Below are 72,089 nucleotides of genomic sequence, written 5' to 3'. Positions count from 1 at the left end.
GCCGATCATGCCTCGACCAGTCGGGCTACAGGGCCGGACATAGAGGTGGAAGCTAACGCGGGGCAGACGCCGGATGTTCCTCCTACAGAGGATGCAGACAGACTATCCGCTATGAATTCCAAAGTGGAGAGCGCCATGAATCACAGGCGTCACCGGGCCGTACTCCGTGACGCTTGTTTCTCACCAGAGGCATTTGATGCCTTCAATTCCGGAGACGCGTATATCTGTGCTGCTCAAAATGTTCTAGCTAGAGCCACGGATCAGTGTGTAAGGGATATACAGGTAAGTAAATCTGATGATTATATGTATTAGTAGCCCCTGAGACTTGAAACAGTTGACACAACTGATTTAAGGATCATTTATTTGAGTAGGTTCTTACGGAGACGAATTCCCAATTATCTCAAGAGCTGGAAGAGTGCAAGGCCCAGCTAGGGGCCGCTGTTGCCGCATTGAGGGAGTCCGAGAAGGGTCCCTCTGGTAACACCTGTTTCCCTTGCAAAGAAGACAGGTACCAGGTTGTATGCGGCATGTATGCAAATCTAACAATAGATGTTGCAGGTGACCCCGGAGTGAGTCCGGAGGCCGTAGTGGTGAATGCGGCACGTGCTGATCGATAGCTAAATGCTAGTGAGCGCGTGCTTACACGAGTCAGGAAGGAGAAAAACAATCTCCAAGACGCCAATACCCGACTGGGCGAGGAACTGAAAGATGTCTGGGCCCAGCTGGCGGACTCCGTAAAGGAGAATGAGCGGCTTCGGCGTGGCATTTTTAGTAAGTGCTTGAACAAACTTTTAAAGGAGTTCGGCGATGAAGCCGACTAACAGAGTTGTGTCTGCAGGTATGCTGACAGGTCATCCCGCAGAAGAGATGCCCGGGTCTTCGGGTGATCTTCTAACAGAGCTCTCACAACTGCACGAGCAAGTTCGGCAGGTGATGCAGGGTATTGCCCAAGCCTTGTGGCCGTCCGCATCCCTACCAAGGGGCATGGGAGAGCTTGTAGAGAAGTTCAAGGGAGCATGGCGGCGCTTCCGATTATGGAAGATATCAACTTGCTGACAAGGTGCGAGGGAAGCCTGGGCTATGGTGAAGACGCGATACACCAAAGCGGACCCAAACCACATGGCCGAGGTCGGACTTGTGGGGCCTGATGGGAAGGAGATCCCTGTCAGTTTAGTGTATGATCAAGTAGAATTAGCCGCAAAGTATTCACAACAGGATTGTAGGCTAGACAGCCTGTTGGATGGTATAGAAGAAGAGTTGAATCAGTCTTAGTGACTGTGTACTTCTAGTGACATATGTTATGTCCCTAGCCGGATTGTAAATCATTTGTCATGGCGGACCTTTTCGCTTTGACCTCTGGACCCGATAGTTCGGAGTGTATCCGAATACCTGCTCGATTATATAAAAACCGGGTGGAAACCAGGCGTAGGGGTCATAAGTGCTTGAAAAGACAAGTACCCATCTAGCTATGTTATATTACATGGGTAGTGTCGGTGTCAAAACCGGCGGATCTCGGGTAGGGGGTCCCGAACAGTGCGTCTAAGGCGGATGGTAACAGGAGGCAGGGAACACGATGTTTTACCCAGGTTCGGGCCCTCTTGATGGAGGTAAAACCCTACGTCCTACTTGATTAATATTGATGATATGGGTAGTACAAGAGTAGATCTACCACGAGATCGGAGAGGCTAAACCCTAGAAGCTAGCCTATGGTATGATTGTATGTTATTGTGTCCTACGGACTAAAACCCTCCGGTTTATATAGACATCGGGGGGCTAGGGTTACACAAGGTCGGTTACAAAGGAGGAGATATACATATCCATATTGCCTAGCTTGCCTTCCACGCCAAGTAGAGTCCTATCCGGACACGGGACAAAGTCTTCAATCTTGTATCTTCATAGTCCAACAGTCCGGCCAAGGGATATAGTCTGGCTGTCCTGAGACCCCCTAATCCAGGACTCCCTCAGTAGCCCCTGAACCAGGCTTCAATGACGATGAGTCCGGCGCGCAGTGTTGTCTTCGGCATTGCAAGGCGGGTTCCTCCTCCGAACACATCACAGAAGAGTTTGAATACCAGGATAGTGTCCGACCCTGCAAAATAAATTCCACATACCACCGTAGAGAGAATAATATTTCCACAAATCTTAATCTGCTGACACGCTTTGGCAACATGACATCAGGCCAGGGCTTGGCGATTTATTCGAACCGCTTTTCTTCAACCAGCTCCACACATAACGCGAGGCGGTTTCTTGACACATCTTGTCAAAGCAGAAATCATGTTCCCCTAATTACGAGATTCTCATCAATACGGTCGTGGGTAACCCAACCGTGCCTAGGACTCCTAGATTTTAGGCAAGTCCCAAACGGCCACTAGGAGGACGCTTGATATTCACCCTCTTTATAAAGGGACAAGGCTTTTACTTTTTCCCCTCCCGTGCTCAATCGAATCCTTCCCCCGCCTCGAGTTCTAACACCCAAAGCCCAGGTCAGGCGCTTCGGACCTTCAATCATGTCCGGATCTAGTCTTCAAGGCCGGTGGATGCCCTCCTCCGTTACGGAAGAGGATATCAAGAAGTTGAGGGAGGCCAGATACCTGACCGTCGAGGTTTCGCATCGGCTGCCTGCCCGAGGGCAGGTCCTCCCTACTCCCGAACCCAACGAGAATGTTGTGTTCGTCTCCCACTTCCTCCGAGGTCTAGGCCTCACTCTGGATCCCTTCGTTAGGGGTTTGATGTTCTATTACGGGCTAGATTTCCATGATCTAGCCACGGATTCCTTTCTCCATATCTCGGCATTTATTGTCGTATGTGAGGCCTTCCTCCGCATTACCCCTCACTTCGGCCTGTGGCTGAAGACCTTTGACGTGAAGCCAAAGACGGTCGAGGAGCAGCATGTAGCGTGCGGAGGCGCATTAATAAGCAAGATCGCTGGAGCTCCATGGCCAAAGGGTTCCTTTCCAGAGGTGTCCGGATTATGGCAACGGGAGTGGTTTTACATCACAGCTCCCAGAAGTGCCAAGTGGGTGGCTGCCCCCGCTTTTCGCTCGGGCCCTCCACCACAACTGATGTCATGGATTAGCAGAGGGCTGAGCTGGGGTCCAGCCAAGGACGTGCCTATATTGCAGAGCCGTATTCAAGATCTCTTCGAAGGAGATTTCAGTCTTGTTATGGTGGTGCAAGTCATGCTGGTTCGTCGAGTCTAGCCTTGCAAACGCCGGCCCCTCCGCATGTGGGAGTTCAACCCAGAAGGACCGCGCACTATTCAGAATTTCCTTGGCCTGACGCACGAGGAGATGTATAAATCATTCTTCGGACCCAAAATAGAGTGTCCGGATACTACCGAGGACGTGGGCCTGAGCAGCAACCGCACCGTCGACCAAGTAAGTAATCCTCTAGCCGAACACACTGTCTTTCATTTATCATGACGTCATTCTGAGAAATCGCTCTTTGAACAGGACTAGCTAACAAAGGCGAAGATGATTCGGTGTTCGGCCCCCCTTCCTGAGGGTTTGGACAATCCGGTACTGGAAAAGATGCTCGAGCTAGCACCTTTCTCGGAGCCCTCAAAGGATGATAAAAGAGGGAATAATGAGGGCGAAAGCGGGCCTCCACCGCTACCTATTCCGACCGAGGGAACGAGCGCCTCCGTGAGGGAGGATAACCAAGGGGAGGAATCTGACATTCTCTCACCCAGGGGAAGGAAGAGGACTACCTCTGAACATCCGGAAACCAAGGTTTCCAAACGGGAGAAGAAATTTCCACCAGAGGGTCCTGCCTTGGAGGGTGCTCTTTCCGCACAAAGTCCGCGCGGGGATCAGCCCTCTAACGAGTTGTAAGTAATAAAAAAGTACTTTAATAGTGAAGATATACTACCTTACCTCTAAGGAAAATAACCGAAGCATTTATCTTGCAGTTCGGATCTTAGCCCTTCTCAGCAGAGCTCGTCTTCGGCGGATCTTCTTCCGGAGATGATGGAGAGCGAAACGCCTCCCCCGGACTCCTCCGCTCAAGAAGCGGGCGACCTTGAAGTGTCGTCACGGAGGGCCTCGCCGGATCAGGTGAGGCCAGAAGATATTCCTATGGTCACCCAATGTCCCCAGTATCCGGCTCTTGAAGAGAGCAACCGAAAGAATCCGGCACCGTCTGGTATGCGGTTGGACGCACTGAGGGATCTGCTAGAGTGAGCAACTATCTCAGAAGAACACCGTACATTGATGGGTACGGTGATTGAAAGGATTTCGTCCGCCGAAAGCGGGTTGCATGAAGCCTTTATGAGTCTACTGACGGGTTTTGAGGTACGTGAAATGATATACATTTGTGATAGTACCGCACATTTTTAGGTGTGCCCTGTGTAGATAGTAGCCCCTGAGACTCTGGTTGTCACCGAGAACGGCGGCAAACAGAGGATCGTAGTCCCAGGTAATAACCATACCGCATTTATGTGCAGGTGGTGGAAGCTCCGGTGGCTAGCCGGACTAATGAGTTTGCCGAACTAAAGCGGCAACTGGATGCGGCGGATGCCGACATCGAGCTTGTTAACAAGAGGCTTGATGAGGCACAGGGTAAGTGATGTTTTCTGGTGAATGTCACATAGTAAGAGCAGCGTGATGCCAATATCTTTAATATGTGTTGACTGCAGATGGAGCTGCCACCGTGGAGACCCTTCGGGCGGAACTTGCCCGAGCCAAAGAACAAGCAAGGAGTAGTAATGCGGCTACTTTGAAGGTGGCCGACGAGTTAAGAGCCGAAAAGGCCGCGCATTGCGAGAGCAAAGAAAAAATGGCCAAGATGGCTGTAAAGTTAAAAGACACTGCCGACCGTTGCCAGTTCCTTGAAGAAGAAAACCGAGCGAAGGCGATGAACCTTGAAAAGGTCGCGATGACGACCAAAGACACCCGCTCTGCTATGAGGGCAAAGAAGGAAGAGCTGCGTGAAGCTGGTGATATTGTGGCTGGGAAGCCCTTTTGCTGCGGAGGAAGTTTGGAGATCCGCGGTATGCCCCTCTGGATCGGCTGTGGAGTTCGGCAGACGCATATCTGGATTTGACGGCGAGTGCTGTCGATGCGGCCGAATACTTCCAAGATCAAACAGATCGTGAAATGGACAAGCTATTCTGGTCGCAGTTTAACGTTCCAGAGCGTCCGCTTTCACTAACTGATCATATTGCCGAATGGGCCGAACTCAATAGATTGTCCGGACTCGCCATGAGGTCCGTCGTAGATCATCTGTGGCCGGAAAAGCCGAAGCCGAACAGCTATTTCGGCCTAGTGCATCAGTTCCTTGGTGCGGTGCCGCGCATTAATGCGATGAAGAGGTCGGCATGCATAGAAGGTTCACGGATGGCCCTTGCCCGTGTCAAGACATACTGGGCGGAGATGGATGCCACCACTGTTGCGGCGCAAGGTTCGGCCATAGGCTGAGTGGCTGCCGAGCACTATTTTGAAGAAGTTCTTAAGGGTGCTCGTTTGATAGAGGCCCAGTGCTCGAAGAATATTATGTTTGAGAGACATGTATTCCCATTGTAAAAACAATGTTTTTATTAAATTTATCAAGGCTGTATTTATACTTTTTCTTGAAAGTAATATGATGCCTCCTATGCAGCCGTTTATGTATAACCTGAAAGATTGCAGTCGTCGGCTTCAGCCCCCATGCATATAATGCGGGGGTGTTCGCAGAAGACGCGTATTCACACTTAATCCAATGTCTTGGTCCTAATAAGGAGGTGATGGCGCAACGAACTAGGCAACCGGACTATAATGCTTTAACACTTTCACTTAGCCATAGGAGTTTGACAGTGGGGCTACTATATAGCCCCTGGTGGCTCCGCACTCATCCGAATTCGGGGTGCGTCCATGCCTGGCCGGGAAATGGCCCTTCGTTAGGCGGAGGAATTCTAACATTCTGATAGGTCATCGAGTGGTTGACCAGTCTCACGCTATATCATGACAGTCACTTTTCGGCTTTCTCCACTAAGGTGCTCGTCCGGATGAGCCGGGGCACAATCGCAGTGGTTCTCCTGGTGCCGCCTTAGCCGATAGAGCAGAACATAAGGCAGCAAAACACAGGAGCCGGGCAAACCCAACATTTGATCAAAGACATGATTCGGAGCTGATGCATATAAGGCCAAACTCGTGACGCCGAACACTCCCTAAGGTATTCGGTCTTTATGGTATAAACCGGGCCTAAACAGTGCCCTTTGTAAGAAGCCCCTAGTGTCCAGGTACGTGCATTATTCTGACGTGGCCACATGCCAAGACGTCAGCATTCTTCTCAATAGTATTGAGAATCCGAGGGATGTGTATCAACAAGAGATAGCAAGAAAGGTTTATGCAGGGTCTTAATCTAAAAGGAATCCTTTGAACGGGTCCCTGCTGCACGTCTACGCCTGTGTCTCCGTTGTGCCGTATCCTGGACGGGTGTAGCATGATGGTCATCTGTAAAAGAGAGGAACTTAGGTGAAAAGTTGTCGTGCAAAAAGGTAGGTTTAAAGAAACCATGTACAATTCAAGATGAGTAAAAATTGCCACTTGTCTGCGCGTGTTGAGCCCCTTGTATTTGTAATAGGGGTGTGGCCATCAAACCTGTGTGAATTACATATAGATGAGTCGGACTTGTCTAACCGTGTCCGTAGTTTTAATGACCACATCGTCTACATATGCCTCCACTATCTTGCCGATCTGCTTTTCCAGACTTGTTTGAATCATGCGCTGATATGTCGCGCCGGCGTTTTTGAGCCTGAAGGGCATTGTGTTAAAACAGAAGGGGCCGTATGGAGTGATAAATGTTGTTGCGGCTTGATCAGACTCCGCCATCTTAATCTGGTGGTAACCGGAGTATGCATCGAGGAAGCACAATGATTCGTGTCCTGCAGTAGCGTCGATGATTTGATCGATGCGAGGGAGGGGTAAGGGATCCTTTGGGCAAGCCTTAGTAAGGTCTTTGAAGTCGATGCATAGGCGCCAGGATTTGTCCTTCTTTGGTACCATCACCAGGTTTGCTAGCCAGTCCGGATGTTTTATATCTCTAATGAATCCGGCCTCCAGTAGCTTGGCTAGCTCCTCTCCCATGGCTTGTCGCTTAGGTTCAGAGAAACGCCGAAGAGTCTGCTTGACCGGCTTGAATCCTTTTAGAACATTAAGGCTATGCTCGGCCAATCTGCATGGGATTCCTGGCATGTCTGAAGGATGCCAGGTGAATATGTCCCAGTTCTCACGCAGAAACTCCCGTAGTGCGGCGTCTACAACAGGGTTTAACTGTGTCCCGATGGATCTTGTTTTTGTGTGATCCATTGGATGGACTTGGAATTTGACTATTTCATCCGCTGGTTTGAGGAGTTATTCCCAATGCGTCGGGCCCGATGACTCTCTTCTGTGACAACACTGGAGCTATTGCCCTTGCCAAGGAGCCCAGGTTTCACAAGAAGACCAGGCATATCAAGCGTTGCTTCAACTCCATTCGTGAAAATGTTCTAGATGGAGACATAGAGATTTGTAAAGTGCATACGGACTTGAATGTCGCAGATCCGTTGACTAAACCTCTTCCACGAGCAAAACATGATCAACACCAGAACTCTATGGGTGTTCGATTCATCATAATGTAACTGGATTATTGACTCTAGTGCAAGTGGGATACTATTGGAAATATGCCCTAGAGGCAATAATAAAATGGTTATTATTATATTTCCTTGTTCATGATAATTGTCTATTGTTCATGCTATAATTGTGTTATCCGGAAATCGTAATACATGCGTGAATACATAGACCACACCATGTCCCTAGTGAGCCTCTAGTTGACTAGTTCATTGATCAATAGATGGTTATGGTTTCCTGACCATGGACATTGGATGTCATTGATAACAGGATCACATCATTGGGAGAATGATGTGATGGACAAGACCCAATCCTAAGGGTAGCACAAGATCGTGTAGTTCGTCTGCTAAAGCTTTTCTAATGTCAAGTATCATTTCCTTAGACCATGAGATTGTGCAACTCCCGGATACCGTAAGAATGCTTTGGGTGTGCCAAACGTCACAACGTAACTGGGTGGCTATAAAGGCACACTACAGGTATCTCCGAAAGTGTCTGTTGAGTTGGCACAAATCGAGACTGGGATTTGTCACTCCGTGTGACGGAGAGGTATCTCTGGGCCCACTCGGTAAGACATCATCATAATGAGCTCAATGTGACCAAGGAGTTGATCACGGGATGATGTGTTACGGAACGAGTAAAGAGACTTGCCGGTAACGAGATTGAACAACGTATAGGGATACCGACGATCGAATCTCGGGCAAGTATCATACCGGTAGATAAAGGGAATTGTATACGGGATTGTTTGAATCCCCGACATCGTGGTTCATCTGATGAGATCATCGTGGAACATGTGGGAACCAACATGGGTATCCAGATCCCGATGTTGGTTATTGATCGGAGAGATGTCTCGGTCATGTCTGCATGATTCCCGAACCCGTAGGGTCTACACACTTAAGGTTCGGTGACGCTAGAGTTGTTATGGGAAATAGTATGTAGTTATCGAATGTTGTTCGGAGTCTCGGATGAGATCCCGGACGTCACGAGGAGTTCCGGAATGGTCCGGAGGTGAAGATTTATATATGGGAAGTCATCATACGGTCACCGGAACTGTTCGGGGGTTTATCGGTATTGTACCGGGACCACCGAAGGGGTTCCGGGGGTCCACCGGGAGGGTCCACCTGCCCCGGAGGGCCCTATGGGCTGTATGTGGAAGGGAACTAGCCCCTAGGTGGGCTGGGCGCCATCCCCCCTAGGGCCCATGCGCGTAGGGTTGGGGGCCTAAAGGGGGCGCCCCCCTTGCCTTGGGGGGCAAGCCCCCTCCCCTTGGCCGCCGCCCCCTCTAGATCTCATCTAGAGGGGCCGGCCCCCCTTTCCCCTTCGCCCTAGAAATAGAGGGGTGGAGGGAGGGCAGCCGTACCACATCCAAGGCGCAGCCCTCCCCCTCTCCAACACCCCCTCCTCCTCCGTAGTGCTTGGCGAAGCCCTGCCGGAGAACTGCGAGCTCCACCACCACGCCGTCGTGCTGCCGGAGTTCTTCCCCAACTACTCCTTCCCCCTTGCTAGATCAAGAAGGAGGAGACGTCCCCAGGCTGTACGTGTGTTGAACGCGGAGGCGCCGTTGTTCGGCGCTTAGATAGGAATCAACCGCGATCTGAATCGCTACGAGTACGACTCCTTCATCCGCGTTCTTGTAACGCTTCCGTCTCGCGATCTTCAAGGGTATGAAGATGCACTCCCCTCTCTCTCGTTGCTAGTCTCTCCATAGATTGATCTTGGTGATGCGTAGAAATTTTTTTAATTTCTGCAACGATCCACGCCCTCTTGTCCGTCCCAGACCACGCCAGACCTCCCCTGTGCCACGCTGCCGGCGTCCACGACCGGGGCAGTGGGATGTAATTGGGATTGGCTGTCGGCGTCCACCACCGGACTAGAGGACCCGATTGTTTTTTTTCCAGGGGTCCTTTTGCAAAATAAAACTGTAGCGGGATGCAATTGACTATTTTTTTGCCACGTCACCCCTTCTGGCGGGACTCACCGTCATAATCGTGCTCAAAACGTCCTAAGCCGGCGACTAGTGTTTTTTGTAAAAAAATTATGAAAAAAATTAGTGCTTTTTGGCACAATTCCGTAAATATGTGGTTCCTGCAAACCTTACCTGAAGTGTCGATGTTTTTTCTATTGACTCGTCGGTCCGAGGTGTAAGGAACATGGCCCATCTAGCAGCCAACAGGTGTATTCCGGTCGAAGATGACAGACAAATGGCGCTGAACGGATGAAATCGTGCATTAAGTTGACCTAAAATGCATTTTTTATGAGCAAGACTAAGCAGGCACGAAAACTAGGGGCAAAATCCATGAATGTTGAACCGAGGGCATGGATGCAACTAGGGATAGCACCCGCCGGGTTTGGGGTACAGCTAGAGTTACCCTATACCCTTACCCATCCTCCTTGAGCTTACCCATTATCCGTACCCATACTCGTTAACAGGTACAATTTTTCCCCATACTCATCACCCAACAAGGTAAATGGGTACCCACAGGTAAAAATACCTGTGTGCACACATCAACTTGAGCAAGAAATAGTCATAGTCGACAAGATATCATTGACCTCTTTCGTTTCATTTCTAGCCAAACTTTAGAAATTATCTTCTGTTTGTGTATTCGTTGACCTCTTCCACCTCCTCCTGTACATCTTAATCATGGGAAAGAACAACATGATCTCCATCTTCATCCATTGGGGCATATGTATCATTGGCATATTCACAAGGAACATGCACTTGGCTGCTGAGCTTGTACTACTGCAAAAGGAGCATAAATAACAAAATAGAAATCACATTCATATATAGAGTCTACTGAATATAATACTTGATTCTTAATGAGCACTGAAATTACCATGCTCATATATACATAATGCACTACGTACTAAAATCTTGGACTTATATAACATCTCTACATATCGAATATCTTCTATATATAGAAAAATCATATTCATCACAATAGCTATATACTGTATACATCATGTATAAGCAGAAATCAATGCTTATATGCACGAATGCAACTATTTTTTTTAAATAATACAATTATTTTATTAAATTTTAGAAATATTACGTATAATTATTATTTTCAAAAATAATAACCAGTTGGCCTACTGCTGGCCGATTGGACCCCAGTCGGCCCACTGCTGGCCAATTGGCGCCCAGTCTGCTTCCTCTAGGCCGACAGGTGCATGCATCCATTTATCTGTTGAATAAGTATTTGAAAAATGTTGCAGAAGTACTGGAAAAAATGTTGACCATGCATATAAAAAATTTAATGAAGCATTTGAAAAAAATATTGAACAAATATTTGAAAATTGTTGAAAAATATTTGAAACTATTGAATAGGTATTTGAAAAATGTCGAAGAAGTATTTAAAAAAATGTTGATCATGTATATAAAAATGTTAATCAAGCATTTGCAAAAAATGTTAAACAAGTATTTGAAAAAATATTGATCATGTATATAAAAATGTTGAACAAGTATTTGTAAAAATGTTGATCATGTACGTAAAAATATTGATCAATATAAAAATATTGATCATGTATATTATGCACATGTTAAACATTTTTTCAAATACTTGTTCAATTTTTTAAAATACTTGTTTAACATTTTTTCAAATACCTTTTCAACATTTTTATATACATGATCAACATTTTTACAAATACTTGTTCAATATTTCTATATAAATGATCAATATTTTTTAAAATACGTGTTCAACATTTTTTCAAATACTCGTTTAACATTTTTTACAAATGCTTGATTAACATTTTTATATGCATGATCAACATTTTTTAAATACTTCTTCAACATTTTTCAAATACCTATTCAACAGATAAATGGGTGCATGCACCTGTCGGCCTAGAGGAAGCGGACTGGGCGCTGGGGCCAATCGGCCAGCAGTGGGCCGACTGGATCCAATCGGCCGGCAATGGGCCGACTGGGGCCCAATCGGCCAGCAGTAGGCTGACTTGGTATTATTTTTAAAAAGTATAATTACGGCGTAATATTTATGAAATTTAATAAAAATGTTGTATTATTTAAAAAAATAGCCACGAATGCATCACCTCATCCATATAAAAAAAACTACAAGATCAATGCTCCATCCATCGACGAGATCGGGGTTGTCGTGCCATGCTCCTGGCCGTGGTGGAGCCGTGGTGGTCGCCGCCCTCTGTCTAAATCCGCATGAGTGTGAGCTGCATCTGTTTCTCCCGGTCACCATCCTCACGCAAGGTGTGGTCCTCACCGGCAAGGTCCATGGCGTCCGAGCAACTGGAGGCGCTAGCAACGGCGAGGCAGTGAGTAGCTGGAGGCGGTGACTAGCAATGGACGAGGTGGTGAGGAGACGAGATGAGACGAGGAGATGAGGATATCTATCTAATTATCTAAATATGGGATGTGATCATGTATTCATTATTCATCATCACCTAATCACGTTAATCCAGGAGATAAGGAGAGATTTATGGGATTTCTTCTGCCATTACATGTTTCCTTTCCATGTTACCATGTACCTACTGCCAACGTGGGCTACTCAGGGCATGTACAATGGTTGATAAGACAGTCTTATCTTAAGTCTTGCATGTAATTTAGAGATGACAAAAAGGTATGTCTACAATGGGTTATATCTTAGCCTTATCTTCAATAACTAGCAATTCCTTAAAACATGGTGAGACAAATTGTGCTAAGAGATCATCTCTTGTCTTATCTTAAATAAGAGAAGACAAGCCTTTTCTTATGAGTTCTCTCTCCTCCACCTCATCATTTATCCTATGTGGCACTTCTAAGATAGCACCATTGTACATGTGTAATCAATGGCTACGAGATTAGACTCATTTTGTGGGAAATTAAATTAGATAACTGAATAGTGAGGGCACGCTTAACATATTTTAGGTGGGTCTATGGGTACATGGGTATGGGTTATGATATCCCATACCCGTACCCACTATACCCGATGGGTTTAATATTTTTCCATTTATATGCCCATGGGTAATCTTTTATCCCATACTCTTGCCCTAATAGGGGTTTTACCCGTCGGGTCGTTGGTAATCGGTACACATTGCCATCTCTAGATAGATATCGTGCCTTGGTCTAGCTGGCACATGGTTCCAATACTGACTCAGAGTGGTTTTGACTGGTCATTGCCCACATGGATCTCTCTCTCTATCTCTCTCCCTCCCTCCCTTTCTCTCTCTCTCTCTCTCTCTCTTGAAGGCATTCCATCGAACAGTTGTCACGTGCCTGCATCGCCTCCTCCTTGTAACCTATGTGCCATGGTGGCAAACAGTACCGACAAGCGGCATCACTACCCCAACTAGCCCCGAAGCCCTGAGAAGCCTGGCCCAATTCAGGACGAGGCCCAAGCAAAATGCAAAAGCGTGTGTGAGGAGCAATCCCAAGGTCACCGACAATAAGTGGCATCTGCATTATATTGATCATTTTGACCCAAGGCTGAGGTTGTATGACATTCATGAGTCATTTTGGGTTCAGTTGGCCACGTTGAATTTATTATCACCAACCACGACATATTTTGTCGGTTGCAGTATGTCTATAGGAAAGTTTTGGGCTAAAATGGAGATGTACATTTTGGCATATATCATCATCAGCTTGTTTTCTTTTCTTTGCCATGGTTTCCAATAAGTAAACATCCTTTGCAATAAAATAGAAGATACTGTGGTGGTGTTGATCCAGACTTCGTGGCTGATACCGAGCTAGGTGTGAAAGGAGACCCCTTTTACCCATCCTACCGTGGTGGGTACATCGTGATGTGGGCAGCTGCTGATGGCTTGGACATGGATGCTCGGGTGGCGGCCCCGGGTGTCAGTCCACGTGGTTAGCTCTCCGGCGGGCAACCATGTGGCGGTGGTGACTCTCTGTCTTGGTCGTGCGGGCGACAGGACGGGTGAGGTGGGTGGCTCGGGCGCCATCTCTGTCTTCTCAGTGGTGGTGCTCCGATCTAGATCTGGGGATCAGACCTCACCATGCTAGTCCTGGACACCTTGTGGTGACATGGGTGAGTTGCCGACGATGTCGACACTTGCGGGCGCCGCTATCTTCCTGAGGACGTTGTCGGTGTTCTTCTCCCCGTGTCAGGTCTTAGGGTGAAAACTCTGTTCGTTGCGGGCGCGGCAGTGGCGACGCTTGGCGCTGTTTTCCCTCCTGAGGGCGTTGTCGTGGAGCTTAATTAGGTGTGCTAGGTGTTGGGGAACGTAGTAATTTCAAAAAAATTCCTACGCACACACAAGATCATGGTGATGCATAGCAACGAGAGGGGAGAGTGTGTCCACGTACCCTTGTAGACCGAAAGCGGAAGCGTTAGTGTAGGATCGAAAGTATGTCTAGAGGGGGGTGATTAGACTACTTGACCAAATAAAAATTTAACCTTTTCCCAATTTTAGTTCTTGGCAGATTTTAGCTATTTTAGGACAAGTCAAGCAATCATCACACAATTCAAGCAAGCATGCAAAGAGTATATTGGCAGCGGAAAGTAAAGCATGCAACTTGTAAGAATATAAAGGGAAGGGTTTGGAGAATTCAAACGCTATTGGAGACACGGATGTTTTTCCCGTGGTTCGGATAGGTGGTGCTATCCTACATCCACGTTGATGGAGACTTCAACCCACGAAGGGTAACGGTTGCGCGAGTCCACACAGGGCTCCACCCAAGGGCAACGGTTGCGCGAGTCCACGAAGGGCTCCACCCACGAAGGGTCCACGAAGAAGCAACCACCCACAAAGGGTCCACGAAGAAGCAACCTTGTCTATCCCACCATGGCCATCGCCCACAAAGGACTTGCCTCACTAGCGGTAGATCTTCACGAAGTAGGCGATCTCCTTGCCCTTACAAACTCCTTGGTTCAACTCCACAATCTTGACGGAGGCTCCCAAGTGACACCTAGCCAATCTAGGAGACACCACTCTCCAAGAAGTAACAAATGGTGTGTAGGTAATGAACTCCTTGCTCTTTTGCTTCAAATGATAGTCTCCTCAACACTCAACTCTCTCTCATAGGATTTGGATTTGGTGGAAAGAAGATTTGAGTGGAAAGCAACTTGGGAAGGCTAGAGATCAAGATTCATATGGTAGGAATGGAATGTCTTGGTCTCAACACATGAGTAGGTGGTTCTCTCTCAGAACATATGAGTTGGAATGATGTGTGTGTTCTGATGGCTCTCTCACTAAATGAGAAGGAGGTGGAGGGGTATATATAGCCTCCACACAAAATCCAACCGTTACACAGTTTTCCAATCTCGGTGGGACCGAATCAATAAACTCGGTCGGACCGAAAATGTAAACCTAGTGACCGTTAGTGATTTCGGTGGGACTGACATGCAACTCGGTAGGACCGATTCGGTTAGGGTTTGGGCATAACGTAATCTCGGTGAGACCGATTACACAAACTCGGTGAGACCGAATTTGGTAATTAGCTAACCAGAGAGTTGGTCAGGCAAACTCGGTGGGACCGATTTGCTCTTTCGGTGAGACCGAGTGGAACTCGGTGAGACCGAAAAGTTACAAAGGGGAAACACTGAGTTTACATTACAATCTCGGTGGGACCGATTCGCTCTTTCGGTGGGACCGAAAAGTTACGAAAGGGAAACAGAGAGTTTGCAACCCCATCTCGGTGGGACCGAGATCCTTATCGGTAGAACCGAATTGCTAGGGTTTGGCAGTGGCTAATGACAAGTGAAACTCGGTGGCGCCGGATAGGAAGAATCGGTAGGACCGAGTTTGGCTTAGAGTTTAGGTCATATGTGGATATGGGAAAGTAGTTGAGGGTTTTGGAGCATATCACTAAGCACATGAAGCAAGAGGCTCATTAAGCAACACCTCATCCCTCCTTAATAGTATTGGCTTTTCCTAAAGACTCAATGTGATCTTGGATCACTAAAATATGAAATGAAGAGTCTTGAGCTGTTGAGCTTGAGCCAATCCTTTGTCCTTAGCATTTTGAGGGTTCCACTTTCACATCCATGCCATGCCAATCATTGAGCTTTCCTGAAATAATCATCTTGGAATAGCATTAACTCAATGAGCTATATGTTGTTATGAATTACCAAAACCACCTAGGGATAGTTGCACTTTCAGTTAGCACAACGTGGTTGATGTAGTCGTACGTCTTCACGATCCGACCGATCAAGTACTGAACGCACGACACCTCCGAGTTCTGCACACGTTCAACTCGATGACGTCCCTCGAACTCCGATCCAGCCGAGTGTTGAGGGAGAGTTTCATCAGCACGACGGCGTGGTGACGATGATGATGTTCTACCGACGCAGGGCTTCGCCTAAGCACCGCTATGATATGACCGAGGTAGATTATGGTGGAGGGGGGCACCGCACATGGCTAAAAGATCCCAGAGATCAATTGTTGTGTCTATGGGGTGCCCCCCACCTCCGTATATAAAGGAAGGGAGGAGAGGGCCGGCCAGGAGGAGGCGCGCCCAAGGGGGGAGTCCTACTCCCACCGGGAGTAGGACTCCTCCTTTTCCTACTTGGAGAGGGAGAGGGAAGGAAGAGGAAGGAGGGAGGAAGGAAAGGGGGGCCGGCCCCCCTCCCAATTCGGATTGGGCTTGGGGGGGGCGCCCTCTCCCTTGCTCCTTTCCCCTCCTTTCTACTAAAGCCCATTAAGGCCCATATACCTCCCGGGGGGTTCCGATAACCTCCCGGTGCTCCGGTATTATCCCGATCTCACCCGGAACCATTCCGGTGTCCAAATATAGTCGTCCAATATATCGATCTTTACGTCTCGACCATTTCGAGACTCCTAGTCATGTCCGTGATCACATCCGGGACTCCGAACTACCTTCGGTACATCAAAACATGTAAACTCATAATATAACGGTCATCGAACTTTAAGCGAGCGGACCCTACGGGTTCGAGAACTATGTAGACATGACCGATACACGTCTCCGGTCAATAACCAATAGCGGAACCTGGATGCTCATATTGGTTCCTACATATTCTACGAAGATCTTTATCGGTCAAACCGCATAACAACATACGTTGTTCCCTTTGTCATCGGTATGTCACTTGCCCGAGATTCGATCGTCGGTATCTCAATACCTAGTTCAATCTCGTTACCAGCAAGTCTCTTTACTCATTCTGTAACACATCATCCCGCAACTAACTCATTAGTTGCAATGCTTGCAAGGCTTAAGTGGTGTGCATTACCGAGTGGGCCCAGAGATACCTCTCCGACAATCGGAGTGACAAATCCTGATCTCGTAATACGCCAACCCAACAAGTACCTTCGGAGACACCTGTAGAGCACCTTTATAATCACCCAGTTATGTTGTGACATTTGGTAGCACACAAAGTGTTCCTGCGGTAAACGGGAGTTGCATAATCTCATAGTCATAGGAACATGTATAAGTCATGAAGAAAGCAATAGCAATAAACTAAACGATCAAGTGCTAAGCTAACGGAATGGGTCAAGTCAATCACATCATTCTCCTAATGATGTGATCTCGTTAATCAAATGACAACTCTTTGTCTATGGCTAGGAAACATAACCATCTTTGATTAACGAGCTAGTCAAGTAGAGGCATACTAGTGACACTCTGTTTGTCTATGTATTCACACATGTATAATGTTTCCGGTTAATACATTTCTAGCATGAATAATAAACATTTATCATGATATAAGGAAATAAATAATAACTTTATTGTTGCCTCTAGGGCATATTTCCTTCAGTCTCCCACTTGCACTAGAGTCAATAATCTAGATTACACGGTAATGATTCTAACACCCATGGAGCCTTAGTGCTGATCATGTTTTGCTCGTGGAAGAGGCTTAGTCAACAGATCTGCAACATTCAGATGTATCTTGCAAATCTCTATGTCTCCCACCTGGACTTGGTCCCGGATGGAGTTGAAGTGTCTCTTGATGTGCTTGGTTCTCTTATGAAATCTGGATTCCTTTGCCAAAGCAATTGCACCAGTATTGTCACAAAAGATTTTCATTGGACCCGATGCACTAGGTATGACACCTAGATCGAATATGAACTCCTTCATCAAACTCCTTCATTTGCTGCTTCCGAAGCAGCTATGTACTCCGCTTCACATGTAGATCCCGCTACGACGCTTTGTTTGGAACTGCACCAACTGGTAGCCCCACCATTTAATAAAAACACGTATCCGGTTTGCGATTTAGAATCGTTCGGATCAGTGTCAAAACTTGCACCGACGTAACCATTTACGACGAGTTCTTTGTCACCTCCATAAATGAGAAACATATCCTTCGTCCTTTTCAGGTATTTCAGGATGTTCTTGACCATTGTCAAGTGATCCACTCCTGGATTACTTTGGTACCTCCCTGCTAAACTAATAGCAAGGCACACATCAGGTCTGGTACACAGCATTGCATACATGATAGAGCATATGGCTGAAGCATAGGGAACATCTTTCATTTTCTCTCTATCTTCTGCAGTGGTCGGGCATTGAGTCTTACTCAACTTCAAACCTTGTAACACAGGCAAGAACCCTTTCTTTGCTTGATCCATTTTGAACTTCTTCAAAACTTTGTCAAGGTATGTGCTTTTTCAAAGTCCAATTAAGCGTCTCGATCTATCTCTATAGATCTTGATGCCCAATATATAAGCAGCTTCACCGAGGTCTTTCATTGAAAAACTCTTATTCAAATATCCTTTTATGCTATCCTGAAATTCTATATCATTTCCAATCAACAATATGTCATCCACATATAATATCAGAAATGCTACAGAGCTCCCACTCACTTTCTTGTAAATACAGGCTTCTCCAAAAGTCTGTATAAAACCATAAGCTTTGATCACACTATCAAAATGTTTATTCCAACTCCGAGAGGCTTGCACCAGTCTATAAATGGATTGCTGAAGCTTGCACACTTTGTTAGCTCCCTTTGGATCCACAAAACCTTCTGGTTGCATCATATACAACTCTTCTTCCAGAAATCCATTCAGGAATACAATTTTGACATCCATTTGCCAAATTTCATAATCATAAAATGCAGCAATTGCTAACATGATTCGGACAGACTTAAGCATCGCTACGGGTGAGAAAGTCTCATCGTAGTCAATCCCTTGAACTTGTTGAAAACCTTTTGCAACAAGTCGAGCTTCATAGACAGTAACATTACCGTCAGCGTCAGTCTTCTTCTTGAAGATCCATTTATTTTCAATGGCTTGCCGATCAACGGGCAAGTCAACCAAAGTCCACACTTTGTTCTCATACATGGATCCCATCTCGGGTTTCATGGCCTCAAGCCATTTTGCGGAATCTAGGCTCACCATCGCTTCTTCATAGTTCGTAGGTTCGTCATGGTCTAGTAACATAACCTCCAGAACAGGATTACCGTACCACTCTGGTGCGGATCTCACTCTGGTTGACCTACGAGGTTCAGTAACAACTTGATCTGAAGTTTCATGATCATCATCATTAACTTCCTCACTAATTGGTGTAGGTGTCACAGGAACCGGTTTCTGTGATGAGCTACTTTCTAATAAGGGAGAAGGTACAGTTACCTCATCAAGTTCTACTTTCCTCCCACTCACTTCTTTCGAGAGAAACTCCTTCTCTAGAAAGATTCCAAATTTAGCAACAAAAGTCTTGCCTTCGGATCTATGATAGAAGGTGTACCCAACAGTCTCTTTTGGGTACCCTATGAAGACACATTTCTCCAATTTGGATTCGAGCTTATCAGGTTGAAGCTTTTTCACATAAGCATCACAGCCCCAAACTTTAAGAAACGACAACTTTGGTTTCTTGCCAAACCATAGTTCATAAGGCGTCATCTCAACGGATTTTTATGGTGCCCTATTTAACGTGAATGTAGCTGTCTCTAGAGCATAACCCCAAAATGATAGCGGTAAATCAGTAAGAGACATCATAGATCGCACCATATCTAGTAAAGTACGATTACGACGTTTGGACACACCATTACGCTGTGGTGTTTCGGGTGGCGTGAGTTGCAAAATTATTCCGCATTATTTCAAATGAAGACCAAACTTGTAACTCAAATATTCTCCTCCACGATCAGATCGTAGAAACTTTATTTTCTTGTTACGATGATTTTCAACTTCACTCTGAAATTCTTTGAACTTTTCAAATGTTTCAGACTTATGTTTCATTAAGTAGATATACCCATATCTGCTTAAATAATCTGTGAAGGTGAGAAAATAACGATACCCACCGCGAGCTTCAATATTCATCGGACCACACACATCTATATGTATGATTTCCAACAAATCTGTTGCTCGCTCCATAGTTCCGAAGAACGGCATTTTAGTCATCTTGCCCATGAGGCACGGTTCGCAAGTACTAAGTGATTCATAATCAAGTGGTTCCAAAAGTCCACTAGTATGGAGTTTCTTCATGCGCTTTATACCGATATGACCTAAACGGCAGTGCCACAAATAAGTTGCACTATCATTATCAACTCTGCATCTTTTGACTTCAATATTATGAATATGTGTATCACTACTATCGAGATTCAATCAGAATAGACCACTCTTCAAGGGTGCATGACCATAAAAGATATTAATCATATAAATAGAACAACCATTATCCTCTGATTTAAATGAATAACCGTCTCGCATCAAACAAGATCCAAATATAATGTTCATGCTCAACGTTGGCACCAAATAACAATTATTCAGATCTAAAACTAATCCTGAAGGTAGATGTAGAGGTAGCGTGCCGACTACGATCACATTGACTTTGGAACCATTTCCCACGCGCATCGTCACCTCATCCTTAGCCAATCTTCGCTTAATCCGTAGCCCCTGTTTCGATCAAATATTAGCAACAGAACCAGTATCAAATACCCAAGTGCTACTACGAGCATTAGTACGGTACACATCAATAACATGTATATCACATATACCTTTGTTCACCTTGCCATCCTTCTTATCCACCAAATACTTGGGGCAGTTCTGCTTCCAGTGACCAGTTTGCTTGCAGTAGAAGCACTCAGTCTCAGGCTTAGGTCCAGACTTGGGTTTCTTCTCTTGAGCAGCAACTTGTTTGTTGTTCTTCTTGAAGTTCCCCTTCTTCTTTCCTTTGCCCTTTTTCTTGAAACTGGTGGTCTTATTGACCATCAAAACTTGATGCTCCTTCTTGATTTCTATCTCCGCAGCCTTTAGCATTGCAAAGAGCTCGGGAATCGTCTTATCCATCCCTTGCATGTTATAGTTCATCATGAAGCTCTTGCGGCTTGGTGGCAGTGATTGAAGAATTCTGTCAATGATACTATCATCCGGAAGATTAACTCCCAGTTGAATCAAGTGATTGCAATACCCAGACATTCTGAGTATATGCTCACTAACAGAACTATTCTCCTCCATCTTGCAGCTGTAGAACTTATTGGAGACTTCATATCTCTCAATTCGGGCATTTGCTTGAAATATCAACTTCAACTCCTGGAACATCTCATATGCTCCATGACGTTCAAAATGTCGTTGAAGTCCCGGTTCTAAGCCGTAAAGCATGGCACACTAAACTATCGAGTAGTCATCAACACGCGACTGCCAAGCATTCACAATGTCTGTAGTTGCTGGCGCAGGTGGTACACCTAGCGGTGCTTCTAGGACGTAATTCTTCTGTGGAGCAATGAGGATAATCCTCAAGTTATGGACCCAGTCCGTGTAATTTCTACCATCATCTTTCAACTTTGCTTTCTCAAGGAACGCATTAAAATTCAACGGAACAACGCCATGAGCCATCTATCTACAATTAACATAGACAAGCAAGAAACTATCAGGTACTAAGTTCATGATAAATTTAAGTTCAATTAATCATATTACTTAAGAACTCCCACTTAGATAGACATCCCTCTAATACTCTAAGTGATCACGTGATCCAAATCAACTAAACCATGTCCGATCATCACGTGAGATGGAGTAGTTTCAATGGTGAACATCACTATGTTGATCATATCTACTATATGCTTCACGCTCGACCTTTCGGTCTCAGTGTTCCGAGGCCATATCTGTTATATGCTAGGCTCGTCAAGTTTAACCTGAGTATTCCGCGTGTGCAACTGTTTTGCATCCGTTGTATTTGAACGTAGAGCCTATCACACCCGATCATCACGTGGTGTCTCAGCACGAAGAACTTTTGCAACGGTGCATACTCAGGGAGAACACTTATACTTTGATAATTTAGTGAGAGTCATCTTATAATGCTACCGTCAATCAAAGCAAGATAACATGCATAAAAGATAAACATTACATGCAATCAATATAAGTGATATGATATGGCCATCATCTTCTTGTGCTTGTGATTTCCATCTCCGAAGCACCGTTATGATCACCATCGTCACCGGCGCGACACCTTGATCTCCATCGTAGCATTGTTTTCGTCTCGCCAACTTATGCTTCTACAACTATTGCTACCGCTTAGTGATAAAGTAAAGCATTACAGGGCGTTTACATTGCATACAATAAAGCGACAACCATATGGCTCCTGCCAGTTGCCGATAACTTGGTTACAAAACATGATCATCTCATACAATAAAATTTAGCATCATGCCTTGACCATATCACATCACAACATGCCCTGCAAAAACAAGTTAGATGTCCTCTACTTTGTTGTTGCAAGTTTTACGTGGCTGCTACGGGCTGAGCAAGAACCGTTCTTACCTACGCATCAAAACCACAACGATAGTTCGTCAAGTTAATGTTGTTATAACCTTCTCAAGGACCAGGAATAGCCACACTCGGTTCAACTAAAGTTGGAGAAACTGACACCCGCCAGCCACCTGTGTGCAAAGCACGTCGGTAGAACCAGTCTCGCGTAAGCGTACGCGTAATGTCGGTCCGGGCCGCTTCATCCAACAATACCGCCGAACCAAATTATGACATGCTGATAAGCAGTATGACTTGTATCGCCCACAACTCACTTGTGTTCTACTCGTGCATATAATATCAACGCATAAAACCAGGCTCGGATGCCACTGTTGGGGAACGTAGTAATTTCAAAATTTTCCTACGCACACGCAAGATCATGGTGATGCATAGCAACGAGAGGGGAGAGTGTGTCCACGTACCCTCGTAGACTAAAAGCGAAAGCGTTAGCACAACGCGGTTGATGTAGTCGTATGTCTTCACGATCCGACCGATCAAGTACCGAATGCACGGCACCTCCGAGTTCTGCACACGTTCAACTCGATGACGTCCCTCGAACTCTGATCCAGCCGAGTGTTGAGGGAGAGTTTCGTCAGCACGACGGCGTGGTGACGATGATGATGTTCTACCGACGCAGGGCTTCGCCTAAGCACCATTACGATATGACCGAGGTAGATTATGGTGGAGGGGGCACCGCACACGGCTAAAAGATCCAAGAGATCAATTGTTGTGTCTATGGGGTGCCCTCCTCCTCCGTATATAAAGGAGGGGAGGAGAGGGCCGGCCAGGAGGAGGAGGCGCGCCCAAGGGGGGAGTCCTACTCCCACCAGGAGTAGGACTCCTCCTTTTCCTACTTGGAAAGGGAGAGGGAAGGAAGAGGAAGGAGGGAGGAAGGAAAGGGGGGCCGGCCCCCCTCCCAATTCGGATTGGGCTTGGGGGGGGCGCCCTCTCCCTTGCTCCTTTCCCCTCCTTTCCACTAAAGCCCATTAAGGCCCATATACCTCCCGGGGGGTTCCGATAACCTCCCGGTGCTCCGGTATTATCCCGATCTCACCCGGAACCATTCCGGTGTCCAAATATAGTCGTCCAATATATCGATCTTTACGTCTCGACCATTTCGAGACTCCTAGTCATGTCCGTGATCACATCCGGGACTCCGAACTACCTTCGGTACATCAAAACATGTAAACTCATAATATAACGGTCATCGAACTTTAAGCGAGCGGACCCTACGGGTTCGAGAACTATGTAGACATGACCGAGACACGTCTCCGGTCAATAACCAATAGCGGAACCTGGATGCTCATATTGGTTCCTACATATTCTACGAAGATCTTTATCGGTCAAACCGCATAACAACATACGTTGTTCCCTTTGTCATCGGTATGTCACTTGCCCGAGATTCGATCGTCGGTATCTCAATACCTAGTTCAATCTCGTTACCAGCAAGTCTCTTTACTCATTCTGTAACACATCATCCCGCAACTAACTCATTAGTTGCAATGCTTGCAAGGCTTAAGTGGTGTGCATTACCGAGTGGGCCCAGAGATACCTCTCCGACAATCGGAGTGACAAATCCTGATCTCGTAATACGCCAACCCAACAAGTACCTTCGGAGACACCTGTAGAGCACCTTTATAATCACCCAGTTATGTTGTGACATTTGGTAGCACACAAAGTGTTCCTGCGGTAAACGGGAGTTGCATAATCTCATAGTCATAGGAACATGTATAAGTCATGAAGAAAGCAATAGCAATAAACTAAACGATCAAGTGCTAAGCTAACGGAATGGGTCAAGTCAATCACATCATTCTCCTAATGATGTGATCTCGTTAATCAAATGACAACTCTTTGTCTATGGCTAGGAAACATAACCATCTTTGATTAACGAGCTAGTCAAGTAGAGGCATACTAGTGACACTCTGTTTGTCTATGTATTCACACATGTATAATGTTTCCGGTTAATACATTTCTAGCATGAATAATAAACATTTATCATGATATAAGGAAATAAATAATAACTTTATTATTGCCTCTAGGGCATATTTCCTTCACGAGGGTGTAGTGTGGTGTTGTGTTCAATTTGTTTTGGTTTTGTTGCTAGTTGTCTTAGGATCGGTTTGTGAGAGGGTCACCTCATCACCTTGTATCGTTCGGCCGTATACATTTATGGCTTTATTTATAAAGCGGGCGAAAGTTTTTTTCGATGGAAATAGAAGATAGTGTAGAAGTAGTTAATGGATCCAAATTTACCTCAGTGGCCTTAATTTTCTCTCTTCCAAGATTCTTTTTGCATGCGGTTTTATTGTGTTCAGTTTGATGGAAGAGTCCGGCTGCGACGAAACCGATCACTGTCCACTTGTCACACAAGGGTAGCTGGATGTCAAAGTCGATTTATAGGTTACAGATAGATGAGTTGGGGAACGAAGAATAGAGGAGAACACAGAACATGATACATTTTTCTCTTTCCATGTCTTATCCCGTTCACACAGCTTCAATATTTTCTTTTTCTGAGATAACCACACAGCTTCAGCTAAATAACAAAAGCCAGCTACACACACACGCCTATAACACACTCATGGACCGGCCCATTCTGTTCAGTCATCATCCGTCGTTGATGGAACCTGCTCTCGCCAAACCCTATTCGGCGCCTTAAGCGCCCGAATTAGGAGTTTCGTCAAACGGGCGCATACCCCCTCCCCGCGCGATGGGCCGGCCCATTCATCCCAATTTTTTGTTACAAACTGCAAAAGAGGAGAACACAGAACAGGATACAGTATTCTCTTTCCATGTCTTATCCCGTTCACACAGCTTCAGCTAAATAACAAAAGCCAGGTACACACACACACACACGCCTATAACACACTCATGGACCGGCCCATTCTGTTCAGTCGTCATCCGTCGTCGATGGAACCTGCTCTCGCCAAACCCTATTCGGTGCCTTAAGCGCCCGAATTAGGCGTTTAGGCAAACGGGCGCATAACCCCTCCCCGCGCGATGGGCCGACACATTCATCCCAATTTTTTGTTACAAACTGCAAAAAACTGCCCGCGGGTGGAACTCGAACTCGCGACCACCTACATTTAGCTTAGCTGTGGTAGCCAACTACACTACTTACCTTGCTGTGATTTGAAAGATCCTTTTGATTCTTTTATTGCATCTTTTTTTCTTTTTCATTTTCATTTTCCTTTTTCTTTTCCTTTTTCATTTTTCCTTTCTTTTTCTTAAATGCATACTTTCTTAAAACAATCGAGTGAAAATTTTCCCAATTCGTGAACTTTTTATTCAAAATCAATGAATTTGAATTCATGAACTTTTTTTGAAGATCCGTGAACCTTTTCTAATTAGTGAACTCTTTTATCGAAATTGCTGAACCTTTTTCAAACCCGTGAACTTTTTTTTCCAAATTTGGTGAACTTTTTTCGAATTTGTGAACTTTTTTAACAAAATAGAGGAACTATTTTTAAATCTGTGAACTTTTTGATCGAAATTGATGAACTTTTTTAAAACCCGTGAACTCTTTTTCCAAATTTGGTGAACTTTTTTGGAATTTGTGAATTTTCGTAACAAAATCGATGAACTATTTATAAATCAGTGAACTTTTTGATCGAAATTAATGAACCTTTTTCAAACCCGTGAACTTTTTTTTTCCAAATTTGGTGAACTTTTTTCGAATTTGTGAACTTTTTTAACAAAATCGATGAACTATTTTTAAATTTGTGAACTTTTTGATCGAAATTGATGAACCTTTTTTAAAACCCGTGAACTCTTTTTCCAAATTTTGTGAACTTTTTTCGAATTTGTGAATTTTTTAACAAAATCAACGAACTATTTTAAATCTGTGAACTTTTTGATCGAAATTGATGAACTTTGTTAAAAAATCCCTGAACTCTTTTTTCAAATTTGGTGAACTTTTTTAGAATTTGTGAATTTTTTTAAACAAAATCGATGAACTATTTTTTAAATCTGTGAACTTTTTGATCGAAATTGATGAACTTTTTAAAAAATTCCATGAACTCTTTTCAAGTTTGTAAAAAACTATTTATTGTTTTAGTCAAACCTTATCACAAAATAATTTTCAACCTTATCACAAATATTCTTCACTTTCTTCTTAACACAAATATTTATTGTTTTAGTCAAGCCAGACGTAACGAACATAAAATATTTATTATGAGGAAGTCTGCCAAAGAGAAGAAACAGTCGTAACAAACTCTCCAGTTGAACCAGTCGTAACAAACTCTCCCGAAACAGCCGCACGAACGAACGGGAAATGTATTTCTACATGTGCGCGCACGAACGAAGGAAGTAGTCGAGAAACAGTCCTAACTGGGCTTTCTAGAAACCAGCCCAACAAGAGAATGCGTAGGCGCCCGAACTTCTATCGGGCGCTTAAGGGGCCGACGAGGAGCACTCCCTGCTCTCGCTGAAGAAAATCGCTACTCGCACAAGAAACTGGGTCGGCCCAACACCGCGCATTTTTTAAAACAAAAGGAGAAAAAGATGCATGCACGGATCCCAGTACCTCAAGGAAGAAGACCGTCGCTGCTAGCCACTCCGCCCACCTGGCATTCATGGCTGGTAGTATGGCACATCCTTCTTGAGGTAAATAGAATAGGTTTTCTTGGGTTTTTTCTTCCTTTTTTCTGTTTCTTTTTTTTCTTCTTCAGTTTTTTTTCAAGTCTTTTAGCATTTATTTGTTCAGTTTTATTTTTCATTTGGTTTTTAGTTCTTTCATATTCTTTCTATTGTATTCTATATTTTTGTATATGTCAACACCATTTTTCTCATACATGTTTAACTTTTTTATTATATGATCAATATTTTTTCTATACACATTTTTAAGTGCTCGATTGACATTTTTCATATACAAGATTACATATTTGAATACATGGTCAAAAAAATCTGTATACATTTAACATTTTTCAAATGCTTGATTAACATTATTCAATAACTTGTTCAACATTTTTTCAAATGCTTGATTAACATTTTTTATATATATGATCAACTATTTTCATTATTTTTAATATATGCAAAACATTTTTTCTATATATATTTAACATTTCCAAAATGCTTGTTTAACGGTTTTCAAATACTTTTTCAACATTTATTTCAAATTATAGATTAACATTTTCATATACATGAAAAAATATTCATCATTTTTTAATACATGATCAAAAAAAATTCTATACACGTTCAATATTTTTCAGAATGCTTGATTAACATTTTCAAATAGTTGTTCAACATTTTCCAAATGCTTAATTAATTTTTTTTAAATAATTTTTCAACATTTTTCAAATACTTGTTCAACATTTTCCGAATGCTCATTTAACGTTTTTAAAATACTTGTTCAACATTTTCAAATGTATTTTGAGAGTGTTTTTGTAATGCCATGCCGCCGAGATTTGCCGCCATCGATGTCTAGGATGAAGCACCGCTCCACAACCTACCGACGCCCAACCACCAAGCTGTCCACATGTCCGTCCAGCTGATGAATGTCTCCAAGATGATGCCCCACGGGGGTGACGACCAAGACGTCGCCATCATCCGATCCAGGAGGCCCCTCAACGCCTCCAACGAGGGCTACGACGCCCATGGGTGCCGCCGTCAATGGTAGCCACCTCCAGATCTAAGGTTTCCCCCCAGAATCAATGGAGCGAGGGACGCCCCCACCATCGTCTCCAACGAGGAAAACGATAGTCACGGCGTCGCCGACGATGATGGCGTTCTCACCCACTTCAGCGGCTAGGCCACCATCTTCTCCTCCACTTGATCCGCCGCTGGGAAGCCACCGCGAGGCAACACCCACCGACCAGATCCCTTTGGACTAGGATCTGCTTTGGACCGACGATGAAGACATCCAAAGGTAAAGGAGGTCACATCGCTGCGTGACCGGCGCCATGACCACACACATGTCGTCCCGAGGCGCCCGCTTAAGATCCACTGTCACAGCCACGGCTCCAAGCCGTGAACGGGAGACAGAGGGGATTCAAGGGAAATTGTGAATGCCATTTGGGTTGGAAGAGCACAATCAATGATGGATTGACACAGACCTTTGTGGAGTTAAAACTTGAAAAATATTGATACTAATACATTTCTTGCATGATGATGTATCTTTCATCTATGATAAAAACTAGTGGTTGGGGCGCCATCCGGTGGCGCCGCTTGAGAGGAAGATGTGTGCTCGTTTTCATTTTAGAATTCTCGCCTCTGCCTAAAAAAACACCTCAGAAAAAAAAATCCTCACCTTAATCTAAAAAAAAGTAAAAAAAATTACCACCGTGGCCTACCAGCGAGCGTCACGTGGCATAGCTGGTTGGCCGCCCTTTATGCGTATCTTAATGGATTTAATTTTTCATAAAAAGGCAATAGCGTTGATGATGGGCAGGAGTGGCAGTTGTGCTATAGCGAAACATGAGTGTTGGGGATGGTCCATGTAGACGATAGAGGATGACGCCAACCGTCATTACAAGTTTGCTAAATTAGAAATGCGAAGAGAAGTGGCAATACAAATATATCATTGGTGGCGTGCAATGATTTGTTTAACCCGTTGCAACGCATGGGCACAGTCTTTTATATTTATTTTTGAATCTGATCCTAACCAGAATGTATTTGACCTTTTATATTTTTCTGACATAAAGTATGAGCTCCTGAATGTCTTGGAATTTAGTGGCCCACGAAAATGGATGTGCCTTTTAGTGAAGGAACCAGAGGGGAGGATACATAAGTATTCAACTTACTTTAAATTTCTACATCTCACAAATAACTATCGAACTTGTGTACTGCCCATGCCTCCTTATCTGGCTTCTCCATGTGCATCAACTATTAAAGAATTTGAGGAAGAGACTAAAAGTCTATTTTCTCCATGTGTAACAGCTGGAAGATAATTCCAGGAAGAGATTAAAAGGCACATAAATGAGTATTCTGATTCTGGTGTAAGAACGTTGGTTCTTGTATACCTTGTCTTTAATGAGAAAGACTATGCGATCAAGGAATACTTCAACACTGCCAAACCATCTGGACACGGAGAGGCATGCTAATCTATGGCACTCTGCCATTTTATGTTGGAAATATGAGCAAATTACTACAAGATTTAATCCGAATAAAAAGATAAATCATGACCACAGCAGCAGAGATTAAACTAATCATGCGAACTAGCATAGCAGATGAACATATCACATCTAGGGCACATACTAGAAGCATGAATTCTACCACGATCTCGAACAGGAAGGATAGAATCACATACGGTGCAGCGGGTGCAGCACCGCCGGCGTTGACGTTGTCGCCCATGTCGTCGAGGACGAGGTTGCCGAGGTCGGGGAAGAAGTCGTCGCTGCCAGCAGTCGCGCGAGTGCGCTCCCCAAAAACCTGATCGCCCCTCTCCCGTACAGGATCACGAGAGGCGGGGTTCCGGAGGCCTGCTGTCCCTTCTCGCGGTGCATGCCGGAAGGAGGGATGGAGAAGACTTGCTTGGCGGCGCAATGATCTGGAACGGTGGTGAGAAACCATACGAAGCGGCGGCGGCTAGGGTAGACGTCTGCCTGACTATATAGTGCTTGGCTAGAGTAGTTTTCAATGGTGAACATCGTTATGTTGATCATATCTACTATATGATTCACGCTCGACCTTTCGGTCTCTGTGTTCCGAGGCCATATCTGTATATGCTTGGCTCGTCAAGTATAACCTGAGTATTCCGCGTGTGCAACTGTTTTGCACCCGTTGTATTTGAACGTAGAACCTATCACACCCGATCATCACGTGGTGTCTCAGCACGAAGAACTTTCGCAATGGTGCATACTCAGGGAGAACACTTCTTGATAATTTAGTGAGAGATCATCTTATAATGCTACCGTCAATCAAAGCAAGATAAGATGCATAAAAGGATAAACATCACATGCAATCAATATAAGTGATATGATATGGCCATCATCATCTTGTGCTTGTGATCTCCATCTCCGAAGCACCGTCGTGATCACCATCGTCACCGGCGTGACACCTTGATCTCCATCGTAGCATCGTTGTCGTCTCGCCAAGCTTATGCTTCCACGATTATCACTACCGCTTAGTAATAAAGTAAAGCATTACATCGCGATTTCATTGCATACAATAAAACGACAACCATAAGGCTCCTGCCAGTTGCCGATAACTCGGTTACAAAACATGATCATCTCATACAATAAAATTCAGCATCATGTCTTGACCATATCACATCACAACATGCCCTGCAAAAACAAGTTAGACGTCCTCTACTTTGTTGTTGCAAGTTTTACGTGGCTGCTACGGGCTTAAGCAAGAACCAATCTCACCTACGCATCAAAACCACAATGATAGTTTGTCAAATAGACTCCGTTTTAACCTTCGCAAGGACCGGGCGTAGCCACACTTGGTTCAACTAAAGTTGGAGAGACAGTCGCCCGCAAGCCACCTATGTGCAAAGCACGTCGGGGGAACCGGTCTCGCATAAGCGTACGCGTAAGGTTGGTCCGGGTCGTCTCGTCCAACAATGCCGCCGAACCAAAGTATGACATGCTGGTAGGCAGTATGACTTATATCACCCACAACTCACTTGTGTTCTACTCGTGCATATAACATCAACATAAATAACCTAGGCTCGGATGCCACTGTTGGGTTTCGTAGTAATTTCAAAAAATTTCCTACGCACACGCAAGATCATGGTGATGCATAGCAACGAGAGGGGAGAGTGTTGTCTATGTACCCACGCAGACCGACTGCGGAAGCGTTGACACAACGTAGAGGAAGTAGTCGTACGTCTTCACGATCCAACCGATCAAGCACCGAAACTACGGCGCCTCCGAGTTCGAGCACACGTTCAGCTCGATGACGATCCCCGGACTCCGATCCAGCAAAGTGTCGGGGAAGAGTTCCGTCAGCACGACGGCGTGGTGACGATCTTGATGCACTACAGCAGCAGGGCTTCGCCTAAACTCCGCTACAGTATTATCGAGGAATATGGTGGCTGGGGGCACCGCACACGGCTAAGGAATAGATCACGTGGATCAACTTCTGTGTTTCTGGGGTGCCTCTGCCTCAGTATATAAAGGAGCCAAGGGGGAGGGGGCCGCCGGCCAGGAGGAGGGCGCAGGAGGAGTCCTACTCCTCCCGGGAGCAGGACTCCCCCTCCCCAATCCTAGTTGGACTAGGATTCCCCGAGGGGGAAAGAGAGAGAGGGGGGCCGGCCACCTCTCCTAGTCCTAATAGGACTAGGGGAGGGGGGAGGCGCGCGGCCACCTTGGGCTGCCCCTTTCTCCTTTCCACTAAAGCCCATTAAGGCCCATATGGCTCCCGGGGGGTTCCGGTAACCTCCCGGTACTCCGGTAAAATCCCGATTTCACCCGGAACACTTCCGATGTCCAAATATAGGCTTCCAATATATCAATCTTTATGTCTCGACCATTTCGAGACTCCTCGTCATGTCCGTGATCACATCCGGGACTCCGAACAACCTTCGGTACATCAAAATGCATAAACTCATAATACAACTGTCATCATAACCTTAAGCGTACGGACCCTACGGGTTCGAGAACAATGTAGACATGACCGAGACACGTCTCCGGTCAATAACCAATAGCGGGACCTGGATGCCCATATTGGCTCCTACATATTCTACGAAGATCTTTATCGGTCAGACCGCATAACAACATACGTTGTTCCCTTTGTCATCGGTATGTTACTTGCCCGAGATTCGATCGTCGGTATCCAATACCTAGTTCAATCTCATTACCGGCAAGTCTCTTTACTCGTTCTGTAATACATCATCCCGCAACTAACTCATTAGTTGCAATGCTTGCAAGGCTTATGTGATGTGCATTACCGAGAGGGCCCAAAGATACCTCTCCGACAATCAGAGTGACAAAACCTAATCTCCAAATACGCCAACCCAACATGTACCTTTGGAGACACCTGTAGTACTCCTTTATAATCACCCAGTTACGTTGTGACGTTTGGTAGTACCCAAAGTGTTCCTCCGGTAAACGGGAGTTGCATAATCTCATAGTTACAGGAACATGTATAAGTCATGAAGAAAGCAATAGCAACATACTAAACGATCGGGTGCTAAGCTAATGGAATGGGTCATGTCAATCAGATCATTCCCTTAATGATGTGATCCCGTTAATCAAACAACAACTCATTGTTCATGGTTAGGAAACATAACCATCTTTGATTAACGAGCTAGTCAAGTAGAGGCATACTAGTGACACTTTGTTTGTCTATGTATTCACACATGTATTATGTTTCCGGTTAATACAATTCTAGCATGAATAATAAACATTTATCATGATTATAAGGAAATAAATAATAACTTTATTATTGCCTCTAGGGCATATTTCCTTCAACACTTTGTTTGTCTATGTATTCACACATGTATTATGTTTCCGGTTAATACAATTCTAGCATGAATAATAAACATTTATCATGATTATAAGGAAATAAATAATAACTTTATTATTGCCTCTAGGGCATATTTCCTTCAAACATGTACATTGGCACCGGTGTCAATTAACCAATCAGGGGATTGAAATACTGAAAGGATGGTAGGAAAAATACCGTACCCTGATTCCTTCATATCAGTATCACCGATGACAACATTAGCGGACTTTCCGCTCTTCTCATGTTCGCGCTCCTCAAAGCGGTTAGGACACTTCGGAGCCCAGTGATTAGGATCACCACAGACATGGCAAAGTCCCTTCCCCTTCTTATGAGAATTCTTCTTAAAGTTGGTAGAATGTGATGGCTTGTTCTTTGTATCAAACTTGCCTTTGCCCTGAGTTTTGTTCTTATTGTTTTTGAACTTGTTGGGCTGGGAGTTCTTCTTCTGTACCATGTGGGCACTAGAACCTCCCTCAGCAACTCGAGCACGTGTGTCCTTTTCTCTCGCCTTCTCTTCAACATCAAGAGTACCAATGAGATCCGCAACGGAAAACTCTTGTCTCTTGTGTTTCAGGGAAGTAGCAAAATTGTTCCACGAAGGTGGAAGCTTGGCAATGATGCCTCCGGCAACAAATTTGTCCAGCAACACACACTTGAAGTACTCAAGTTCTTTTGCGAGCGACTGTATCTCATGAGCCTGCTGTACAACAGGGCACTCATCAGTCATCTTGTAGTCATAGAATTGCTCCATGACGTACAACTCGCTGCCGGCGTTCGAGGCACCAAACTTGGCCTCGAGCGCAGCCCACATGTCCTTGCCGTTGTCAAACGACATATACGAATCCACAATGGAGTCATCAAGAACACTCAGAAGAGCGCCTTTAAAGAGGGTATCGATCTTCTCAAAAGCTTCCAGCTGTGCTGGATTAAGATCGCCCTCAGGCTTGCCCTTGGTGGCATCATAGCAGCCCATGGTCTGAAACCAGTAGACTGCTCTCGTGCGCCACCTCTTATATTGCGCCCCCTTAAAGGCAGGCGGCTTCAGATGCGCAGCAAAACCACTCGGAGTAAATTGCCTATAATCAGGTTTTTGGATTGTTGGAAATATGAGCAAATTACTACGAGATTTAATCCGAATAAACAGAAGATAAATCATGACCACAGCAGCAGAGATTAAACTAATCATGCGACCTAGCATAGCAGATGAACATATCACATCTAGGGCACATACTAGAAGCATGAATTCTACCACGATCTCGAACAGGAAGGATAGAATCACATACGGTGCAGCGGGTGCAGCACCGCCGGCGTTGACGTTGTCGCCCATGTCGTCGAGGACGAGGTTGCCGAGGTCGGGGAAGAAGTCGTCGTTCGCGAAGTCATCGCTGCCAGCAGTCGCGTGAGTGCGCTCCCCAAAAACCAGATCGCCCCTCTCCCGTACAGGATCACGAGAGGCGGGGTTCCGGAGGCCTGCTGTCCCTTCTCGCGGTGCATGCCGGAAGGAGGGATGGAGAAGACTTGCTTGGCGGCGCAATGATCTGGAACGGTGGTGAGAAACCATACGAAGCGGCGGCGGCTAGGGTAGACATCTGCCTGACTATATAGTGCGGGCCGAGTAGGTCGTGGGAGTAAACCCCACGTCCGTGTCGTCATGATCCAAAAGAATCGGAAACGGTTCAGTAATTAACGTGTCCGTTAATTATTAATTAATGACTCGTTAATTTTCCCATGCAGCAAAAATATAGACAACGTGCATAGCTCTATCCTCGGCTCGGCTCAATCCTGCAACCCGCGGTGCGTCGTGACGAGGCGTGGCGTGGCGAGGCGAGCGAGGATGGGGAGCGCGCGTGTAGGTCTCCTCTTCTCATGCTCATACAAGTGGTAGAAGAGCTCACCTTATAAAGAGGTGCAACTCTCTCTCAACTTCCGGGGTGGGACTAAACTTTAGCCTCACTCACTCCACTCACATGTGTGCATGAATGGGCCAAGAGAATTTCAGAATTTTAGTTGGGCTTTGGGCCAAAGGCCTACTAGCAAAATTCCAACAATCCCCCACAAAGTCTCGTTGGCACATCTCATCATTTAGTTCCAAAACATTGTTTTATATATCGGTGCTTAGTGGAGACTGTGAAGTTGAACTTCCACTTAGAAATTTATGCTACACTAGATCACAACTTGAATAGTGGACTATGCCTTGAACTACAAGTTTTCTGTGAAACTAGTTTCACACAAATTCTTGACCGATACTGGGCTGCCGCAAGGCTTCCCCGCGGGTGGAGCATATACGTCAGACTCCAGGGCCTTTAATGAATTTATTAGAGAACACCCAATTCTCACAGACTGTGACGTTAACAGTCAAATTCATATAGGTGTGTTCCTCAGAAGATGTTCTGCAGGACAACATCTCTGCTTACCCGAATAAGCCAGTTGGAACACATTAAGATAAGTATCAACCCGCCATGCAGATCAGGAGAGTATTGCATCTTCACGGAGTGGGATAATTAATATAGGGATACTCTCCTCCCAGCTGACCAACAGCTTGTCTCCCACTTCTACTTCACGGGATCTCCGATCACATAGTGTGGGTTACCACTATGGACAACTCATGCGGTGGTCTCAAACCCATCTCCATCGATGCATTATCTATCACATTATGTGATAGACCCTTTGTGAAGGGATCTGCCAATTTTTTCGATGTTTGGATATAATCCAACGTAATAACTCCGGAGTTCCTCAATTTTCTGACAGATTTTAGTCTCCTCTTCACATGCCTTGAGGACTTCATATTGTCCTTAGAACTGTTTATCTTGACGATCACAGTTTGATTATCACAGTTCATCAGGATAGGGGGTATTGGTTTTTCAACCATAGGTAAGTCCATCAAGAGTTCACGAAGCCACTCTGCTTCAACAGTGGCAGTGTCTAATGCTGTGAGTTCTGCTTCCATAGTTGACCTCGTTAAGATGGTCTGCTTGCAAGACTTCCAGGAAACAGCGCCACCACCAAGTGTAAAAACATAACCACCTGTGGCCTTAATCTCATCAGCATCAGATATCCAGTTTGAGTCACTATAACCCTCTAGTACCCTTGGATACCCGGTGTAGTGAATCCCATAGCTCGCGGTGCCTTTCAAATAGCGCATAACTCTCTCAAGTGCATGCCAATGATCATCTCCCGGTTTTGACACAAACCGACTCAGCTTGCTCACAGCAAAAGAGATGTCAGGCCTCGTGGCACTCGCCAAATACATAAGCGAGCCAATAATCTGAGAATACCTCAGTTGATCTCTAGCAATCCGTCGATTCTTTCGAAGCAACACACTAGCATCATATGGAGTTGGAGAAGGCGTGCAGTCGCTATACCCAAAACGACTCAAGACCTTTTCCACATAATGAGACTGAAACAGTGTGATCCCACCATTCTCATCTCTCAACAGCTTGATGTTTAAGATAACATCAGCTACTCCTAGATCCTTCATCTCAAAACAGCGAGATAAGAAATCCTTAACCTCCTTGATTAAATCAAGTTTGGTTCCAAAGATCAATATGTCGTCGACATACAGACAAAGAATAACTCCTTCGCCCCCACCATAGCGATAGTACACGCACTTGTCACCATCGTTTACTACAAAGCCGGCAGCAGTTAATGTTCTTTCGAACTTCTCATGCCACTCCTTAGGAGCTTGTTTAAGGCCATATAAAGACTTTAATAGCTTGCACACCTTTCCTTCCTGACCAGGTACTACAAAACCATCTAGCTGATCCATGTAAATTTCCTCCTTCAACTCTCCATTGAGGAAAGCCGTCTTAATGTCCATTTGATGAACGAGAAGACCATGTGAGGCAGCCAGTGATAGTAGCACCCGAATTGTGGTCAGTCTAGCCACGGGTGAGTAAGTATCAAAGAAGTCTTCACCTTGTTTCTGGGTATAACCCTTGGCCACAAGCCATGCTTGTACTTTTCAATCGTACCATCAGGTCTAAGCTTCTTCTTGAACACCCACTTACATCCTACAGGTTTGCACCCATAAGGACGGTCAGTGATCTCCCAGGTACCGTTAGCTAAGATAGAATCCATCTCGCTACGTACAGCTTCCTTCCAGTAGTCAGCATCAGGAGATGCATAGGCTTCTGAAATGGTCCTGGGTGTGTCATCCACGAGGTACACAATGAAATCATCACCAAAAGACATTGCAGTCCTCTGTCTCTTACTCCTCATAGGAGTTCCATTGTTACCCTCAACAGGATTCTCAACGTGTTCCATCGCAATGGTGGGTTCAGGAATTACAGTGAATTCCTCACTAGATGGAGTAGGTATCTCCTGATTTGATGAACTCGACATATCCTTCATAGGAAATATGTCCTCAAAGAAAGTTGCATCATTTGATTCCATAATCGTACCAACATGCATGTCGGATACCTCAGATTTTATTATCAAAAATCTATAGCCGATGCTATGAAAAGCATAGCCCAGAAGAACACAATCCACGGTTTTTGGTCCAAGCTTGCGCTTCTTGGGAATTGGTATATTGACTTTCGCCAAACAACCCAAGTACGTAGGTAAGAGAGTTTCAACCTTTTCCTTTCCCATTCCTCAAATGGAGTCATGGTCTTATGCTTTGTGGGAACTCGGTTTAGGACATCACACGCAGTCATTAGCGCCTCCCCCCACCATTCCTTGGATAGACACGAGGTGTCTAACATGATGTTAACCATATCAGTTAGAGTTCGGTTCTTTCTTTCGGCTACCCCATTTGACTGGGGTGAGTAGGGAGGCGTCCTCTCATGGATTATACCATGTTCCACACAAAACAGATCAAATTCATTGGAAAAATACTCTCCACCACGATCGGACCTAAGCCGTTTAATTTATCGATCAAGTTGGTTCTCTGCCTCAGCTTTATAGTTTTTAAAGAAAGTCAAAGCCTCATCTTTTGATTTCAGAAGATACACATAACAATATCTAGTGGAGTCATCAATCAACGTCATGAAGTATCTCTTTCCACCTTTTGTCAACATGCCATTCATCTCACAAAGATCAGAATGTATAAGCTCTAGTGGCGTCAAGTCTCTTGCCTCTGCAGTCTTATGGGACTTGCGAGGTTGCTTAGCTTGCACACATACTTGGCACTTGGAGCCTTTGACAGTAGAGATTTTTGGAATTAAATTCATATTGGCTAACCGCGTCATATGCAACCAAAGTTAATATGACAGAGTCGTGAATGCCAAATATTAGACTCATTATTGTGGCAAACATTATTAATAACTTTATTGCAAATATCTGACAAAGATAGGCGGAACAAGCCTCCGCACTCATAGCCTTTTCCAACAAATTTTCCACACTTAGAAATTACAACTTTGTTGGATTCGAAAACCAACTTAAAACCATCTCGACATAAACGGGAATCGCTAACGAGATTTTTATTGATGGACGGCACATGATGAACATTCTTCAGACGCACAGTCTTCCCCGAAGTAAACTTCAGATCGACCGTACCAACACCTCGAACGATGGCATGTGACCCGTTCCCCATCAACACGGGTGAAGTCCCTGTTGCCTGGTAAGAAGAAAACATGGAGGCGTCAGCACAAACATGTACATTGGCACCGGTGTCAATTAACCAATCAGGGGATTGAAATACTGAAAGGATGGTAGGAAAAATACCATACCCTGATTCCTTCATATCAGTATCACCGATGACAACATTAGCGGACTTGCCGCTCTTCTCATGTTCGCGCTCCTCAAAGCAGTTAGGATACTTCGGAGCCCAGTGATTAGGATCACCGCAGACATGGCAAAGTCCCTTCCCCTTCTTATGAGAATTCTTCTTGAAGTTGGTAGAATGTGATGGCTTGTTCTTTGTATCAAACTTGCCTTTGCCCTGAGTCTTATTCTTATTGTTCTTATTGTTCTTTGTATCGCCCTCAGGCTTGCCCTTGGTGGCATCATAGCAGCCCATGGTCTGAAACCAGTAGACTGCTCTCGTGCGCCACCTCTTATATTGCGCCCCCTTAAAGGCAGGCGGCTTCAGATGCGCAGTAAAACCATTCGGAGTAAATTGCCTATAATCAGGTTTTTGGATTGTTGGAAATATGAGCAAATTACTACGAGATTTAATCCGAATAAACAGAAGATAAATCATGACCAGAGCAGCAGAGATTAAACTAATCATGCGAACTAGCATAGCAGATGAACATATCACATCTAGGGCACATACTAGAAGCATGAATTCTACCACGATCTCGAACAGGAAGGATAGAATCACATACGGTGCAGCGGGTGCAGCACCGCCGGCGTTGACGTTGTCGCCCATGTCGTCGAGGATGAGGTTGCCGAGGTCGGGGAAGAAGTCGTCGTTCGCGAAGTCGTCGCTGCCAGCAGTCGCGCGAGTGCGCTCCCCAAAAACCTGATCGCCCCTCTCCCGTACAGGATCACGAGAGGCGGGGTTTCGGAGGCCTGCTGTCCCTTCTCACGGTGCATGCCGGAAGGAGGGATGGAGAAGACTTGCTTGGCGGCGCAATGATCTGGAACGGTGGTGAGAAACCATACGAAGCGGCGGCGGCTAGGGTAGACGTCCGGAACCCGCGGCGCGTCGTAACGAGGCGTGGCGTGGCGAGGCGAGCGAGGAGGAGGAGCGCGCGTGTAGGTCTCCTCTTCTCATGCTCATACAAGTGGTAGAAGAGCTCACCTTATAAAGAGGTGCAACTTTCTCTCAACTTCCGGGGTGGGACTAAACTTTAGCCTCACTCACTCCACTCACATGTGTGCATGAATGGGCCAAGAGAATTTCAGAATTTTAGTTGGGCTTTGGGCCAAAGGCCTACTAGCAAAATTCCAACAATCCCCCACAAAGTCTCATTGGCACATCTCATCATTTAGTTTCAAAACATTGTTTTATATATCGGTGCTTAGTGGAGACTGTGAAGTTGAACTTCCACTTAGAAATTTATGCTACACTAGATCACAATTGAATAGTGAACTATGCCTTGAACTACAAGTTTTCTGTGAAACTAGTTTCACACAAATTCTTGACCGATACTGGGCCAAGAGAATTTCAGAATTTTAGTTGGGCTTTGGGCCAAAGGCCTACTAGCAAAATTCCAACAATCCCCCACAAAGTCTCATTGGCACATCTCATCATTTAGTTCCAAAACATTGTTTTATATATCGGTGCTTAGTGGAGACTGTGAAGTTGAATTTCCACTTAGAAATTTATGCTACACTAGATCACAATTGAATAGTGAACTATGCCTTGAACTACAAGTTTTCTGTGAAACTAGTTTCACACAAATTCTTGACCGATACTGGGCCAAGAGAATTTCAGAATTTTAGTTGGGCTTTGGGCCAAAGGCCTACTAGCAAAATTCCAACAATCCCCCATAAAGTCTCATTGGCACATCTCATCATTTAGTTCCAAAACATTGTTTTATATATCGGTGCTTAGTGGAGACTGTGAAGTTGAACTTCCACTTAGAAATTTATGCTACACTAGATCACAATTGAATAGTGAACTATGCCTTGAACTACAAGTTTTCTGTGAAACTAGTTTCACACAAATTCTTGACCGATACTGGGCCAAGAGAATTTCAGAATTTTAGTTGGGCTTTGGGCCAAAGGCCTACTAGCAAAATTCCAACAATCCCCCACAAAGTCTCATTGGCACATCTCATCATTTAGTTCCAAAACATTGTTTTATATATCGGTGCTTAGTGGAGACTGTGAAGTTGAACTTCCACTTAGAAATTTATGCTACACTAGATCACAACTTGAATAGTGAACTATGCCTTGAACTACAAGTTTAACTAGTTTCACACAAATTCTTGACCGATACTGGGCCAAGAGAATTTCAGAATTTTAGTTGGGCTTTGGGCCAAAGGCCTACTAGCAAAATTCCAACAATCCCCCACAAAGTCTCATTGGCACATCTCATCATTTAGTTTCAAAACATTGTTTTATATATCGGTGCTTAGTGGAGACTGTGAAGTTGAACTTCCACTTAGAAATTTATGCTACACTAGATCACAATTGAATAGTGAACTATGCCTTGAACTACAAGTTTTCTGTGAAACTAGTTTCACACAAATTCTTGACCGATACTGGGCCAAGAGAATTTCAGAATTTTAGTTGGGCTTTGGGCCAAAGGCCTACTAGCAAAATTCCAACAATCCCCCACAAAGTCTCATTGGCACATCTCATCATTTAGTTCCAAAACATTGTTTTATATATCGGTGCTTAGTGGAGACTGTGAAGTTGAACTTCCACTTAGAAATTTATGCTACACTAGATCACAACTTGAATAGTGAACTATGCCTTGAACTACAAGTTTAACTAGTTTCACACAAATTCTTGACCGATACTGGGCCAAGAGAATTTCAGAATTTTAGTTGGGCTTTGGGCCAAAGGCCTACTAGCAAAATTCCAACAATCCCCCACAAAGTCTCATTGGCACATCTCATCATTTAGTTTCAAAACATTGTTTTATATATCGGTGCTTAGTGGGGACTGTGAAGTTGAACTTCCACTTAAAAATTTATGCTACACTAGATCACAACTTGAATAGTGGAACTTGACAAGTCAAAGCAACTTTAACATCACGGTGTTATTCGGATTTTTTGGTACACTTGTAGGTTACACGCATGTTTTGGTTCATGTGACGGAGACCATGTTCTGGTTCATGTGGCGAAGTTTGATCATGTGTGGCTATATACACAAAAATGTACGGATCTTGGATACTGCAGACTAAACAAGAATATGCCCCTGGCTCCAAACATTTTCATTTTCACATAGAAAACGAAAGCAAAACCTCCGCAGTCCGCATGCACGTAAAAGGGCTTCGCGATGCACGGGAAACTCTGAGCCCCTCCATGTTGTTCTTTGCACAAGGGAACCGATTTTTCTTTTGGGGGAGAGAAGAGAACCGTTAAACAGGGAGAAGTTGTTGGTCTCCAAGGAACGAAGGACCAGGAGCCCCGAATATGCTCGCCTCTCCGTATATACATGGCTGGCAGACACCTGTGCCTTCTCCCTCAGTTCACTCCCATCCTAAACCTCAACAACCTTCCACCGCGGCGGATCGCACCACCACTTTCGCCGCCGGCCGGAACGCACGCATAGGCATAGAGGTTGGCGCGCGCGCGGTGGCAATGGCGGGCGACCAGGTGCACGTGCTCTCGGCGCTGGACGGCGCCAAGACGCAGTGGTACCACTTCACGGCCATCATCGTCGCCGGCATGGGCTTCTTCACCGACGCCTACGACCTCTTCTGCATCTCCCTCGTCACCAAGCTCATCGGCCGCATCTACTACACCGTCCCGGGCTTGCCCCGCCCGGGCAGCCTCCCGCCGACCGTCTCCGCGGTCGTCAACGGCGTGGCCTTCGTCGGCACGCTCTCCGGCCAGCTCTTCTTCGGCTGGCTGGGTGACAAGGTCGGCCGGAAGAGCGTGTACGGCATGACGCTGATGCTGATGATCCTCTGCTCCGTCGCGTCGGGGCTCTCGTTCGGCAACACGCCCACCAGCGTCATGGCCACGCTCTGCTTCTTCAGGTTCTGGCTCGGCTTCGGGATCGGCGGCGACTACCCTCTCTCCGCCACCATCATGTCCGAGTACGCCAACAAGCGGACGCGCGGGGCGTTCATCGCCGCCGTCTTCGCGATGCAAGGGTTTGGCATCCTCGCCGGCGGCGGCGTGGCTATCGGCATCACGGCGCTGTTCAGGGACCTGTTCCCGGCGCCTCCGTACGCGGCGGACCCCGCGGCGTCCACCCCGGCGCAGGCGGACTACGTGTGGCGCATCGTGCTCATGCTCGGCGCGCTCCCCGCCGCGCTCACCTTCTACTGGCGGATGAAGATGCCGGAGACGGCGCGGTACACGGCGCTCATCGCCAAGAACGCCGAGCGCGCCGCGGCCGACATGTCCAAGGTGCTCCACGTGGAGATCACCAAGGAGCAGGCCGGCGATCTGGAGACCGTGATTTCCATCAAGTCCCACACACCGCCGCCGTCGTTCGGCCTCTTCTCCCGGGAGTTCGTGCGCCGGCACGGGCTCCACCTCGTCGGCACCGCGTCGACGTGGCTCCTCCTGGACATCGCCTACTACTCGCAGAACCTGTTCCAGAAGGACATCTTCAGCGCCATCGGGTGGATCCCGCCGGCGGCGACGATGAGCGCGCTGGACGAGCTGTTCCACATCGCGCGGGCCCAGATCCTGATCGCGCTCTGCGGCACCGTGCCGGGCTACTGGTTCACCGTCGCCTTCATCGACTCCGTCGGCCGCTTCAAGATCCAGCTCATGGGCTTCTTCATGATGACCGCCTTCATGGTCGGCCTCGCCGTGCCCTACGACTACTGGACGGGCCAGGGCCACCAGGCCGGCTTCGTCGTCATGTACGCGCTCACCTTCTTCTTCGCCAACTTCGGGCCCAACGCCACCACCTTCATCGTCCCCGCCGAGATCTACCCCGCCAGGCTCCGCGCGACGTGCCACGGGATATCGGCCGCCTCGGGGAAGGTGGGCGCCATCATCGGGTCCTTCGGGTTCTTGTACCTCGCCCAGAGCCCCGACCCGGCCAAGACCGCCCATGGATACAAGCCCGGCATCGGCGTGCGCTACTCCCTCCTCGTGCTCGCTGGGTGCAGCTTGATGGGGTTCATGCTCACCTTCCTCGTCCCGGAGCCCAAGGGCAAGTCCTTGGAGGAGATGTCGCGCGAGACCGAGCCCGACCATTGCTAGCTAGGGGGCGTCTCGTCGTTGCGTCAAGATCCGCTGCGTAGCTAGTCCATCTACTCCTAGATGACTGTCCGTGAACACTGCATTTAGTTTTGGCAATTAGGGGATGGCGACATGGTGAAATAATCGTCGTCACAGAAATTAAAGCGCGTAAGCTTTATTTTTTTCTTGTTTTTTGACCTTTTCTCTTTACTGTGGTGTGAAAAATTAGATGGCTGCCATTGGGAAGCTATTTACCTGAGAAGGGCTTTGGGTATGTTCTGACATACATCTAGCCAGTTTTGACCGAGTCACTCAATCTTTTTCCAACTGCTCAACGTGAGTAAGGCTAGTCATAGTGGGAGTAACTTAGCTAGCTAGTAACATAGCGCATTTCAAGAAATTTTTGCTTATGTGGCAAGTATTTAATGTGAGGTAGTAACATAATATGTTACTGTAACATAGCGCTTCCCAAGACAAGATGAGTCTATAAGCTAATAAATGAAGCCATCTATGACACTATTATTATGTTACTTTGCATTACGAAGGTAGTAACTTAGGGGGTGTTTAGTTCCAGGGACTTTTTTGTGTTGGGACTAGAAAAAGTCCCTAGCAAACCAAACAGGATGGGACTTTTTTGGGACTTTTTGCTAAAAGTCCTTAGAAGCACCTCCTTGAGAGTCTTTTTCAAAAAGTCCTAGGGACTAGAAAAAGTCCTAGGACTAGAGAACCAAACACCACCTTAGACTAGTGGCATGCATATGACACTAGTCTAAGTTACTCCCCACTATGACCAGCCTAAGTGACTCTTCGTGAAGCTTCCCCTAGTTTTCCCCGAAAGTGTTGTTCTGATCCCGAGAGCATGGGTGAACAGTAAAAAGAGGGAAATAAATTTGAAAAAAAAACTGGGGAAAAATATATTCGGCCAAACATTGACAAATGTTTGATTGGTTACAGAGTTTCATCACCAGGTGGCATTCATAGAAAACATGGCAAAAAGAAATCAATGCTTCAAAATGTTAATGTTTTCTCCTCACCAAATTTTCCCCCCTTGCAGTGCACCTCTTATGTTCCTTGTCCCCATTCTCGAGTTTGATTTCTTTGCTTTGGTTCAAATATTCAACACTTATGGTGTAGGCAATGGACACAACCAACAAATAGGTGACATGAACTTGCGGCTTTTCTCTTATTGGTAATGCAATCCATTGATTAATTGAAAAGATGATCCACACCTTTTGTGTGACACCACACATGAAAATTGATTACACTACGTGCAAAATATGATCAAAGTGATTGAAGATATACAAATCTGCTATGTGAATCTAATAAATAAAATTTGTAGTGTTAAATGAAGTATTCAGAATTTATTTAGTGCGGTATCAATCATTTAATTGCCATTCTTAATTTAGGATAAAGAGGGGTGTCGACAACATTATGAAGACATGAGATGCAATGCTAATGTGTTCTGGAAGAGTTAGGCGGAGAAGTAGTGAGGGCACAATTATTTTTGTAAGACGCCAAGGTGAGTGGGGGTCTTATTGCTACAGGCCCGGTCTTTGCTTCATGCTAGATCTAGTGAATTTTGTTCAACCTGGCATGAGCATTTGCATTGCGAGAACAATTTGGCTTGAGCTGCACCTTCACGTGTTGTTCATCGTCCATGAACGAGCGGCAAGGAGCTTGCCGCCATCGGATCTTTCAGAGAAAGCCGCTGATGTAGTCTATAGTTGTGGCTTTTGTCAAGGTATCTCTACTCCTATAAAAATGCGAGTTCGTGGCGATGGCGTGTCTGCCTTGACGTCATCTATGCCGTCCGATCGGCAATGTATGGCTGAGATTGAGACAAGCCATGTGCCACTTGCACTTTTGCAAAAAGACCCTCTGCTTAGACAGGGTTTTAGAGCAGGGACAACCCATTCAGTCTGGATGTTCTCAGGTAAAAAAACAGGATGTAGTCCATTCTCCTTCTCTCGAAAAGGATACCGAGTCTTCTAGACCGCTCCCAAAATCCTCGCCACGGACCCTCCCCCCTCTTTCCAAGTGACAGACGTTTTTGAATTGGGCGGGGATCCCTCCCCACCCGAGCTCGGAGCTCCCGCAACCATAGCCGCCCTTTAGACAGAGCTCGGAGCTCCCGCAGCCATGGCCGCCCGTAGACAGAGCTCAGAGCTCCCGTAACCATGGCCGCCCGTAGACATAGGTCCGCCGCCTGGATCTCGCATTACCGCTCTCCTCCGCTGCCTCTTGGACTTCCCTCGCTCTGGATCCAGTCCACCAAGAGCCCAGCCTCACCGTCAAGTCCATTGCCGGCCATCTCCTCCGCCCCCTTTTGCCCATCTCCTCCTGCGCCGACCTCGGCTAGCACATACGCCGCCGACGCCGCCCGTCCGTTGACTCGTCCTCCTCTTGTGCCGCAGCACAATCGCCCAGCATCTCCACCACGACGCCCTCTTCTGCGTCATCCCCTACACCCCTCCCCCATCTCCTGCAGTTCCAATGCCCGCAAGTGCGCCGCTACCGTCGTCCGTGCCCTGACGCCTCTCTTGCTTCCCCCCTTTCTTGTTGCAGTAGCCCCACCACGCACCGGCACCACCTCATCCTCCTCATCGCCATCTCTTCCTCTCTCTCCCCATATCCTCCGACGGCGGCCTCCAGGAGTACGCCACCGGCTGCGCCGCCACCTACTGCTACCCGCCGGAGGATATCGGCTGGTGGCAAACTACTCATTCCCGGCAGTGCCGGTGCCAACTACCGCAAGCCACTGTGTTTGTTCCCAAATCCCAACCACGTTCATCCCTCCATAAGTTTTGTGTTTCTCTGTCAGACCCAAAGAAGTTTGTCATTGTTTTGGAGCAGAGATGTGTGATTTGTGCAGCTATGTGATTGAAACCATTGCCTCTCCTAAATATGTTTAAAAACTAATTGGTTGTGGATCTGTGAAGTACCTCGAGAACTGCAGATTTATCCTTGGGGAAATTACTGAGAACCATCCCCTCGGGTTGTTACTAGATTTTCTATTCAATATTCAGATTTTTTTTTCCATTGTGATCTGTGTCATATTTTTTGCTCAAGGAAAATGGAGCAGTGTTATCAAGCATTGCTAAATGTCTTCTTAAGTGGAGAAGATCTCAAGAGCTACTTACGAGGAAGAAAGATAAGCTTTTCCACTTTGTTGTATCAAGTAATTTTACTTCCCTGTATATTAATTATTGTGTATTGAACGGAATCTGAGTAATCCTATTTTACAAAACAGCATATATACACTTGTGTAGTTGTATGAGATTAATGGAGCAAGAACGGCATGCAGTATTGTCTTCGTCGCATCCACTAGCAGAAGATTTCTATTTGGAAATGCTGATTGAAAAAAGGTATGCAGCATTTGTAATATCCTTCTAATATGTGGTCTGAGAGAGATGCCCGATAATGAGTGTTGTGTTGCTTGTAGATAGATTTCTCACGACTTCAACATGTGCCTTCCTTCTCATCGTGTGTTACCCTAAACCCCTATGAGTTCATATATCAGTTTTAATTCTCCGCAAGTAAAATTTGATATTCTATAACATCTGTATGATTAGAATCCCATGGGAAAGTGTGTATTTTTTTCCTAAGACAATATATGACTTCAGACTCATATACCTACGTGAACCTGCATAATTTTTAGAATATTTTTTTGAACATGGTATGTGTCATGTTATTTTAATTAGGTTTGAAAAACTTTAGTATTGTTTGGTAGGGGCCACATCACATGCTCCTCTTGAGAAGCCGAATGATAATTTTGAGGTGTCTCATGAAATCTAATCATAACTTGCCTTCTCAAAAGAAAAGGAATACATCAATTATTTGATTCTTAGCTTTTGGTTAGAACTGTCATGCAAAGTTTACGTCACAAACTGGATTTTCCCCTAGACTAGCTTATTCTTTGTTTTTCTTAAGATTCAGCGATATAAATGTTAGCAAATAAACCAGTGTGGCTTGATTAGTAGTTTGGCAGCATTTTTCTAGCTGCAGTTTTCGTTAGTAGTTTCAATTAGCAGTTTTCTTCAGTAGTTTCAGAAGTTTCAGTTAAATTGTTAGCGACGCCTGAGGACGTGGGTTGTACGATCCCGAGGCGCGTTTATAGGCCTGTAAGGACTTGTTCGCGGTCATGGGATGGCACGATGCGGTAAGAGGGCAAGACCTGCGGCATGTTTGTTTTTTGTTAGAGATAATAAAAGTGAAACAGAAAAGCAAAATTCAGAGCGCTGCACAAACCTTCAGTGTTCTTCCTCTGTTCTTCTTCCACCTTGGGTGATAGAGAGTGCAGAGAGATTTTGAGGGAATTGTGAATGCTGACAATAAAGTCGAATATTCAATATGGAGCCAAAGCAGCTCTAGGATGAACGGTGTGAAACAAAAAAAGAATAAAAAAGTCCGAACTTTTTGCAACAAAAATATTTGTATCTTCTAACAAAATACAGTTTTTCCTGAAGAAACGACATATTTAGTGATTTGTGCTAGAAAAAGTGGTGCCCATGGAAGTGTTTTAAGACTTAAGAGCACCAATTTTTTTCTTCCAGATCACAACATGTTTTGTTTCTTCATTAATATTTACACAGTTATAATGCTTGATATGCTTGAGTGTTTGGCAGGAGCACATGAGAAGGAAAGAGGGAAACTGATATCACCATATTGAATTGTCTTCTCAAGGACATGTGATTTCTTTTAATACGGTATTATGTAGTATGCATGGATACACTAACCTAGGATTGGAACGTAGAAGAAAGAGGACGGTTAGAGATGAAGGCACTGACTACTACACTAGAATCTGTGTTGGAGCTCAGTTCTTGCATGTCATGTGTTAGATATTTACATTGTATGAATAAACTTCGGATGACTGGCATTTATGAGGTTTTCTATATTGCAGAATCAATTATTCATGTACATGCAACACTTTTGAATTTTAATATACTCTCGTATGTATGCAAATTATGTATAATGTGTTTCCTCTCTTCATGCCGAGTTCTCTTGGATTTGGAGAAAAAGCTGGCAGTCACGTCCCGATTGCCAAATGTGTGGCTAGATTTTCTATTTGCAGTCAGTAATGAGAAAACTGAGTAAGGACTAAGGAGAACAAAAAGTCTTCCTGCAAGGTCAAGATGGTGAAGAGAAGGTTTGGCTTGGACGAACATTATATGTAATCTCTAAGGAGACAAGTTCTTATCTTGAATCAAATGGCAAGAGATGTGGAATTCCATCGATTTTTGCTTGAAATAGTGTATACAAATGGGTTCTTTGCAAGAAAGAATGGCTTCTACTAAAAAGGCGGCCGGAAACCATATGTTTGGTTGTGCTCGATGCCTACCTATCAACAATATAACATCGTTTGATCAATGTCTAGAACTTTTTTTTGCGGGACATAGCAATGAATTGGATCTTGGAAATAATTTAAATAAACAACAATGTTTCACCTGATCTTTTGTGACCCCGTAGCGTAGCACGGGCATCTTACTAGTAGTTGTATCTATGTATCTGCTCAGCTACTGTTTTCCTGTTCGTCATTCACTTTGGTTAATGTTAATTATTTTTCTTCTTCTTTTGATTTTATGCAGACCTAGGTTGTATAATTGCAACCAAGTTCGAACATGTGCTAAGCTAGGAAGAAAGGTATGTCTACTATACACTGATCGAATTGAAAATTTGCATAACATTTATTTATTTACGTGTCTAAATTTTGTATATAGATTGGATACTCATTTCCATAAGTATATTTGTAAGATGATATACTTACATGGATTTGATGATGTTCAGGTTGGGAGCCCCCTGGGTTCAAGATCTCATATCAATTTTCAACTGTTGGGAAAGAATTGGGGTGCGGCAGGAAGAAATGGAATTCTGAAGAAAAAAAAAGTATAAACAGGTCTTCCCCACTGGTGCATAAAATCTGAGCTGGGTGGAAGGTTAACCTGAATAGTCTTAGTAAACAACTGTTCTTGCTCTGATTTTTTGTTTGGATAATAGTATATCGATTCTCAAGTTAGTACACCGGATAGGTTGATTGTGATTGTTGGCCCATCACACTGTAACTTTTCTCATGCACATTTTTGCAGATATAGCAACAAAGTGGTCTTCCTCTCAGATGGATAATCATTGTTTCTTCTTTGCGTGCACATACAAGTTGTAAAGAAAATAAAATGCATGTTTGATTTTCTTCTAGGTGATTTTGCTTTTGCGTTCACAGTTCACTCTACCATATTTCATATATCACATATAGGTGTCAGAGGTAAATTTTTTTTCTTATAAGGCTATGTGTGAGTGTGACAATGCTGCTGCTTATTCATTTGAAATTTGTGCATTTTGTGTTTAGCGATTGTTTCCATAAGTTGGTCTCTCTGAACTGATCTTGGAATGCCATGCATATGCTTATTTATACACAATAGCTATATGTAAGTTGCCTGAATTTACAATTTGGGCCAGACAATTTTTGAAAGAAGAAGCAGGCTCGCCGGAGGGAAGGAAGGAGCAGCCCATCAGCGATGTATCTTAGGGTGGCACGCTCGCTGGCGATTTATCTTAGGGTGGTAGGGCGGCAGGCTCGCCAGCGATCTGGGGGGGGGGGGGGGGGGGGTGTCATGCAGGTTTGCCAGAAAAAATGAAACTATATATGTTAGGCAAAGTTGTACTCCCTCCGTTCCTAAATATTTGTCTTTCTAGACATTTCAAATGACTACTATATACGGATGTATGTAGACATATTTTAGAGTGTAGATTCACTCATTTTGCTCCGTATGTAGTCACTTGTTGAAATGCCTAGAAAGACAAGTATTTAGGAACGGAGGGAGTATATGTCTTTTATGATTGTTCATGTTAGGCATAGTTGTATATGTTTTTTTAATTTGTAGTTTTGTTTCTTTTATGGTTAAACCGTCCTTGTAATTCATTCTTTCGTAGAAGGAAATTTGTTCTTCTTTCTTTTATCCTTGTGCTTATTTGATCCGGAGCTCCCAATTCATCCATTTTCTGTGTGCATGCTTTACATGTACTCCCTCCATTCCTAAATATTTGTCTTTCTAGAGATTCCAACAAATGACTACATACGAAGGAAAATAAGTGAATCTACACTCTAAAATATGTCTATATATATCCGTATGTGGTAGTCCATTTGAAATCTCTAAAAAGATAAATATTTAAGAACGGAACGAGTATCTTAAAAGGCAGCCAAGAGGGTCCATGGTGGTGCTTCTCTCACTGACATTGCTTCATGCCATTTGCCAGGTGGCTCATCCTTCTCCCTATTTTCTCTGTGTAATCTGGCCCATTTCCCCACATTGTATCGTACCTAACTTAAATATTTGGCATGCTACAAGCAGTTACCATTTTGAACATGGTGCGCCCGCTGCACCATGTCCGTCACTCGCAAATCCGTCTTCAGACGGCCGATGGACGGCATCAAAAAATATAAGTGATGCACATCACTAGGATAAGAGAGAAATTAGTTCATAAGATGTTCAAAACAATAAATATAATCCTGCACTATTGTGGACCGACGAACCGCATAAAACTGACTGATCATAAGCTGATGATGATCTCTGCCAAAATGAGCACAGAGAACATTGCACAAACCATACCAATTTAGCGGAAAACTTTCTGATGGACAGTATAGTACTCCTTGAATTTAGAACATTTTTTCTGTAATTCACGGACATTTTTAAAAATTCACGTACATTTAAAAAAAATACGGAACAGTTTTTGGAATCCTGGAACATTTTTTGAATTTGTAATTTTTTAATAAAATTGTGACACTTGTGTACTACTGAAATTTATTTTAAGAACCAAAATATAAAAACACAAGTGAAAAGGAAAAAACACACAAAAAAGTTCCCCATGCTAGGACACATGGACCAGCCCAAAAGGGTGTTCGTTGGGTGCGGGCGTGCGCATTTGCTGCTGTCCCATCGTGAGAGTCCTAACCGGCGCTGAAGGCGCATCGCCGGTTGGAGTTTCTGGCGCCCACGCGCCTGCTAGTATGGGCCAGGCCCACGAACACACAGATAGTAGCGCGAAAAAAGAAAACTCGGACATACGAGGCGCTGCACGTGGAATCGGACTCGTGATCAATATCTCCAGTAAGTGGTTGGCTGACCACTCAAGCTACTACGAATATATGAAACATTGCAGCGCGATGATATATAAGAACAGTAGCTGCATAGATATTTAAATTATATGAAAACATTTTAGAAAAGCATGATTTCTTTTAACAAAATGTGTTTTTTTCTCGGAAGTCCACAGATTTTAGAAAAAGTTTCATCAATTTTCCAAAAAGTTCACAAAAAACTGAAAAGGTTCATCAATTTTTAAAAACTTCCAGAAAATCTGAAAAAAGTTCATTGGTTTTGAACAAAAACTTGATCTATTCTCAAAAAGAGCTTATCAATTTTCAAAAAAAGTTCATCAATTCTCAAAAAGAGTTTATCAATTTCAGAAAAGTTCATCGATTTTAAAAAAGTTTACAAAAATAAATTTTGAAAATTAGTTCACAAATTTGAAAAACGTTCATCAATTTTGGAAAAGATTTCGTCGAATTTGAAAAAACTTCATCGAATTTGAAAAAGAGTTCATCAAATTCAAAAAAAGTTCATCGAATTTGAAAAAACTTCATCGAATTTGAAAAAAGTTCATCGATTTTGCAAAAGAGTTCATCGATTTTGGAAAAAAGTTCATCGAATTCAAAAAAAGTGCATCGAATTTTAAAAAAATTCATCAAATTTGAAAAAAGTTCATCAAATTTGGAAAAAAAGTTCATCCAATTCAAAAAAAAGTTCATCAAATTTGGAACAAAATTCTTCGATTTCGAAAAACGTTGATCGATTTTGGAAAAGTTCATTAATTTGAAAAATAGTTTATTGAAATGAACAAAAGAAAAAAACACCGAACAAAACCCTTTTGAATAAACAAGAAAAACGAAAAAAATAGACATGAGAAGAAACTAGTGAAGAGGAGGTCGCGGGTTCGATTTCCACCAGACGCATTTGCATTTTTGTGCTTTACAACAGAAACAATGGAACGATGGGCCGGCCCAAGAAGACGCGTAAAGGAGGGAGAGGTGTGCGCCCGTTTGCGCGGTTGCTGGCGCTTCAGGCGCCTGTTATAGGCCATTTTCCTTCCCCTTCCGCGCTTGGGCCAGCGCATATTTTTTTCTCTTAAGACTAAAAAAAGGGTGTACAGTGATGAATCCGAACTTGGGACCTGAACACTCAGGTAGCAATGCAGCAACCACTTGGACAATGAAGCAGATGTGACAAATTACATCGTTTTTCTCCAGATTGCGATGCATGCAGTCTTCGGAAGTTTCCCAAACTAGTATTTTTTTCTCTTTTTTGGAACGGTTTTGTTCAGTTTTTTATTTTTTTATTTTTTTTATTTGCTTATATTTTATATATTTATTTTTTGTTTTCTTTTTCTTCCCAAATGCACGAACTTTTAACAATTCTTGCAATTGTTTTTTAAATAGATGAGCTCCTTTTCAAATTTGTGATTTTTTTCAGAATTAATGAACTTTTAATAAAATTTATGGAATTTTTTAATATTTGAGAAAAAAATTTCAAATTTGATGAATTCTTTTTAAAAATGATGAACTATTTTCGAATTCGGTAAAATTCTTTCAGATTGATGAAATTATCTTTCGAATTGATGAAATTTTCTTTCAAATTCGATGATATTTTTTCAAATCAATGATCTTTTTTTTCAAAATGGATGAAGTTTTTCAAATTTTGTTTTCAAAATCAATGAATTTTTTTCAAATTCATAAAATTTTCTTCAAAATTGAGGAACTTGTTTTAAATTTGCCAACATTGATCGAATTCGGTGACCTTTTCTACTTTTTGTGACATTTTTTTATTTTTTTCCTCAATTTTCCCCTCTAAAACTCAACTGGTCACAGGCCTCATAAAGAAGCCGGTCAAGTTAGGCGGTCAACCTGGAAGATCCAAGCGAGCGAGCGAAGACCCTTAGCGAGGAGCAATGCTACATCAACGGGGGGTTTATTATGGAGGTTCACTGACGGTTTGACATGGACCATTAGAATTGAAGATTGGAGGAGGAAGGGTCCACACCCCCTGAAAATTAGGGGGGGGGGGGGAGCAGAGGGATTAGTTTAGAAGAGAGCCCCGTAAAACGCCCGTACTTGTCCGCGAGTCTAGCATTACTCCTTAGCGAGCGAGCGAGGAAAAAAATGCTTAATGGGCTGCGGCCCGCGTAATGTGCACCTGAGAGCCAACCCCGGTTGTTGTTTCTTCTTTTTATTTTTTTATTTTTATTTCCCTTTTCTCTGCATTTTTTTTACTTTTCACTTTTTTGGCGAACTTTCTTTTCAAATTCGTGATTTTTTTTGTTCATCGAATTGAAAAAGGTCCATCAATGTAAACAATGTTCATCAATAAAAAAAAGTTCATCGGATTAACCTTTTGTTTATCGGGATTTTAAAAAATGCTCATCAAAATTCAGCATTTGTTCAGCAAATTAAAAAATGTTCACCAAACTCAAAATGCGTTCATCATTTTCAAAAATGTCCATCAAATTCGAAATATCTCCATTCCTTGTTTTTAAAAATCTGGAATTTTTTTCGTCAAGTTCAAAAAAGTTTTATGGAATTCAAAATTTATTTCTCAAATGCCAAAAATGTTCATCAATATTAAAATATGCTCATAAAAATTGTGCATCAAAAAAAATGTTCATTAAAATTTAAAAAATCTTCTTTCTTTTGAATCTCGAATAATGTTTTGAATTCGAGAGCAGTTTTTCAATTCGGTGAAATTCTATTTTGAATGTGTGAACGTTTTTTGAAAGTCAGAATTTTTTTTGAAATCTTGAGGAAAAAAACAAGGGGGCACCTCGCGCCCCCTGGTGCGCAACGCGCCTAATAGGGGGTTCCCTCAATTCAGCGCCGCCGCACATATTTGGGCCAGCCGATTTATGGGGCTGGACGCCCCCTGTTGCTGTTTTTATTTTTTATTTTTTATTTTGGTTTTATTCTTCACTAAAATAATTGGCGATTACAAAAGGTTCCAAAATTCTAAAGAGTTATGAAATTTGGAGACAATGATCCAGAAATCATGAAAAGTTCATGGATTCAAAAACTGTTACTGATTTTTTTTTAAAATATTCGCAATTTAAAATTGTTCACTGGTTTCAAAAAATGTTCATGAATTCGAAAAATACTCAAGAATTTGTACAAACAGTTCAGATAATCAAAAAATAGTCTTGGTTTCATAAATAATTTTAAAAATGCTCATGCATTCATAAAATGTTCGTGAATTTAAAAATATTCCCCCAAAACATAATGCTCACCAATTTGAAATGTTTTCATGATTTCCAGAAGAATTCTTAATTAAAAAATGTTCACGAAAAAATGAAAAGGAGAAAAAGGAAGGAAAAAGGAATGAAAATGCAATGTATTTGTCAAATTAATTCAATTATGAGATGAATGTGCATTCTGAAAATGTTGTCGTTGTGTATTTTGAATTTTGTTAAAATGTCCAAAAATGAAAATTTAATAATACCAAAAAAGGTGAGATACAAGCGGTTGAAGCTTAGAAACCGCCTGTAATAATAGACTGTAGGCAAACACGAGGCCGCGAGAGGTGGTTGTCCAAAATATGCTCCAAGTCACCACGTGCTTGATTAGTTCAAGGTTCAGTCTAGACTTCTTCATGAATTTATTCCGTGTCATCATTTTTGCATATGCAAAGCACTATTTTGCACGATTGTGGACCGACGAACTGCATAAAACTGACGGATCATAAGCTGATGATGATCTCTGCCGAAACGAGTATAGAGAACGTTGCACAAACCATCCCAATTTAGCCCAAAACTTTCTTACGGACAGTATAATATGCCGTAGTTGGTGATAAATTCAGCGTGGATATCTTAACCCAAAATGACTCATGAAGGTCACACAACTCAACCTTGGTTCAAAACGATCAAGATGATGCAGATGCCACTCATTACCGGTGACCTTGGGATTGCTCCTCCACACACACTTTATCTTTCTTTTTTTGACATACCACACACACTTTATCATTGCTTGGGCCCCATCACAAGTTGGGTCGGGCTTCTCATGGGCTTCAGGTCCAGTTGGGGTAGTGGTGCTAACACGGCCAGCCCTAAATCTTCCATGAGGCGGCCGCGTCCTGCATCACTGTGTCCCCACATTTGGTCATTGTGACCTATGCTTCGCCTCTACAGGCATTGCCAATAACTGCTGTGTTGCGGCGCCACGGGTGGCGTTGCCTTGCCCACGACCGGTCGACACTAACCGACTTCACCTCATGCACCAGTCCCATGGCCACGACCTCAGCATGGCGACCACCACCACGTCCGGTTCCGTGCTGGGCACCGACATCGTTCATATGGCCGACTAGCTCACAAGCCGCTGCCGGTTACACCCAGGGCACTGCCATCATCGCTTCCATCCAGGGTGATGCCATGGTCACCATATTGTCATTTCCTGGTTCTTGCTTTTGGAGTGCCAGAACTCCCGCTTCCTCGATCCCGCTTCTAGGCAACAATTTACATATTCGCCATTTGTTTTGGAAATCCATGAACTTTTTTAAATTTCTATGATTTATTTGAATTCAAGAACCTTCTTGAAATTTAGAACATTTTTTTGTAATTCACAAATATTTTTAAAAATTCTCACACATTTTAAAAAAATTGAACAACTTTTGAAATCCTGGAACATTTTCTTGAATTTGTTAAAAAAATAAAAACTACAACACTTTCGTAATGATGAAATTTATTTTAAGAACCAAAATATAAAAACAGAAAAGAAGGAAAAGAAACAAAAGAGAAAAAATGAAAAAAAATGTTCTCTGCACCAGGACACATTGGGAGCGGGCTTGTGCATTTGCTGGGTATTTCCTATTCAGCACCTTCAGCTCCCGTTAACGTGCATTTCGTTAACTAGCGCTGAAGGCACTCTTATCTAGGCCGGCCAATATCTTATTCTATTTTCTGTAAACTCCCAACAAATATGCACGCGACCGGCTTCGAACACGCAACTAGTAGGCTATCCCACCCGTTTGTGAAACAATTGCTTTTTTCTTATTTTTATTTCCCCAGTTCGTGGCTTTTTCATTTCCCCTTTTTCCCTTTTCTATTTTTTTGTCTTTCATTTTACTTTTTCTAGATTTTTTAAATGCATGATCTATTTGCGAAATCGATAATTGGTTTTGAATTTTTGTGAACTATTTTTCAAAATTGATGTAAGCAAGTAAGTAATGTTGGTGTAATACAATGTAAAGAAGTGGACAGTCTTTGCATAATTTGTCATCTCCTCCATGTTATTTCATTAGGCGAGTAACAATATGGAGCGAGCTAGCTCAATAAAAGGTTCTTACATCTTATCTCACACAACCTCCAGGACCGCCATAAAGGCATGCAGCATGATTGATAGGAGTAATAGAGTGGCATTTGTTATTAGTAACCAACGTGGGGAAGTCTGCCATGATGGGCTTGGTGTTCCCCTCCTTGTCAATGATACCAAGGTTAGTGAAAGAAGCAGCGCGCCCTTGACCACCATTAGGGAAGGAACCGCTACCCATCGGAGGAGTTGAAGCCGCCCTATGGGCAACCACGGCACCACCAAATGCCAACTGGTTTGCCTTATTTGCCAGGTAGCTGAACAATGACTTTGGGAAGTATCCCACCCCCGTAGGAACGCTATTGAAGCCGTAGTACACCCACCAGTCTCCGCTTTTTTTGTCCTGCGATTGTTTAGTATTCGAGTTAAGTAAAACTATGTTAATCAATAGCGAAAGTCACACCATTTTGTACGCACTTGAGTACAATCCAGGCTAAAGTACTATCGTCCATGTGATATGACTTAATGAGGAAACTATTGGCATTAAAAATAGCATGACAATGTAATGTAAAATACAAAAAAAGATGACACTCGCACCTTAAGCACTCGTACTGTGATACTCTGTATGTGCCCATGGGGAACATCAGAAACTGGTTGTATAGCATCACCTGGAGATATGGCAGCGCCATTCGCTCGTATGAAGCCAGGGCAATCCATGTTGAAGCATCCAGTTGCTTCATGTCCGTCTCTCTGTACCATGCATGTGCATGCATTGGTCAAAAACATGATATGGTATGATGTTTCCATTTAGAGTGAGATCACTTGTCAGCTGATTACTCATAGCAACATTATCACATTACCGTCCATTGGGTATAGAAGTGAGGACGTCAGTCGCCATAACGCTCTAGATAAATCTGTAAAATAAGGTGTACAAGTGAAAAACATTCTCTCGCATACGAATGTAAGAACAAATAAATATTTGGCGAGTTTTCTTCCCAAATAGTTCCATTGATGTTAAAACAACAGATGGTTTTTAGATAATTTTCTAGGACTAGCAGCTATTTTTTAGTGATGGATTACACATCATACTGGAAGAAAAATACAATTGTAATTTAGTTGTTTTGGAGGTTGGGTCGTGTAGCCCATGCATCTAGTTCAATACATATGTATTATTTGTGATGTTTCCGATGTTTTTCTAAGCTGGAATGGAGCCAAGGTCATGTCTTTATTATTGCAGTAGAATGCTTGTAGCAATTGACTACTACTCAGCATGTTGAGGTTCGAATTCAAAGGAAATGTCTAGATGCAGGGGGGATGATCCTTACATGCCAGCCAGCTTGAATGGAATTAAAGCTTGACGTAGCACCGTCTCCATGATGACTAACCCAAATTCCAGCCGTACTCCACTGGCCTGGTTTTAGTTTGTGGCCATACACATCCATCGTGGCATGTAAGCCATAGTAGTTGTCATTAGGACCTCCATAAGGTGTTTGGTGTACCGCAAACTGCACAATGAAAGCTCCCATATAAACGACATACACAACAACTAGGAAAAGGGATGAGGAAAACATGCAATCATAACATTGTACAAATGGAGAATGCTTAAACTTTTTTGTTTTTTCAAAATCAAGGGGGGCTATTCACTATGGGGATACATGAAATCGTTAGAAGAGCCGCTTGCAAGCTACAAATAGTTTGTTCGAGTTACTACATGGATCCAAACACAATTAGGCTAACTAATCTACTTTTGTCACTAACATGTCAAGAAGAAATGTTGTGTGCCCAATCTTTCTCATATATCTTTTTGTTTTTCTAGTGGAAATCACTTTGTGTTCCTCTAAATATCTTCATGGCATCTTTTAGAATAGTGAAAACTTATAATTCTTGTATAAATCCACAACCAGGCTACTATAAATTGATTTTAGATGCACCAAATAATTAAGACAAAAGTAAACACCCATGTAGTCTGTATGATTTCGGATGGAACATTCTCTAATGGAAATTGTGCTAGAAACTAAACAAGAAACACGGCTATAATACATTGATATGGGGTGGGTGGAAAGAGAGATATCAATCAGCCCATAGCTACGCAGCGAGCCACATACCACAATGTCCTCAGTATTATGTTGGCAAATACATATATCCTTACCCATAAATTAGGACAGTTAATAGAACTATTTTCACTAAGAAACTTCATGCTTCATCAAGATGTAGATATTGGATATGCTCATTTTTTTTTAATATTTTGAATGCTACATTATTGTAATTGTAGTGGTGAATTGAATTAACTTACAACTCATATGAATGGCCAAAAATAACCAAATAACTTTTTTCAAGGTACATTCCACTAGTTTCACTATAATTTACTTGCATACATATGCCTACTTCAATCTAATTTTTTGTATGATAAATAGCTAAAACAAAAATAAAGTAAATGGCAACTCTAGTTGTGAAAGTGTGCAAGTCATTCCGCCAATTCCCCGGGAAAATAAGCTTTCTTCTAGCAAAGCAAATAGTACCTAAATGCAACAAGGAATGCCCCATATCTTGCTAATAATGTGTTGAAAAAATAGAGATATAAAACCACTTCCAATTATACTAGTAATTCTTAATGCATTTGTGTATAAACAACACCCTAAAGGCTGCCATTGACTAATATCACTTTCATGGCAAGTAGGTTAGCATGGTAGTATGACGGTTCGAACTGACATGCATGTATTTATCATGCTTAGATGAAAGCATAAAAAAAGATAACCTGGTATGTGAATATGCACGTATATGCCCAGGGACATAATATCAAAACCTTTGCTCAAGCATAGACTTCACATCAATACAATTTTTGAATAATAATGATATTACTGAAAATAGCCAAGCCATTTGTAATTGAAATTCTTATCCTACTCGGCCTACTCGTGATATGTTAGTGCCTCTTCTTGTAGTTGATAGTACTATTACATATGGTTATTGCACCACATAATTTTCATTGGATAGTATTTGATACAACAGGTAAGTAAACTAAGTGAAGAGGAAATGTAACTCATATATGGTTCGTCCCATGAACTAGAATCTTTTCCAAAAGTTATTGCTTCAGTGGAGTTTGGCTTCAAGCTTTCCAGATTTTGGGTGGCCCGGACAAAATCATATGATACCGAATCATTTCCCTTCCACTAAAATGGTAAATATGTGTTAGGAGGGAAATAAATCATACGTGCATCTAATGTAGAATCAAGATCTTGAACCTAATGTGAATTTCATAGCTAAAGCATTTTATCATGGCATTAGTAAAGAAGGTAACAACTTTGGGAGTGGATTGTACTATGCTAATGGTGATTATCTCAGTACCATGATTTGGTTGAATCTTCTCTAGTCATTCCGCCCATTAATTGCTCACTATTATTTACAAGAGAAGATGATGATACAGTTTACAAGGGTTTGTGGTGATTCTACCCATTAATTACTCACTATTATTTACTTATTGATCCATCTTGCTATCATTGTTATTCTGAATGACCATATATGGTATTGTTTACAAGAGACTAGAAATGACAAATAAACTGAAATAGGAAAGGCAAAAAAGTTGGAAAGAACATAAAGAGAAGACGATGGAATTTAGGAACGTCGTTAATGTTGGGTTTCGTAGTAATTTCAAAAAATTTCCTACGCACACGCAAGATCATGGTGATGCATAGCAACGAGAGGGGGAGAGTGTGATCTACGTACCCTTGTAGATCAACAACGGAAGCGTTAATTTAGTTGATGTAGTCGTACGTCTCCACGGCCCGACCGATCAAGCACCGAAACTACGGCACCTCCGAGTTCTAGCACACATTCAGCTCGATGACGATCCCCGGACTCCGATCTAGCAAAGTGTCGGGGAAGAGTTCCGTCAGCACGACGGCGTGGTGACGATCTTGATGTACTACCGTTGCAGGGCTTTGCCTAAGCACCGCTACAATATTATCGAGGACTATGGTGGAAGGGGGCACCGCACACGGCTAAGAATATGATCACGTGGATCAACTTGTGTGTCTAGGGGTGCCCCTTGCCTCCGTATATAAAGGATCCAGGGGGGGGGGGTGCGGCCGGCCCTAGTAGGACGTGCGCAGGAGGAGTCCTACTCCTACCGGGAGTAGGACTCCCCTCCCTTTCCTTGTCCAAGTAGGAGAGGGGGAAGGAGAGAAGGAAAAGGGGGGGCGCCGCCCCTCCCTCCTTGTCCAATTCGGACTAGGGGGAGAGGGGGCGCGCGGCCTGCCCTGGCAGCCCCTCCTCTTCTTCACTTTAGGCCCATGAGGCCCATTAACCCCCCGGGGGGTTCCGGTAACCCCCCGGTGCTCCGGTTTTATCCGAAACTTCCCCGGAACACTTCCGGTGTCCGAATATAGCCGTCCAATATATCAATCTTTATGTCTCGACCATTTCGAGACTCCTCGTTATGTCCGTGATCACATCCGGGACTCCGAACTAACTTCGGTACATCAAAACTCATAAACTCATAATATAACTGTCATCGAAACCTTAAGCGTGCGGACCCTACGGGTTCGAGAACAATGTAGACATGACCGAGACACGTCTCCGGTCAATAACCAATAGCGGAACCTGGATGCTCATATTGGCTCCTACATATTCTACGAAGATCTTTTATCGGTCAGACCGCATAACAACATACGTTGTTCCCTTTGTCATCGGTATGTTACTTGCCCGAGATTCGATCGTCGGTATCCCATACCTAGTTCAATCTCGTTACCGGTAAGTCTCTTTACCCATTCCGTAATACATCATCTCACAACTAACTCATTAGTTGCAATGCTTGCAAGGCTTATGTGATATGTATTACCGAGAGGGCCCAGAGATACCTCTCCGACAATCGGAGTGACAAATCCTAATCTCGAAATATGCCAACCCAACATGTACCTTTGGAGACACCTGTAGAGCACCTTTATAATCACCCATTTACGTTGTGACGTTTGGTAGCACACAAAGTGTTCCTCCGGCAAATGGGAGTTGCATAATCTCATAGTCATAGGAACATGTATAAGTCATGAAGAAAGCAATAGCAACATACTAAACGATCGGGTGCTAAGCTAATGGAATGGGTCATGTCAATCAGATCATTCACCTAATGATGTGATCCCGTTAATCAAATAACAACTCTTTGTTCATGGTTAGGAAACATAACCATCTTTGATTAACGAGCTAGTCAAGTAGAGGCATACTAGTGACACTCTGTTTGTCCATGTATTCACACATGTATTATGTTTCCGGTTAATACAATTCTAGCATGAATAATAAACATTTATCATGATATAAGGAAATAAATAATAACTTTATTATTGCCTCTAGGGCATATTTCCTTCAGTCTCCCACTTGCACTAGAGTCAATAATCTAGATTACACAGTAACGATTCTAACACCCATGGAGCCTTGGTGCTGATCATGTTTTGCTCGTGGAAGAGGCTTAGTCAACGGGTCTGCAACATTCAGATCTGTATGTATCTTGCAAATCTCTATGTCTCCCACCTGGACTAGATCCCGGATGGAATTGAAGCGTCTCTTGATGTGCTTGGTTCTCTTGTGAAATCTGGATTCCTTTGCCAAGGCAATTGCACCAGTATTGTCACAAAAGATTTTCATTGGACCCGATGCACTAGGTATGACACCTAGATCGGATATGAACTCCTTCATCCAGACTCCTTCATTTGCTGCTTCCGAAGCAGCCATGTACTCCGCTTCACATGTAGATCCCGCTACAACGCTTTGTTTAGAACTGCACCAACTGACAGCTCCACCGTTTAATGTAAACACGTATCCGGTTTGCGATTTAGAATCGTCCGGATCAGTGTCAAAGCTTGCATCAACGTAACCTTTTACGATGAGCTCTTTGTCACCTCCATATATGAGAAACATATCCTTAGTCCTTTTCAGGTATTTCAGGATGTTCTTGACCGCTGTCCAGTGATCCACTCCTGGATCACTTTGGTACCTCCCTGCTAGACTTATAGCAAGGCGCACATCAGGTCTGGTACACAGCATTGCATACATGATAGAGCCTATGGCTGAAGCATAGGGAACATCTTTCATTTTCTCTCTATCTTCTGCAGTGGTCGGGCATTGAGTCTTACTCAACTTCACACCTTGTAACACAGGCAAGAACCCTTTCTTTGCTTGATCCATTTTGAACTTCTTCAAAACTTTGTCAAGGTATGTGCTTTGTGAAAGTCCAATTAAGCATCTTGATCTATCTCTATAGATCTTAATGCCTAATATGTAAGCAGCTTCACCGAGGTCTTTCATTGAAAAACTCTTATTCAAGTATCCCTTTATGCTATCCAGAAATTCTATATCATTTCCAATTAGTAATATGTCATCCACATATAATATCAGAAATGCTACAGAGCTCCCACTCACTTTCTTGTAAATACAGGCTTCTCCAAAAGTCTGTATAAAATCAAATGCTTTGATCACACTATCAAAGCGTTTATTCCAACTCCGAGAGGCTTGCACCAGTCCATAAATGGATCGCTGGAGCTTGCACACTTTGTTAGCTCCCTTTGGATCGACAAAACCTTCTGGTTGCATCATATACAACTCTTTTTTCCAGAAATCCACTCAGGAATGCAGTTTTGACATCCATCTGCCAAATTTCATAATCATAAAATGCGGCAATTGCTAACATGATTCGGACAGACTTAAGCATCGCTACGGGTGAGAAGGTCTCATCGTAGTCAATCCCTTGAACTTGCCGAAAACCTTTTGCGACAAGTCGAGCTTTGTAGACAGTAATGTTACCGTCAGCGTCAGTCTTCTTCTTGAAGATCCATTTATTCTCAATTGCTTGCCGATCATCGGGCAAGTCAACAAAAGTCCATACTTTGTTCTCATACATGGATCCCATCTCAGATTTCATGGCTTCAAGCCATTTTGCGGAATCTGGGCTCACCATCGCTTCTTCATAGTTCGTAGGTTCATCATGATCTAGTAGCATGACTTCCAGAACAGGATTACCGTACCACTCTGGCGCGGATCTCACTCTGGTTGATCTACGAGGTTCAGTAGTATCTTGTTCTGAAGTTTCATGATCATCATCATTAGCTTCCTCACTAACTGGTGTAGGTGTCACTGAAACAGTTTTCTGTGATGCACTACTTTCCAATAAAGGAGCAGGTACAGTTACCTCGTCAAGTTCTACTTTCCTCCCACTCACTTCTTTCGAGAGAAACTCCTTCTCCAGAAAGTTTCCGAATTTAGCAACAAAAGTCTTCCCTTCGGATCTGTGATAGAAGGTGTATCCAATAGTTTCCTTTGGATATCCTATGAAGACACATTTCTCCGATTTGGGTTCGAGCTTATCAGGTTGAAGCTTTTTCACATAAGTATCGCAACCCCAAACTTTCAGAAACGACAACTTTGGTTTCTTTCCAAACCATAGTTCATAAGGTGTCATCTCAACGGATTTTGATGGTGCCCTATTTAACGTGAATGCGGCCGTCTCTAGAGCGTATCCCCAAAACGATAGCGGTAAATCAGTAAGAGACATCATAGATCGCACCATATCTAGTAAAGTACGATCATGACATTCGAACACACCATTACGTTGTGGTGTTCCGGGTGGCGTGAGTTGCGAAACTATTCCATAATTTTTCAAATGTACACCAAACTCGCAACTCAAATATTCTCCTCCACGATCAGATCGTAGGAATTTTATTTTCTTGTTACGATGTTTTTCTACTTCACTCTGAAATTCTTTGAACTTTTCAAATGTTTCAGACTTGTGTTTCATTAAGTAGATATACCCATATCTACTTAAGTCATCTGTGAAGGTGAGAAAATAACGATATCCGCCACGAGCCTCAATATTCATCGGACCACATACATCTGTATGTATGATTTCCAACAAATCTGTTGCTCTCTCCATAGTACCGGAGAATGGTGTTTTAGTCATGTTGCCCATGAGGCACGGTTCGCAAGTAACTAGTGATTCATAATCAAGTGGTTCCAAAAGTCCATCAGTATGGAGTTTCTTCATGCGCTTTACACCGATATGTCCTAAACGGCAGTGCCACAAATAAGTTGCACTATCATTATCAACTCTACATCTTTTGGCTTCAACACTATGAATATGTGTGTCACTACTATCGAGATTCAATAAAAATAGACCACTCTTTAAGGGTGCATGACCATAAAAGATATTACTCATATAAATAGAACAACCATTATTCTCAGATTTAAATGAATAACCGTCTCGCATCAAACAAGATCCAGATATAATGTTCATGCTTAATGCTGGCACCAAATAACAATTATTTAGGTCTAATATTAATCCCGAAGGTAGATGTAGAGGTAGCGTGCCGACTGCGATCACATCGACTTTGGAACCGTTTCCCACGCGCATCGTCACCTCGTCCTTAGCCAATCTTCGCTTAATCCATAGTCCCTGTTTCGAGTTGCAAATATTAGCAACAGAACCAGTATCAAATACCCAGGTGCTACTGCGAGCATTAGTAAGGTACACATCAATAACATGTATACCAGTCTGCTTGCAGTAGAAGCACTCAGTTTCAGGCTTAGGTCCAAGTTTGGGTTTCTTCTCTTGAGTAGCAACTTGCTTGCTGTTCTTTTTGAATTTCCCCTTCTTCTTCCCTTTGCCCTTTTTCTTGAAACTAGTGGTCTTGTTGACCATCAACACTTGATGCTCCTTCTTGATTTCTACCTCCGCAGCTTTCAGCATTGCGAAGAGCTCGGAAATATTCTTATTCATCCCTTGCATATTATAGTTCATCACGAAGCTTTTGTAGCTTGGTGGCAGTGATTGGAGAATTCTGTCAATGACGCAATCATCTGGAAGATTAACTCCCAATTGAATCAAGTGATTATTATACCCAGACATTTTGAGTATATGCTCACTGACAGAACTGTTCTCCTCCATCTTGCAGCTATAGAACTTATTGGAGACTTCATATCTCTCAATCCGGGCATTTGCTTGAAATATTAACTTCAACTCCTGGAACATCTCATATGCTCCATGACGTTCAAAACGTCGTTGAAGTCCCGATTCTAAGCCGTAAAGCATGGCACACTGAACTATCGAGTAGTCATCAGCTTTGCTCTGCCAGACGTTCATAACATCTGGTGTTGCTCCAGCAGCAGGCCTGGCACCCAGCGGTGCTTCCAGGACGTAATTCTTCTGTGTAGCAATAAGGATAATCATCAAGTTACGGACCCAGTCCGTGTAATTGCTACCATCATCTTTCAACTTTGCTTTCTCAAGGAACACATTAAAATTCAACGGAACAACAGCACGAGCCATCTATCTACAATCAAGCATAAACAAGCAAGATACTATCAAGTACTAAGTTTCATGATAAATTTAGGTTCAATTAATTTACTTAAAGAACTCCCACTTAGATAGACATCCCTCTAATCCTCTAAGTGATTACGTGATCCAAATCAACTAAACCATGTCCGATTATCACGTGAGATGGAGTAGTTTCATTGGTGAACATCACTATGTTGATCATATCTACCATATGATTCATGCTCGACCTTTCGGTCTCCGTGTTCCGAGGCCATATCTGTATATGCTTGGCTCGTCAAGTATAACCTGAGTATTCCGCATGTGCAACTGTTTTGCACCCGTTGTATTTGAACATAGAGCCTATCACACCCGATCATCACGTGGTGTCTCAGCAGAAAGAACTTTCGCAACGGTGCATACTCAGGGAGAACACTTCTTGATAATTAGTGAGAGATCATCTTATAATGCTACCGTCAATCAAAGCAAGATAAGATGCATAAAAGATAAACATCACATGCAATCAATATAAGTGATATGATATGGCCATCATCATCTTGTGCTTGTGATCTCCATCTTTCAAGCACCGTCGTGATCACCATCGTCACCAGCGCGACACCTTGATCTCCATCGTAGCATCGTTGTCGTCTCGCCAATCTTATGCTTCCACGACTATCGCTACCGCTTAGTGATAAAGTAAAGCATTACAGCGCGATTGCATTGCATACAATAAAGCGACAACCATATGGCTCCTGCCAGTTGCCGATAACTCGGTTACAAAACATGATCATCTCATACAATAAAATTTAGCATCATGTCTTGACCATATCACATCACAACATGCCCTGCAAAAACAAGATAGACGTCCTCTACTTTATTGTTGCAAGTTTTACGTGGTTGCTACGGGCTTAAGTAAGAACCAATCTTACCTATGCATCAAAACCACAACGATAGTTTGTCAAGTTGGTGCTGTTTTAACCTTCGCAAGGACCGGGCGTAGCCACACTCGGTTCAACTAAAGTTGGATAAACTGTCACCCGCAAGCCACCTATGTGCAAAGCACGTCGGGAGAACCGGTCTCGCGTAAGCGTACGCGTAATGTCGGTCCGGACCGCTTCGTCCAACAATACCGCCGAACCAAAGTATGACATGCTGGTAAGCAGTATGACTTATATCGCCCACAACTCACTTGTGTTCTACTCGTGCATATAACATCAACATATAAAACCTAGGCTCGGATGCCACTGTTGGGTTTCGTAGTAATTTCAAAAAATTTCCTACGCACACGCAAGATCATGGTGATGCATAGCAATGAGAGGGGAGAGTGTGATCTACGTACCCTTGTAGATCGACAACGGAAGCGTTAGGACAACGTGGTTGATGTAGTCGTACGTCTCCACGGCCCGACCGATCAAGCACCGAAACTACGGCACCTCCGAGTTCTAGCACACGTTCAGCTCGATGACGATCCCCGGACTCCGATCCAGCAAAGTGTCGGGGAAGAGTTCCGTCAGCACGACGGCGTGGTGACGATCTTGATGTACTACCGTTGCAGGGCTTCGCCTAAGCACCGCTACAATATTATCGAGGACTATGGTGGAAGGGGGCACCGCACACGGCTAAGAATATGATCATGTGGATCAACTTGTGTGTCTAGGGGTGCCCCTTGCCTCCGTATATAAAGGATCCAAGGGAGGGGTGCGGCCGGCCCTAGTAGGAGGCGCGCAGGAGGAGTCCTACTCCTACCGGGAGTAGGACTCCCCTCCCTTTCCTTGTCCAAGTAGGAGAGGGGGAAGGAGAGAAGGAAAAGGGGGGGCGCCACCCCTCCCTCCTTGTCCAATTCGGACTAGGGGGAGAGGGGGCACGCGGCCTGCCCTGGCAGCCCCTCCTCTTCTCCACTTTAGGCCCATGAGGCCCATTAACCCCCCGGGGGGTTCCGGTAACCCCCCGGTGCTCCGGTTTTATCCGAAACTTCCCCGAAACACTTCCGGTGTTCGAATATAGCCGTCCAATATATCAATCTTTATGTCTCGACCATTTCGAGACTCCTCGTTATGTCCCTGATCACATCCAGGACTCCGAACTAACTTCGGTACATCAAAACTCATAAACTCATAATATAACTGTCATCGAAACCTTAAGCGTGCGGACCCTACGGGTTCGAGAACAATGTAGACATGACCGAGACACGTCTCCGGTCAATAACCAATAGCGGAACCTGGATGCTCATATTGGCTCCTACATATTCTACGAAGATCTTTTATCGGTCAGACCGCATAACAACATACGTTGTTCCCTTTGTCATCGGTATGTTACTTGCCCGAGATTCGATCGTCGGTATCCCATACCTAGTTCAATCTCGTTACCGGTAAGTCTCTTTACCCATTCCGTAATACATCATCTCACAACTAACTCATTAGTTGCAATGCTTGCAAGGCTTATGTGATGTGTATTACCGAGAGGGCCCAGAGATACCTCTTCGACAATCGGAGTGACAAATCCTAATCTCGAAATATGCCAACCCAACATGTACCTTTGGAGACACCTGTAGAGCACCTTTATAATCACCCATTTACGTTGTGACGTTTGGTAGCACACAAAGTGTTCCTCCGGCAAACGGGAGTTGCATAATCTCATAGTCATAGGAACATGTATAAGTCATGAAGAAAGCAATAGCAACATACTAAACGATCGGGTGCTAAGCTAATGGAATGGGTCATGTCAATCAGATCATTCACCTAATGATGTGATCCCATTAATCAAATAACAACTCTTTGTTCATGGTTAGGAAACATAACCATCTTTGATTAACGAGCTAGTCAAGTAGAGGCATACTAGTGACACTCTGTTTGTCTATGTATTCACACATGTATTATGTTTCCGGTTAATACAATTCTAGCATGAATAATAAACATTTATCATGATATAAGGAAATAAATAATAACTTTATTATTGCCTCTAGGGCATATTTCCTTCAGTTAATGTCACCGGTAAAGTGTTGTACTCCAATAGAGTACTTTTCAACAAGATCTGATGCCAATGGGCCAATATCCAAATCGACTGCATGGATTCTAAGATGACAACTTACCAGGGTTAATATAGTGCTTTCCCTAACATTAGATCCACAAGCCAAACCTTGGTTTGGTTTAATGGATGGCAATCACGATCTTTGTATGTTTAGTAACCCTTTAGGATCTGAATTACTTACAGAATACTCCTCCCATCATACCATAACCTCTTCGATTTATCTACAACTCTAGCACGACATGGTATAACATAATATATGGCACTAGAGAAAATACTAGTTCCTACTTCAATACACAACACATCTTACTTAAATAAAATTATATAATGTTGCAATGCATCATACAATTACCTTTAGAACCGCGGGGTGTAGCCGAACACCTCTAGTTTGAAGTGCATTAAAAAAGAAACATAGAGCAATCACTTGTCGAAGATGAGTAAGTTTAGACATTTTGATATGTAAACTGATGAAGATCACTGTATGCATTGAGAAGTATATATAGACTTGGTATGACATAGGGGGGGGGGGGGTGGTAACATCTTGCATAGAAGGAATTTTTAATTATGGCATAGATTCACGAACATCTGCACAAAATCTATTTTTAATGCTAGTTATACCAAGCAATATTTGTTCTAATAAGGTTTGAAATATTCTGTAGTGCCAACCAGACCATACAGAATTAAATGAATATGTGAGCGAATAATTTGTTAATGGCCAACAAATATATGTACGCAATTAATTCCATATAAGCATAAATCATATTTTAATAGCCAAAACCACATGGCATTGTACATGATCGATCCACATTGCAAAATTTGAAGAGAAAACAAATATATGACCCCATAAAAATACAAAATTATAAATGTGTACAATTGCACCAACCCAAGTATTAATTTTAAGATATGTGAGAAATATTTGTGCTTCCTCGGCGACGAGGCATAATTATTTCCACAAAGGATGCTGGAGTACCCGCCTCCTAGGGGGCTTCGCGGGAGAGAGTGCACTCTACGCCATCTGTTTGCCGGTCGCATGCCGCGGGGGCCTCTCAGGGGCTCTCTCCGCCGTTTCATCTTCCTAGATGGCGCGCACCCAGGTGCCACACCTCGGTGATCCATATGGGTGGACCGCGGGCACGTCCGGGGACACCGTCATGCGGCACTTTCAGTCACACCCGCGCTCGGCATGTTGTGTGTTACCCCACGTGGGATGGTGTGGCTGCACCCGCATGTCGGCCTCCATGTGCCACGTGCGGGCTGGTTCGCTCTTGCTAGCCGGCTAGGGGCGTGCGTGGGGGTCGACAGTCAGCATGGTTGGGGGTCAGCACCGTTGGCCTCGTGCCGTGCCGGTTTGCTCGGGCTAGGTGGGTGCTACGTCGCGGCCGCACATGCTGGTGTGTGGGGCATAAATTCATGAATATCCGCATAAAATCTGTTTTCAATGCCAGTTATACAATGCAATATTTGTTCAAATAAGGTGTAAAATATTCCCTAGTGCCAACCAGACAATACACAATTAAATGAATACATGAGCGAATAATTTGTTAATGCCCACCAAATATAAGCAATTAATTCAATATAAGCCTAAATAATTCTTTAATGTCCGAAACCACATGGCATTGTACATGCTCGATCCATATTGGTAAATTTTAAAAGAAAACAAATATATGACCGCATAAAAATAAAAAATATGAATGTATACAACTGTATCAATCCACAATATTAATTTTAAAATATGTCAGAAATATTGTGTGTATCCTCGACGCAATTACTCCTATAAAGGATGCTGGAGTACCCTATTTGTTTGCCAGTCGTGTGACCCAGGGCCTCTCAAGGCCTCTTCACGTCGTGTAATCTATCCGAACGGCCGCACCCAAGTGGCCTGCCTCGAGGGTCTATGACGGATGGACCGCACGCGCATCCGGGGCCACCCTCATGTGGCAGTTTCGGCCGCGCCCGCGTTCGTCATCCTGTGTGTAACCCGACGCGAGATGGTGTGGTCGCACCTGCATGTTGGCGTCCATGTGCCCCGTGCGGGCTGGTTCGCTCGCACCAGCCGACCAGGGCCGGGCATGCGCGGGGGTCGGCAGTTAGCATCGTTGGCCTCGTGTCGGGCCGGTTCGCTCGCGCCTGCCTGCTAGGGGCGTGCGTGGGGTCGGCTGCCAGCATTGTTGGCCTAGTGCCGGGCCAGTTCGCTTGGGCCCGCCAGGTCCTGCGTCGCGGCTGCAGCTCAGGCTGGTGTGTGGGGCATAAATTCACGAATATCTGCATAAAATCTATTTTTAATATGCCAGTTTTACAATGCAAATTTTGTTCTAATAAGGAGTAAAATATTTTCTAGTGCCAACCAGATGATACAGAATTAAATGAATACCTGATCATATAATTTTTAATGCCCACCAAATATAAGCAATTAATTCGATATAAGCCTAAATCATTCTTTAATGGACGAAACCACATGGCATTGTACATGCTTGATCCACATTGCAAAATTTGAAACGAAAACAATATATGACCCCATAAAAAATATGAATGTGTATGATGAGTGATATTTTTACACTCATTCATCCTTTTTTGCTTAAACCGAGATATTCACTCCGATATTGCTACTAATGATTAATGAATGCAAATGATTCCACAAATCCACTCTTTGATGTGTTTCCACAGGAAATGGGCAAAAAGGAGAAGAAATCATGAGAGAAGCGAACCACTAGGAGAATTCACGTTCTTGATCTTTCGCTTGGATTTAAAAACCTTCAAAAAGCTTATATTTACCGGTTTTCTTGGGTTATATATATATATATATATTCTTATTTTTTGCTTTCATTTCAAGTTCACGGACATTTTTAAAATTATTGAAGATTTCGAATTCACTAACATTTTAGTGAACATTCGAAATTTGGGAATATATTTTAAATTCATGTTTTTTGTCGAATTTGTGACCATTTTTAAAAATTTATGAATATTTTTTAGTTTACGGACAGTTTTTGGAATTTGTGAACAATTTTTGAATTTATGCACATTTTTTTAATTTGTGAATGTTTCTTAAATTCATCAGCATTTTTAGTTTGAAGGATTTTTATAATTTGCAATATAAACATAATTCATTTCTTTTCTTTAGAGCATTCTTGGAAATAGAGAAAAACAATGGACGACTAGACAACAAGGAGGAGATGAATAAGATATTG

The 72,089-nt window shown here is 43.7% G+C and overlaps 1 protein-coding gene and 1 pseudogene across 1 annotated transcript; one reads left to right on the top strand and one right to left on the bottom strand.

Annotated features, from left to right (window-relative positions):
- Positions 1-41,680: 41,680 nt before the first annotated feature.
- Positions 41,681-43,279, top strand: LOC125528442 (putative inorganic phosphate transporter 1-7). Its single transcript, XM_048692922.2, has one exon. The coding sequence runs from the start codon at positions 41,693-41,695 to the stop codon at positions 43,277-43,279; it is 1,587 nt and encodes a 528-aa protein (XP_048548879.2). The 5' UTR covers positions 41,681-41,692.
- A 13,352-nt stretch (positions 43,280-56,631) lies between these two features.
- Positions 56,632-58,033, bottom strand: LOC125528443 (protein neprosin-like; annotated as a pseudogene).
- Between the last annotated feature and the right edge of the window lie 14,056 nt (positions 58,034-72,089).

Source organism: Triticum urartu, chromosome 5A, assembly GCF_056163025.1.
Source record: "Triticum urartu cultivar PI428250 chromosome 5A, HENAU_Tu73, whole genome shotgun sequence".
Classification (NCBI taxonomy): Eukaryota; Viridiplantae; Streptophyta; class Magnoliopsida; order Poales; family Poaceae; genus Triticum; species Triticum urartu.
The sequence above is the reverse complement of the archived record's forward strand: the minus strand, read 5'-3'. Positions and strand labels throughout refer to the sequence as shown.

Bases quoted from the DNA above. Each gene is read 5' to 3' on its own strand.
- LOC125528442 (XM_048692922.2), top strand. From the start codon at position 41,693: ATGGCGGGCGACCAGGTGCACGTGCTCTCGGCGCTGGACGGCGCCAAG.